This window comes from Prunus dulcis, chromosome 1 (assembly GCF_902201215.1).
Source record: "Prunus dulcis chromosome 1, ALMONDv2, whole genome shotgun sequence".
NCBI lineage: Eukaryota > Viridiplantae > Streptophyta > Magnoliopsida > Rosales > Rosaceae > Prunus > Prunus dulcis.
Genome location: NC_047650.1, coordinates 32,526,028 through 32,586,975, shown reverse-complemented (window position 1 = coordinate 32,586,975; position 60,948 = coordinate 32,526,028). Strand labels below are relative to the sequence as shown.

General features: G+C 39.3%; 15 protein-coding genes across 19 annotated transcripts; 5 read left to right on the top strand and 10 right to left on the bottom strand.

Annotated features, from left to right (window-relative positions):
- Positions 1-963: 963 nt before the first annotated feature.
- Positions 964-1,879, bottom strand: LOC117614562. Its single transcript, XM_034343418.1, has one exon. It carries the CDS (start codon positions 1,680-1,682, stop codon positions 1,176-1,178), a length of 507 nt encoding a protein of 168 aa, XP_034199309.1. The 5' UTR covers positions 1,683-1,879; the 3' UTR covers positions 964-1,175.
- Positions 1,880-2,320: 441 nt separating this feature from the next.
- On the bottom strand, positions 2,321-5,698 carry LOC117614561 (probable beta-1,3-galactosyltransferase 12). The gene is made up of 7 exons (XM_034343417.1): positions 4,970-5,698; positions 4,538-4,690; positions 4,359-4,441; positions 4,174-4,273; positions 3,971-4,084; positions 3,495-3,637; positions 2,321-2,768 (listed from the first exon to the last, which is right to left on the bottom strand). The coding sequence occupies exons 1-7, from the start codon at positions 5,392-5,394 to the stop codon at positions 2,680-2,682; spliced, it is 1,107 nt and encodes a 368-aa protein (XP_034199308.1). The 5' UTR covers positions 5,395-5,698; the 3' UTR covers positions 2,321-2,679.
- A 795-nt stretch (positions 5,699-6,493) lies between these two features.
- On the bottom strand, positions 6,494-9,232 carry LOC117615540 (zinc transporter 4, chloroplastic-like). Of its 3 annotated transcripts, none has more exons than XM_034344639.1 (4): positions 8,862-9,232; positions 8,726-8,783; positions 7,877-8,601; positions 6,494-7,131 (listed from the first exon to the last, which is right to left on the bottom strand). In XM_034344639.1, the coding sequence occupies exons 1-4, from the start codon at positions 8,874-8,876 to the stop codon at positions 6,676-6,678; spliced, it is 1,254 nt and encodes a 417-aa protein (XP_034200530.1). In that variant the 5' UTR covers positions 8,877-9,232; the 3' UTR covers positions 6,494-6,675. The 3 variants fall into 3 exon arrangements, with proteins under 3 accessions (XP_034200530.1, XP_034200531.1, XP_034200532.1); XM_034344640.1 differs by having other exon boundaries at positions 7,877-8,587; positions 8,862-9,231; XM_034344641.1 differs by having other exon boundaries at positions 7,877-8,587; positions 8,726-9,231.
- Positions 9,233-10,539: 1,307 nt separating this feature from the next.
- Positions 10,540-11,010, bottom strand: LOC117618322 (putative receptor like protein 25). Its single transcript, XM_034347915.1, has one exon. The coding sequence runs from the start codon at positions 11,008-11,010 to the stop codon at positions 10,540-10,542; it is 471 nt and encodes a 156-aa protein (XP_034203806.1).
- Positions 11,011-11,964: 954 nt separating this feature from the next.
- Positions 11,965-18,131, bottom strand: LOC117614378 (disease resistance protein RPV1-like). 2 transcript variants are annotated; one of them, XM_034343176.1, is made up of 6 exons: positions 17,190-18,131; positions 15,591-16,710; positions 15,055-15,333; positions 14,118-14,918; positions 13,063-14,013; positions 11,965-12,913 (listed from the first exon to the last, which is right to left on the bottom strand). In XM_034343176.1, exons 1-6 carry the CDS (start codon positions 17,783-17,785, stop codon positions 12,260-12,262), a joined length of 4,401 nt encoding a protein of 1,466 aa, XP_034199067.1. In that variant the 5' UTR covers positions 17,786-18,131; the 3' UTR covers positions 11,965-12,259. The 2 variants fall into 2 exon arrangements, with proteins under 2 accessions (XP_034199067.1, XP_034199068.1); XM_034343177.1 differs by lacking the exon at positions 13,063-14,013.
- Positions 18,132-21,843: 3,712 nt separating this feature from the next.
- LOC117616329 (pathogen-associated molecular patterns-induced protein A70) lies at positions 21,844-23,384 on the top strand. The gene has a single exon (XM_034345603.1). It carries the CDS (start codon positions 22,071-22,073, stop codon positions 22,977-22,979), a length of 909 nt encoding a protein of 302 aa, XP_034201494.1. The 5' UTR covers positions 21,844-22,070; the 3' UTR covers positions 22,980-23,384.
- Positions 23,385-26,019: 2,635 nt separating this feature from the next.
- Positions 26,020-28,418, top strand: LOC117628912. 2 transcript variants are annotated; one of them, XM_034361458.1, is made up of 7 exons: positions 26,020-26,187; positions 26,275-26,374; positions 26,486-26,606; positions 26,935-27,056; positions 27,157-27,278; positions 27,598-27,757; positions 27,936-28,418. In XM_034361458.1, exons 1-7 carry the CDS (start codon positions 26,031-26,033, stop codon positions 27,961-27,963), a joined length of 810 nt encoding a protein of 269 aa, XP_034217349.1. In that variant the 5' UTR covers positions 26,020-26,030; the 3' UTR covers positions 27,964-28,418. The 2 variants fall into 2 exon arrangements, with proteins under 2 accessions (XP_034217349.1, XP_034217355.1); XM_034361464.1 differs by lacking the exon at positions 26,935-27,056 and having other exon boundaries at positions 27,194-27,278.
- Positions 28,419-30,244: 1,826 nt separating this feature from the next.
- On the top strand, positions 30,245-31,609 carry LOC117628925 (NDR1/HIN1-like protein 6). The gene has a single exon (XM_034361473.1). The coding sequence runs from the start codon at positions 30,526-30,528 to the stop codon at positions 31,330-31,332; it is 807 nt and encodes a 268-aa protein (XP_034217364.1). The 5' UTR covers positions 30,245-30,525; the 3' UTR covers positions 31,333-31,609.
- A 1,923-nt stretch (positions 31,610-33,532) lies between these two features.
- LOC117628905 (probable leucine-rich repeat receptor-like protein kinase At1g68400) lies at positions 33,533-36,088 on the top strand. The gene has a single exon (XM_034361452.1). The coding sequence runs from the start codon at positions 33,957-33,959 to the stop codon at positions 35,937-35,939; it is 1,983 nt and encodes a 660-aa protein (XP_034217343.1). The 5' UTR covers positions 33,533-33,956; the 3' UTR covers positions 35,940-36,088.
- A 1,393-nt stretch (positions 36,089-37,481) lies between these two features.
- On the bottom strand, positions 37,482-37,940 carry LOC117618312 (LOB domain-containing protein 22-like). The gene has a single exon (XM_034347906.1). It carries the CDS (start codon positions 37,938-37,940, stop codon positions 37,482-37,484), a length of 459 nt encoding a protein of 152 aa, XP_034203797.1.
- A 708-nt stretch (positions 37,941-38,648) lies between these two features.
- Positions 38,649-41,073, bottom strand: LOC117616024 (acyl-lipid (9-3)-desaturase-like). The gene has a single exon (XM_034345222.1). It carries the CDS (start codon positions 40,566-40,568, stop codon positions 39,222-39,224), a length of 1,347 nt encoding a protein of 448 aa, XP_034201113.1. The 5' UTR covers positions 40,569-41,073; the 3' UTR covers positions 38,649-39,221.
- A 3,164-nt stretch (positions 41,074-44,237) lies between these two features.
- On the top strand, positions 44,238-46,645 carry LOC117614291 (UDP-sulfoquinovose synthase, chloroplastic). The gene is made up of 3 exons (XM_034343050.1): positions 44,238-44,361; positions 44,850-45,935; positions 46,061-46,645. The coding sequence occupies exons 2-3, from the start codon at positions 44,886-44,888 to the stop codon at positions 46,460-46,462; spliced, it is 1,452 nt and encodes a 483-aa protein (XP_034198941.1). The 5' UTR covers positions 44,238-44,361; positions 44,850-44,885; the 3' UTR covers positions 46,463-46,645.
- A 5-nt stretch (positions 46,646-46,650) lies between these two features.
- Positions 46,651-49,210, bottom strand: LOC117614292. Its single transcript, XM_034343051.1, has 7 exons — positions 48,933-49,210; positions 48,459-48,577; positions 48,098-48,180; positions 47,880-48,001; positions 47,435-47,599; positions 47,069-47,162; positions 46,651-46,978 (listed from the first exon to the last, which is right to left on the bottom strand). Exons 1-7 carry the CDS (start codon positions 48,970-48,972, stop codon positions 46,771-46,773), a joined length of 831 nt encoding a protein of 276 aa, XP_034198942.1. The 5' UTR covers positions 48,973-49,210; the 3' UTR covers positions 46,651-46,770.
- A 201-nt stretch (positions 49,211-49,411) lies between these two features.
- LOC117634783 (ATP-dependent zinc metalloprotease FTSH 4, mitochondrial) lies at positions 49,412-54,746 on the bottom strand. Its single transcript, XM_034369006.1, has 7 exons — positions 54,492-54,746; positions 53,495-53,585; positions 53,026-53,289; positions 52,460-52,696; positions 52,231-52,355; positions 51,332-51,808; positions 49,412-50,656 (listed from the first exon to the last, which is right to left on the bottom strand). The coding sequence occupies exons 1-7, from the start codon at positions 54,516-54,518 to the stop codon at positions 49,724-49,726; spliced, it is 2,154 nt and encodes a 717-aa protein (XP_034224897.1). The 5' UTR covers positions 54,519-54,746; the 3' UTR covers positions 49,412-49,723.
- A 2,466-nt stretch (positions 54,747-57,212) lies between these two features.
- On the bottom strand, positions 57,213-60,255 carry LOC117613888 (protein indeterminate-domain 7-like). The gene is made up of 5 exons (XM_034342498.1): positions 59,947-60,255; positions 59,663-59,801; positions 59,350-59,574; positions 58,836-59,232; positions 57,213-58,382 (listed from the first exon to the last, which is right to left on the bottom strand). The coding sequence occupies exons 3-5, from the start codon at positions 59,555-59,557 to the stop codon at positions 57,404-57,406; spliced, it is 1,584 nt and encodes a 527-aa protein (XP_034198389.1). The 5' UTR covers positions 59,558-59,574; positions 59,663-59,801; positions 59,947-60,255; the 3' UTR covers positions 57,213-57,403.
- Between the last annotated feature and the right edge of the window lie 693 nt (positions 60,256-60,948).

Here is a 60,948-nt window from a genome sequence, read left to right as displayed (position 1 = left end):
TTCATCACTTTCTGATTCAACTTCAAACAGAGTTCTTATTCTCATACAAACAAAATCTTAAAACAGAACACTTGCTGATACAAAAATTCAAACTCAAACTCAGTGTCCCATGTTTTTTTAAAAAAAATGTATGACTAAAAATTAAATTTCAGAGATGCTCAATTGGACTGTGGTCCAAGTTCCAATTCTTGAAAAGCACTCAAAGCACTCACATACCTTGTAAAGACACCCAGGCATGCATGCATAAGAAAAAAGAAAATGGACAGAAATAGCAAAGATTCTCTTGTTTGAAGACTGCAACACCAAAAGCCTAAGAAAGCCAAACTGGGGGGCTGTGGCTAGCTTCATTGGATTCATATTGATGGTGCAGAAACAGAGTAAATTCAGAGGTTTATGCATCTTGCAATTTATGTTTGTGGACACATCTTTGGCAGCAGTTAGGTGGCTATGTACTTGTCCTGTCAACATGAATTTAAAAGAAGCTACCAGTATCATGGTAGAGAAACTACTTTTTTTATGAGCACTTAATAAATTACTTTTGTTTTCATCTCTGTTTTTGGCTTACAACTAGTGCAGATTCTGCAAACAATTGGCTTCATCAGATGAAGAAGTAAATGGCTTTCAATTTTACCAACAAGAATTGTCATTTCAGTTCATCTACCCCCCTAGCTATAAACTAGTTTTCAGTACTTTTTTGTTTTTACTTTTACCCAGATGAATGTAATGTTGGGCTGAACTTTGCCAACCCATTAAACAGCATGCAGGTTGATCAATCCCATGAAAATAACGTAGTGATGGGTTATAATTTCTGAAGCCACTTGCTTAATTACACAAAAGCAAAATTAAAGCAGTGGAGGGTGTGATTAAAATGATGAATTTTTTTTTTTTTTTTTGGGGGTGCTCTTTTGGCTGCTCATTTCATGAACACTAGAAGAAGAGGATGATACCAAGACCAGCAAGAGAGGAAAAGAAAAAGGAAAAGAAAATAAATTAAAGTTGGGTTTTAGACATCAGATTCATAATTTCACCCACAATATTCATATCACCCATGAAAAACAGGAGTCTTGAAGCTTCTTCCTTTCCTACACCTCAATCACCTCCTCTTCTTTCTTCCTCTTTTTAACTATTTGATTATATGTACGGACATCTACAACAAAATCAGACATCATTGATCATCAGAACCATGGATCAAGATCCACTGGGGCCCACGTATTCATCACTCTCTCAAACCATTCATCATCAACAGCCTCCCCTGCTTCGCAGCAGTCCATCACTCCCTTCCCAACCACCAACCCATTATTAGTATTACCACCGCATTCACTCCACGCCCCAACCCCATTCTCAGGCGAAAACCCCCCATTATTCCCGGTGGGACCCACGAACTTGACGCCGGCCATCACCGTCGACGCAGAGTCGGAAACCGACGCCCCGCAGCTCTCGCTCTTCCCGTTCCCGACCACCAGCGAAGGCATCGGAAAACTTGCCGCCGGTGACGACGGCTTGGCAGTGTTCGTCGCCGGAGTTGGCGTTATCTCCTTGTAGAGCTCTTGCATGACCTCCTCTATCAACTCTTCTTCGATGGGCATGTCCGGCGAGAGTTGGTCAATGAGCTCCGGGAAGTTTCCGGCCATTTCATCGGAGATGGAAGTTTCCGGCGAAGGAGACTTTGGGCCAGCTTCCATGCTCTCTGACTCTGACGAGAGTGAAAACAGAGCAAGCGGACTGCAAAGGAGACAACAGGGTAGAGTGTGTGTGTGTGTGTGTGTGTGAAGGAGCGAAGACAAGTGGATATAAATGGGTTTGAAAAGTAGGCGCCACGCTGGTATGGTTGTGCCACGTAGGATGGATGGGACAGGGGTGATGACGTAGGAATATTTATGTTGTAGCGAAGTGGTAACTGAAACCGAGGAATCAAAGCTGACGATTAGTACAGCCAAAAGTACTGCCTGTGTAGTCAGATTTAGCAAGATGGCTCGTGTTTCTGTGCTGCTCAGCTGTATCTCTGGTCGTGCTTACGACCGTTGACTGTCTTGTTGACCTATTTGTAAGCGGATCCGACGGTCAATGTTGGAGGTATTTGTCCGACTTGGAACATTGGTGGTGGATCTCATATTTAAAGGAGAAGACTGCCTCGGCAAACACAACTTTGCCAACATGGACGAGATTGCCCTCCCACACACAGCTGTGCATTACTATGAGCAAGTCAAGTTTATGTCTTTTTAAAGAAGCTGGATCAGGGGTCATGGTTTGATCAATACAGCAAGTGCCAGTGTGTTTGTTGTTTGAGCAGGGCAGTAAATTCATTCACATAACATCACAATTAAAAAATACACTGTAATTAGGCTAAGTACAACACCAAACCTGTCAGTCTTCAAATTAATCCATGTCTTTTGCACTAATACTGGTACCGTATATTCATTGTATTCTTGTATGTATTGTACATACTCACTGGCAAGGAAGATTGTCTAAGATGGAGACTCTCTGGAAAAATCTCAGTTTATAATACATTGATTGTACAGCAAGAACCGATGAATGGATAAATGACGTTTAGAGCAAGTTCTTCATTGGCGGTTTCAGAAGAATGCTTCTTCTCTTTCAAGAAACAACATATTGTTTAACTGAACCAGCTGATCATCCTGCATAACTGGCATTTGGAGTTGCATTGTATGCGATAGCTCACTATCTGTCATCGGGACGAAGAGTTGGACTTTTGGAGCACATCCTCATTGCATGAAGCTCTTTCAGCCTACTGGCTGGGTTGCACAAACCTAAAAGTTTTCAAGAGTTTCTCACATCAGAGCTTCTTACAGATAATCACCCTTTTTAAAACATTGCCTCTTATAAATAACACAGTACAAGAAGCTAAAGTGGAAAATGATCTGTTCAAAACTATCGGGAACGTTATTATTTTAAACAATCACATTCTTTTGCAAATAAGACATCCGGTGCTTTTTATTTTCTATGTCTACAATTCAAGTTCTGGTATTACTTGTCACACAGACCAGGTCAGATCAAGTGATCTAGGTATATTTTATTTGAAAGGAAGATACTGACTAATGATCCTCTTTGAAGAGCATCTACACAGATCAAGTCATACGTTGTTCAGGGTTAAAGTATTAAACTAATCTATGACTCGACAAATGCAATGCCAAAGGGTATGGACTATTCCATAAAAAGAAGGGTCATCCTTGCCTAGCTTGAAAGTGCTTTTATTCTTGAACTCAACCAATAATTTTCGTACATGTCGTATTGATATGCAGATCACAGACCAGAACAAAAGAATATGGTCTTATCAAAAACTAGCATAAAAAGAAATATTGCACCAGATTGTCATTTAAAAGATAACATAAGCCTTCGCCATCTACATTACAATACCACAAATAAATCAATGGTCTTTCAAATGTGCAGTATATAGCTAACCAGGAATTTTCTTCACAACTATATTGTGACAGATAATGTAATCATGCAACAATATTATGTTTTGGATAAAGTACCTGAACATTTTGGGATGTCCCACACTGCGATGGATGCAGGTGTGCAACGAGGGTCACATAATGCCCGATTATCCTCATGGTTGACATTCATAGCAAGCATCCACGACCCAATCATAACGTCCTCATTGCTAAACATTCTCAAACTGAAAAATAGAAAATACATCTATCAAGCAAAGGGACATCTATAGGAAACAAAATAACAGCTTAAGAACCTCTCCAAATGAGAAGCCCAATTTTTTTCAAGAAGAGTTCTGTAGATAGCAAAACCTTTACATGAATACGATAAAACAGAACAACGATGATAACAGAACAAAGTGGATTGAAGGAGCAAGGTAGATTCATATTTTACAAAAACTAAAGCCTGAGTCATGTTTCACATAATTGGAGGTTCAAAAAATTAAATATATTGGCAAAAGTCATAATTGAAAGAAACAATGACTAACATAAAGAAATCAAATACAGAACAGGTGGCTGACCTGTTATTTCTAGCAATTGCCAATGATGCAACCACTTCTGCAGACAGAACATATATAGGACCATAAGCATGCCGAAAGTATTCATTCCCAATTAGATGTCCTGATTTCTCATACCTGAATAATAAATGGATGGATGATCAGAAAAAAAGAATAAATTGATCACAAAGGTAAAAGCTCTGATTACAATTTGAAAACCCACATACCATTTCATTTTAGGGTCAGTGATTACTGGTCCTTTCTTCATGCATCCAATGTAGGTTTGTGAATGTGTTCGCTCCTTGGCTAGAAGTGTTGCTAGTCGATCTGACAAATTAAGAAAATATCATAAATTCTAATGTACTCATATTCACAGATTAATGAAAGCATAAAGTCTGGCATTACAGTATACCTGGACGCAAATAAATGTCGTCATCTGCTTTGACATAGTAATCTGCTTCGAAAAGTTGAAATGCTGCTTTGAAAAATGCCAACCTACAAAATAGCGTGAGAAACCAATATGACATAAACTGCTAAGAACATAAAGCCATCAACATGACAAATAGTTCAATAAAAACCGATGACTCCTACGTTTTCCATGGAAGGTTCAAATACTCTTCATTGACATCAATAACCAGAAAGTCTCTGTACTTATCTATCTCTTTCTGAACCCCCGCCATCTTCTTTGCATCTTTAGATCTCCCAATAACAAACCTAAAAGCTAAACCAGTAGCTTGTTCCAATCTACAAGAGAATGGTAGGAAAAAAAAACCTATTAAAACCCCAACAAAAAGAACAACAGGGCATTTTCATCAAAACCAGATTGTTGATCTTAATCTAGCTGAGCTGATAAACATCATAGCTAAGCTAACAAAGATCAACATCTGCAACTCATCATGTTAGGCAAACCCAGAAGTGATATCAAACAAGTGCATTGTATAACAATATACAAAGACAATATGATCAAAACCAACATCAGATATAAGAATTTAGGAACTTCACTGCACAAAAACAGAAATTTACCTCAAAAGGCCATCTGGGTCAGAAGGAAACCACGTGCTCCGCAAAGCCGCACGGCGATCAGCTGAGCCGAACCCGGTCTGAATTCCGACGAACCCAAGAAGCTTAGGCCGATCAACCAAGCCACCATTCTTATCACCGAGCTGCCGAGAGGTCGAAAGAGAGTAGAATGCCCGTAAGGTGTCTTCCGATTTGCCGCATCGAAAAACGGGAATGGGCATTGGGCGACGGAGGGCGGTGATGGCGAAGATGGTTCCGGCAAGGCCGATGAAGAGGGAGACGAGTGAAAAGACGATAATGGGCAGGGGAGAGCGCGTGGGGACAGGGGCAGAATTGGGTTTTAGGGGCTTGAGGAGCTTGGAAGAGTAAGAGGGGGAGGTGGCGGTGGTGGTTGGGAGAGAAGATTGGCGGTGGAAAAAGAGTGGCATTTTGGTGAAATTATGGAGTGAAAGTTGGAATGTTATACCAGTTTCTCTCTCTCCTCAGACTCTGCAGTGAGCTAGATCTCAGGGTCAGGGACGAAGAGAAAGAGTGACACTCAAGTCTCTCATGATCTCATCTACTCAAATGCAAAGTCTGAAGCTTTGCTTTGGGTGGAGATAGAGAGCTTAAAGAGGTTGGAAGTTACCATTCTACTTGTCCCTTTCAGTTTCACTTCGCTTTCTTTATTTTTTGGGTTTAAAAATAATAATAATAATTTTTCTTCCTAATCAGTTTTGGGTTTATCATTATTAACTCTAGACTTATTATCACAAAATATCCCGAAGGTTTACGAAACTATCAGATTGCATCTTTAATTTTTTTTTTTTTTTTTGTCATTCGTGGTCCTCAATTTTAGTATACATGATTACAAACAGTCCCTGTCGTAAGGTTCCGTTAAAAACTACGTTAGTTTCCTGAGGTTCACGCACCTATAACAAATGGTTCTTACAAAATTTTTTAATTTTTTTAATTTTAAATTTAAAAATAAAAAAACTAAGGGTAACATAAATGGTCCTCAAGTTTAAAATCCTTCTATAAATGGTTTTTTCATTTATAAATAATTTTAAAAAGAAAACCAAAATTTTATGAATTTTAAATTAAAAAAAATTAAAAAAATTCTTAGAGACCATTTGTGATAGGTGTGTGAACCTTAGATATGTTTTGTGATATATATGTATGCCACATTACTAACAGAGTTTTTTACGGAACCTAACGGCATGGACCATTTGTGATTGCACATACTAACCTTGAGGATCATGAGTGACACAAAAGAACTTTAAGGATGCAATATGATAGTTTCGTAAACTTTAAGGACGTTTTGTGATAATAAGCCTTAACTCTAATCAGTTTTGGGTTTTGCATTGTTAACTCTAATCAGTTTTGGGTTTTGTATTTTTAACTCTAATCAGTTTTTGGTTCAAGAATATCTTTAGATTTGTGAGACAATTCATATTGAAAGTTGAGTGAACACAAGGTATTTTTTGGGTTTTGCATCAGATCATCACAGCCACATTGTTTTGTTTTCTTGTCTTTCAGCAAAGAAACGGGTGAAAAGGGTATTGGAGATTTTATAAAATATATTGGAGCCATCCCAATCTAAAAGACAACAACTTGTCAACTACTCTCTTAGCAACCAAGTGGAAAGAATTTGATTTTCCCTTGCATTTACTAGTACTACTAAACAATGAACATAAAACACCAGAAAAATAGAAAAGGGGGAAAGAAAATCAAGCCCAAATTGCAAGCAAGGACATCAATCCAGCTCCAACAAAGAGACAGCAATAAGATACAACTTGGAGCCTAAAATTGCAGCTCATCCTCTTACTCAAGAAATCAGCAGCAATGAGGTCCACCAAGGCCATGTACACCAGAATGCCAGCAGACAGGGAATCCAAGATGCCTTCAGTTATCAAAGCTCCTGGGCTGTATGGGTTGTAAAATGAAGAAATGGCCGTCCCAACGCCGATCCCGAGGGGAGTTGTGATGGCAAAAAAACAGGCCATGACAGTTGCTGTGAGGGTCTTGATCTGGGCTTGAGATATGCAGCCTCCAAGTGCAAAGCCTTCAAAGAACTGGTGGAAGGAGAGAGCTGCAACTAAGGGTCTTATGGTGCATGGGCTCTGTGAAACTCCCAGAGATAGGCCGATGATGACAGAATGTGATACAATCCCAAGTTCCAAAATCTGCATACAAACACCAAAACAAAACAAAAAAGCCAAAATAATCAGTATACCAGTAAACTAAAAATTTGGGCTCATTACTTTCGTATTTTAGGACAGAATAATCCCCAATTTTTTCTATCTCAGCTTACCACATTTTATGCGAAAAAACAGAGCAAATTTTTTTACGAAATAAGTCCAATCTGGACTGACCAGGCCCTTCCAAGAGGATGGCATCTGCATGGAAAAGTTTAATGTGTTTTTAAATTTTAACGAGCCTAACATTTAAATTCGAGATCAGTTTTTATTTTTAACTCCTTTTTTTCCCCTCTTTAGTCTTCTTAAGGTTGGTGACATAGAAGACTAAAACGCAAATGTAGGTTACATTAGTTGGTCAAGAAAGTGTGTCCGTCCCTATCACCCAACCTATTTTAATAATTTAGAATATTGCCATTGTTAAAAAAAAAAAACCTAATAACATTTCCAAATCCATTAACCACAAGGGGTAAAGGGTCCACCTTTTAGTTCATACATATATTGACCATCCAAGAATGGAATATGATCATGAGTGGGCGCCACTGGACGAAGATGATACACACTTTTTACCTACTGCGTAAAGTATGCTAAGAAAACTCCACCAGCCAAAAAGCGGAAAAAAGACGCATTCTTTTCTGGGCCGCAGTTCAATAGCAATAATTAACGCGCAGACAACGACGTACCGAACCGCAAATTACAAAGGAGTCTTTGGCGGTAAATAAAAGCAAAGTACCTGAGAAACGACGACGTGCCGAACACCACTATCCTCGTCAGCATCACCGAACCCGTGAGAATGCCCGTGCCCGTGATCGTGCCCGTGTTCAAGTTCGGGTTCCCGCGCCACGTGGCCGTCACACGCGGCCTGCCCATGCGGGTGGCTGTGTCTATGGTGCGCCGCGTGCGCATGCATTCCCACAATGTGCATCCCACCGCCTTCCTCTTCCCCAAACACCTTCCCATTCAGATCCTTTTGGGGATGCCCCGGACCCACGCCCGCCTCAATTTCCGGTACATCCGACCCGACCCGGACCTGGTCCGCGATGGGCCGGGCCAGCCCCTGTTTCCTCTCGTAATACTGCGTCCCGACAAAGTCAACGAGCAACGTGGCAAGCGAGGCCATCATGGCGAAAAAGCCCGAGAACGGAAACTTGGCCCACGGGAATTCGGGTAAACACGGGTTGTTCAACGCCTCCGACCCGCCATTAAGCATGTGCACGAACCCGGTCGCCAGAATGACGCCGGCCGCGAAGGCTTTGGCCGCGACAAAGAGGCTGCTGTCGGTCCGGAGAAACCGGCGATTTTTTCCTACGAGGGGAATGGCTACCCCGACGACTCCGGCGATGAGAATCGAAGCGACGGCGATGAGTTTGAGGACGAGCGCCGATGACTCATCGCGGCAGGAGGCCTCGACCTCGGAGCTCTCGCAGCTCGTGTTGGCCATGGACTGCAAAAGCGACTCTTTTTTTGAGCGCCCAAAAAAAAAAAAAACAGAATTTGAAGAAACAGATTTTAGAAAAAGGAGACTTTTTTCGTTATTGGTATTTGTTTTCAATTTCAATTATTATCGCAGAAGCGGGATTACCTTTGAAAAACCGAGCTTTTTCTCGGAAACCAGAAGACCAGAGCAGGGGCAAAAGATCCTACACAAAACGCAGCGTTTTAATCAGAGAATCGAATCGTAGAGAAATGGAAATTCATGCGTGTGCGAGAGAGCGAACCTCGATGAATAACATGGGGATGTGGTTTTTTTTTTGGTGGTTTATATAAAATTTCCACCGAAATTGCTTGATCTAGAAAACGGGAATCTCGATTTGATAGTTTTGATGGGGGAAGAGACGAATTTCAATTTGGGGGATGTCTTGATGTTGTTGGGAGAAGCAGAGCACAGAAACAGACACATAATATACAGAGGGATGGAGAGAGAGAGAAAGAGATGGAAGAAGCAAATTGGGAGGGAGGAGGACGGGCATTAGGAGAGAGTGTCGACATATTTTGACGAAAGCTCGCGTGCGCGAAGAGAGGCAAAGGCTTCAACTTGGACCTTTAGCTTCACAATGAGCGCGAGAGTGTCGACACTCGGTGCTCATTTTTGGATTTTAATAATTTAGATTGCGTACATAACCTGAAAAAGAAAAAACTTTTTCTGCTTTTATTTTGATTCTATTGTATGTAGTGAAGACGTATATATAGCACGTTTGGGAAAGAGATGGAAAATATATTCAATTCATAGATTTTTAGTAACTGATTCATACATTGTAATGTGAGATTTACATGTTTTTGTATTTTTTTTAGTTCTGTATGCGATTAATAAAACACAAAATGAAATCAGGAATCAAAATCATTCTAATTTGTTTAATAACGATCTCGTCTCACAACTTGAATTGAACTTAAAATTCAAGTTGAAATGGAAGTATTTTCATTTTGGTCAAGTAATTGGAGTATTTTCATTTTGGTAATTGATGGAGGAATCAAATACTTACAGTGTTTTAGCTTTGGAGAATTGTTGCTAGTTGACATTTGATTAGACTGAAAAGAAGTGCATGGTTCAGACGTAACCAAAATCTCACCTCACCCTTTCTTTTTCAATCAAAAAATTGACAACGTAAATCAATCAATGCGTATCATGAGTAATAGATTCTGAATTTGTACTTCTAAAGAATATGCATTTGATTCTGAGTTTGTGCTTCTAAAGAATATGCATTTGCGTACACTATATTGTTGTCGTAAATGATATTTGAACTCATAAGTTAATGTTTTTCTGTTCAATAATTTTATAACAAAGTTGCCCATGCATGAGATTCTTCTATTTTTAAGTTGAAGCCTGCTAGTGCCTACCACCACCTTCTTTTGTTCATGTGACCGCCACAAAATATTCCATTTTTACTTTTACAAGAAGAAAGACAAAGCTAAACTGAGGTGGGAAGCCAATATGTTCTCAGTGGACATGTGACGTATTCAGTAAAACACTGCTGATGATCACATGGTCTGTGACCACCAGAACCTGGCCTCGCCTCAAGCATGAAACAGGCGCCGCTCTTTTGGTACCAAATATTTTATGGTAAGATCAGTTCAAAACTTTCCCGGTCTTGATGTGGTTTTGGTTTATGATAAACTTTAGAAAAGCAAAATTGTTTGAATATGCCATGCAAACTTTTCCTCTGTTTCTTACATTACGTATGACAATATGTGATCAACATGGAGTTAGGGTGCATCAATCAAACCCCTCTTCATCCTCATTATTTCAAAGTCTTCTCCTTCTATTTTCTTTGTCCAGATGAGGGAATATCTAAAAGACAATGCCCTCCCCAGCTTTGAAATACCAGTTCCTCCATCCCTTGCAAAACACAAGGGACCCAATGGCAGCTCCAAGGCCAACAACATATCCAGTTTCAACACTTATAACATCCCAATAATCTGATCATGGCCTGAATTTGGAAAACGCCTTCCATTGGACATTGGCTGTGGTGAAAACACTGCAGCTATGTCATCTGTTGTCAAAGGAGGCCCCAATAAATCCTTGTTGCCTTCAAAGGATGATTTTGGAAATGTTGAAAACTGAGTGCTGTGTGAGATCCTGCCAACCAACTGATTGTTTGAGAGATTCAAGAACGAGAGCAAAGTGAGCTTTGCAAACTCTGCTGGAATTTGCTCGTTCAGGCTGTTCACTGAGAGATCTGACGACTCGAGTTTTTGCATGTTACTTAACGATGGTGGGATTGCACCTGTGAAAGCATTGTTGGACAAGTTGAGGATGTACAATGATTTGAATCCTCCCACCTCCGCAGGTATTTGTCCACTGAATTTGTTGCACAAGAAGTTGATCGCAGTGAAGATAGTTAAAATCTTTACTAATAAAAACATCTCCATGTCTTTGCTCACAACTGTTATTGAATCCTGATAATTAATATCATCTGATCCATCCACATCAAGAAGGTGGTTGATTTCTGAGGGGGATTACCTTGGTTTGCCAGCATTGCCTGCCATGTTCTCAAAGATCTTCCTGGTATTTCCCCATTGAAATTGTTATGAGCTAAGTCTATGATTTGAAGCATTGGCCAGGTGCCATGGGTCTCCAGCCATCCGATGTGCCCATAAAATTGGGATTTGTCCCTGAAGCTGGTTGGAATGAATTTCAAGCAAGCTTAGAGCAGAAGTGAGGTTTGGTAAAGGACCTTCTAAACTTACCAGCGAGTTGCCTGAAATGTTTAAGTCTTCAAGAAGATTGAGCCTCCAAATCCAGTTTGGCACCTCACCATGAATTTGGTTCCCTGAAAGGTCTAAGTAGGATAATCTGTATTGATTTCTCAAGAAGTCAGGAAATGTTCTCAAGTTGGTAGAAGTTAATTTCAGTTGATCCATTTGAGGCAAGGAGTAATATGAGAAATTGAGACCATTATGATCGAAAAAACAAGCTATTGTATGGAGGTTTTAGGGGAGTTTTGATGATAGGATCAGATTACCGAAGAGGTTAATAGGAAGTTTTGATATGTAATTATTTTCTGCTGTATGATATTTCCTTATGCCTTTGCCTCTCTCTCTCTCTCTCTCTCTCTCTCTCTCTCTCTCTCTCTCTCTCCCCTGTAATGTTATCCTGATTGTTCAAAGAAAACATATACCAGGATCAATCAGATAGGTGTTTACACAAGAGCCATGCCCTGCCCTGCCCTGCCATGCCAACCCTAGTAGATTCTCGTTGGCGGAGGTTTAAGGACACTGAACATATTGGATCCAGATCATTGGCGGCAGCAAGCAACTAGTGTTCTGTAACAGAAAATGATGAGTAATATATTGTAGGTTACACAAAGAGCCACAAGAAGGTGATGACTGGTCAATTGTTACATTCTTTTTGTTTCTGATATAACTGTAAAAGGGATTTGCGTCTTCTTTGCAAGTGAAAGAAAAGAGAGAATTTTTCGACCAAAAAAAGAAAAGAGAGAATTTGGCTCCTGGCAATGTATAGAATTCAATTCAAGGTTACGGCGCTTTCCTTTCCAGATGACATGTGTGCTGAAGTTTTCCATTGCAACTGGAAGAATTTAGAGCAAAGAAAGAAAAAAAAGGAAAATTCAATCTTAAATCATTCCCATCAACTCATGTCTTTGGTAACTAACCAAAATCAACGTAGGTGGGAAAAGGAAAAACAATTGAAAAAAAGATTAAACAAAAAACTTTTAAGACGCGCTAAACACCCCTCCACTGCTAATGGTTCATCTACAGCATTCGATTGATTAGTGGGAACAGATGCGTCATGGCTCCATCCTGCCCCATCAGCAACTCCCCCGGGAAAAATCCGATTAGTTTCCAAATCATACAAATGAGGATCAGGATTACGCATATTTTCCTTCATGAGTTTGTCCCATTCTAGATAAACCCCTGTCTTCTTCACTCTCACAAAATCAACCAGAGGCCTTACTAGAATGGAGATCTTGTCTCCGCCTTGCAAACGGAGCACATCGTTTGACAATTGTCCCTGCCAAAGATAATGGTCTTCTGGTTCTCTTGAAGTTTTTACTGAGGCAAATGCTATCCTTGCGTGCAAAGCAGTTTGTTTGGTAAGATTTTTAACTGTAATGCGAATAGGAACTTGAGAATCTTCAAGTTCTGGGTAGTCTGAAGAGTAAAAGAAGCATATAGTAAACCCTTTTAAATCACGACCAGCAGGAACTTCAAAGTAGACTTGATTGTCCGCATCATCGACCAACTTGAACCACTCAGGAATATCATAAATTCCATTCAGAAAAATTCCACCATATCCGCAAGAACTCCATCCCTATTTATACCATGTAGAGCCAGATTTGTATAATCATTACATTCTTATCTATGCATGTGCATATACATTTGCGTCTGTGTGTGTGTGTGTGTGTGTGTGTGTGTGTGTGTGAGAGAGAGAGAGAGAGAGAGAGAGAGAGAGAGAGTGACCTGTAGGATGTTCTTCCTAAAATCAGCAGTGAGATTGATGCAGCCTTCCATATGAATCCTTGTCATGGAGTTTAATGACTTATCCAAACCTGGAATCTCAGTGAGTTTGAGCGAGTCATTTAGATACAATTCTCTCATATACGACATTTTTGAAAAATCTGGCATCGTTTCCAATCCTGTGCAGCCAGATGCTTTTAGAACTTTCAAACTTGTTGGTAAATCTGGGATTGCACGAAGATGTATGCAGTCATTTAAACACAAATTTTGAAGATTTGAAAAACCACCGGGGCCTAGAATTAGGCTATGAAAATCATTGCCTCTAAGATCTAAATCTATTAAGGAAATTACGCAACTGAGATCCTTATGAATATCATTGTTGCAGTCTTCGAGATATGGGAGTTCTGAAAAGTGTTGTGATTCTGTTATGCCATTATCATTTTTGAGATCAATGTCATTAGAGATATCATGGCTTGGTCCTGCCTTTTGAGATGGGCGACGTTGATAACCACAAAGATCGTATTCAGTCATATTTTCGTTCATAAATTTGTCCCATACCAGGCTAACACCTGTTTTCTTCACCTTCACACAATTATCTTGAGGCATTATCTGAATCAAGACTTGATTACCGTCTTGCAATTTGAGCTCGTCGTTTGATAACTGTCCCTGCCAAACATAATGATTTCCAAGTTCACAGTCATATTGTTCTGCTATATCTGTGATCCAGGCTTCAAAATCAGTACACCGGGTCAAGTTTGTAATGCTAATGACGACAGGAATTTCATTGTCCAAGTCTGAAGAGTAAACGAAGGACAAAGTTAACCCTTTAAAATTACGACCAACACTTTGAGGAACATTGAAATCCAAAATATTATTCTCATGGACACTGTCGAACCAATCAGGAATATCATCTCCATCCAGAACAATGCCACCATATCCGCAAGAAGTCCATCCCTATACCATGTAGGGTCAAATTTGTATAAGAAACACATTCTTATGCATGCATGTGTACGTGTGTGTGTGGTAGATTGAGAAAGAAGAGAGATAGAAGGATTAACCTGTAGGATGTTCTTCCTAAAATCAGCAGTGAGATTCATGCAACTTTCCATATGAATCCGTGTCATGGAATTTAAGGACTTATCCAGGCCTGGAATCTCAGTGAGTTTGTAAGATCCACTTAGATACAATTCTCTCATATTTGACATTTCTGAAAAATCTGGCATTTTTTCCAATCCTGTGCAGCCAGCTGCTTTCAGAACTTTCAAATTTGTTGGTAAATCTGGGATTGCACGAAGATTTAAGCAGTCGTCTAACGACAAAATTTCAAGCTTTGAAAGACCACTGAGGCTTGGTAGGCTATGAAAGTCATTGTCTGCAAGATCTAAATTTTCTAAGGAAATTAGTCTCCAGAGATCCCTAGGGATAGCATCCTCGGTCAGACCAAGGTTAGTTGATGGCGACCTTGTCACCTCACATACTGATAAAATTTCCAAGTTCTTCAATTTTACTATGGAAGATGGTATTTGTCTTATGGCTGTGTTATCTGCTTCCAGAGTTTTCAATGATATCATGTCCCCTAAGCCATCAGCCAAGTTTTCAAATCTTGAACAACCATTAAGTAGAAGAGTTTCAATAGACTTGGAATTATAGAAATTCAGTGGAAGATCCTCTAGCATGTTGCAGTCTTGAAGATTTACCACAGAAAGTCTTCCAAGATCCCCTATGGATGAGTGAACCTCAGACAAACTCGTACAGTCTTCCAATATCAATTCCTTGAGACATGAGAGTTTTGAAAGGTCTGGTGATTTCATTAGGCAATGGGAATGACTGAGATTAATGATTTTCAACTTCTCAAGAAACTGTTACACAAAACCAAAATTAAAATCCAAAAGGAAGGTCTGATACAAACATTAATGCAAAATGAAGAGAGAGTAAACATAGTGTATGTATAGAACAAGATAGAAAGAGCCAACAACTAGGTTGAGATTATTATACCTTGCAATCCTTCCAAACTATTTTGAGTTTGCTATACTGCAAGTCTAAAGCAACTAGTTTCGGTTGATTAGGAAAGTCATCTGGTATGGAGTCTAAAGGGAATCCATGCCAGCACAACCATGTTAGCTTTTTGGGGAAGATATTGTACTCTCCAGTGAGCTCTACATTGTTGAAGTGGAGTAATCTCAGTTTTTTCATACTGGTAAATGTTGCTGCACTGAAACTAGCCTTGTCAGAGCTTTGCAAATCTAGAGCAAGTCCTTCAATTGCTTCAGTTCCCTGTTAAGAGTAGTACCAATTAAGAAAAGGGTCTTTTGCATATGAAACATGATGTACAAACATGAAAGTCCATGTATGTTAGGACCTATAGTTTGTGTTGGCAATCAAAGCACATATTTGTGTTACTTTGATCTTAATGCATATATATAAAGAAATGGAAAACGAAACCGAAGTAGAGCATTTATTTTATTATAGACACGGGATACATATGCTTCTCTTGCATGATGCATTCTAAAACTTACTGGGAAAGTACTTACAGATTCATCTCTCAATACATCTGTTACATCTTCACGATTCCACAATCTACTAAATTTTTTTGGGTCATCACGGCCGGATTTTTCACGAACGATCTCTCTTCCCATCTCTCTAAGCAAATCATGCATCATCAACTTGTTTTCCTCACAAACATCTACAAGGCACCGTTCAATGAGGATAGGGATTCCTAGCGTTGCAGAAAAGCCACATCCATCTAATATTTGTGTGACGTAGTCCTGGTCCATTCCAATAAAGAAACAAGATATATCAAGGAATATATCTCTGTCAGTATGGCTAGGTAGCCCGTCAAAGCTTATTCTGAGTATTTTTGTAATTGTTTCATGAGGACTTCTTTCCAATCTCTCCAATTGGCTTTCCCACTCTGATGTGGTTCTTTTATTCAGAAAAGACCCCAAAACTTCAAGTGCTAGTGGCAAACCTTGACAGTAATGAATTACACGTTTTGAGAGGTCAAGATATTCCTGATCAGGATAATCTCTTTTGAAGGCATGCCAACTAAAGAGCTCTATAGCTTCTTCCTCATCCATTTCTTCAGCGGGATATGTGCTATCCACTTCAACTTGCTCTAGCAATTGTTGATCTCTTGTTGTTATAATAATCCGGCTTCCACGTCCAAACCAATCACGATCTCTAGCTATTGCTTTTACTTGCTGTATTGAAGCTACATCGTCGATTATGACAAGTGCTCTTTTGCAACGAAGTCTTTCTTGTGTCATAGTGATCCCTAAATCAACAGAACCAACCTTTATCGCCTCCTTGCTTTTCAAGATATCATTTAGAAGTTTTTCTTGCAAACCAACCAGACCATTAGTGGCTTGGTTTGCAATTACCTCCCTCACGTTTGCAAGGAAACTCCTACCTTCAAAGCTACGTTCAAACTTGTTATAAATGGCTTTGGCAAGCGTTGTTTTTCCAATGCCGCCCATCCCCAAAATACCAATCATGCGAACATCTTTAGAATCTGATTCAATGTCTAACTGATCACTCAAATCCCACAACCGAGAAGTAATTCCAACTGGGTGTTCGATGTCTAATTTGTATTTGCTGTGCAACTGTTTATTAACCTCCCCAATAATTTTCTTGATAAGCTCTGCTTCATGCCTGCCAATTAAACACAGAAGCAAAACTACGAATCATTCATTAGGCAACAAACTACAAATTTATAATCCTATCTGTAATTACCAAAGAACCTGTGCAACCTCAATCATCTAAGTTTAGATCAGAGAGGTTCATTCAATTGAGGACAGAGTTCATCACGACCAGTGCTGCAATTATTGATCAACAAAGGTATGATTAGATCACAGCCTTGTAGAATCAAAATGTTTTCTTCTTATATGACGAGGGGAGGCCCTGGCCACAAGCAGTCAAGGCAGTCGCCTAGGGCCCTCAATTTTTATAATACTTATATGTAGGTACCTATATTATTATACATATAGAAGGAGAATGACTCATTTAGGATGCTCGCCTAGGACCTCCAAAACGTAGGATCGCCAACTAGTCATCCTTGATATGATGGAAAAAGAAAAGGGATAGATGGTTGTCAAGTAAGGAGATGATAATCGAAGAAAATTAGTAATTACCCATTGTAAGTATTTTTAAGATCTTCCCCACACAAATCTGCAGCTTGAGTGAGAGCATTTCTCCACTGCTGTACCTTTTCTCTCTCAAGTTTACCTTCACAGATGCCCGCTTCATGTTTCTCAAATGCTTCTGCAAAACTACCAGTTTGTTTCCGGACATCTGAAGCATCAACATTATAGAATAATGGAATAACCTTTTGCCCCAATTTTTCTCTACACTCCATGATCTTCACCAGCTCATCAAGACACCAACTGGAATCGGCATACCTCTTGGAGAAGACAATTATGGAGATCATGGACCCGTCGATTGCCTGCTCCAGTTGGGTTTTTATAAATTCCGTTCTTCTTAATTCTTTGTCATCAAGAAAGGCGTTGATACCGGCATCAGAGAATGCAGCATGGAGGTGGCCCGCGAAGCCCTTGCGTATGTCTTCCCCTCTAAAGCTCAAGAACACTTGGTACATCCAACTTTTTGAGGAGGAGGATGAAGAGGAGGCATTGATACCGGCATCAGAAAATGCGGCGTTGAGGTTGCCGGTGAAGCCCTTGCGTGCGTCTTCACCTCCAAAGCTCAACAAACTCGGAACTTCCAACATATTGATAAGGAGGATGGTGAGGATGAAGAGGAGTCTTTATGGGCTTTCTTGGCATCCATTAATTGATACTGCAGAACTATCGGACAGTGGTTTCATAATTTTTTTTTTTTTTTTTTTTTTCTGGGCAGTGGTTTGTGTGTTGCAACTAGATGAATAAAAGTATTGAAATACAGTCAAGGTCCTCAAACGTTTCAGTAGACAAAAGCAAAAGTTCGCAAGCGGAGAGAGAGAGAGAGAACAGAATATCTTTTTGGAAGAAGAAGTTCCCAAGCGGGGCCGCTTTCTGCGGCGTCTGGCTACACGATCTGCTGGACGGCAAAGATTGAAGGTCCGGAAAGTGCAAGGAGGTAAGTGAGAATAATTCTAATCAAAAAAGAAAAAGGGAAAAAAAGAAGAAAAACACGTCACAAAAAGCAATGAACTAAGTTGAATAATAATTCCACATGTAGGAGCCACGAATTACTCTAAGAAATTTTTGTATGTTCTAGGTACAGCATGTGACTGGTGTACCATAAAATATATATATACTAGCTTCTTTACACATGCTGCTAATTGGTTTTTTATTTATTTTATATTTTATTTTTAGTATTAAGAAAAGATAACAGGAATAGTTATGTTTCATAAAAGTATGACATATTATCTGATTTTGTTTTTTATTTTATTTTTTATATGAAAAAAATATGAATTTACCATATTATTCTCATTTAATTAATAATTTCAAGTAATTAAATTTCAATTCTTAATGTTTGAATTAATCAATGTCATTTTTTGGTATTTTGAATGTTTCACCATTTTCTATCTTTTGCTTTATATATATATGTGGAAATATTTTATTTTATTTTATTTTTATGTCTTATGTTGTTTGAAGTTGTTTGAGGAAAGTAAAAGGATCTCAAGCCCTCTTAAATTAAAAATAAACTTGGGTATTGGCCCTTCGAAATTGTTGAAAGACAAATCAAAGGCGCCTAATCGGTAAGAAGAGACATTAGAAAATTCATAGATTTGATGAGAGAACTTATTGTTGGAAAGGGCAACTAATTCCAGCAATGGAATGCCTCCATCGAATAGATTGTAACTGAAGTCAACAAACTCCACATTGATAAGATTTTCCCAATGAATGGAATTGATGGAACCGTTAAACTTGTATTGATCCATAGAAGTTGGAGGGTGAAAGATGCATTGAGGACAGCATTTTGAGGTTGCCAATCGAGTCTGAAAACAGAAGCCGGTACTTGAATTCCAAGTTACAAGCTTGGAGGAAGCAGAAGAATCAAATATAAGGCTTTGCTTCAAGCGGAGCAATGCTGCTTGGTCATCTTCATTGCACTTACTTCGGACTAAATTAACAGTCAAGAATAAAAGAAATACAGCAAAACTTTCATCATGGATTAAACTTTTAACAGAAGATATGGATGAAACTGCAGGAGCTGTTTGTGGTGGTTTTAAATCTCATTGACACATAGGCCTTTTGGCTTCAATTTCAAACCTTTTCCCCATCTATCTGGGACCAAACAAACAAAACGTGACCATGCAAACAGAGCAACTAGATTAAGGTCAAAGCCAAAGCACAAGAGGAAACAATTAAAAACCAAAGCCAAAACAAGCGAGACCAGACGAAGGAGTAAGTTAAAGTAAATCCAGCAAACATCGTACACTGAATTGTTCAAAGTGACAAACTTTCTTAATGCGTAAATTTCCATGTAATTACGAATGGAGCGTGTTCTGTTAGAACCGTACAACAAAACAACTTTATAATAAGATCCAATACATCATCAAATTCCCAATAAGCTACTAAGCTGCAAAAAGTAAAGATAATGTTTTGTAGTAGTTAGATTTCTTGTAAGAGTTGACGTTTTTTCTTGTTAGGCTCTTTTTGACACTAATATCTTTTTTTTGGCAAATGGGGACTTTCATGAACTTGGTCGACAACAAGTTTCATATCTTTTTGGTTACTCATCTGTTCATAGGTTGTCTTTGTCGACACTCGTAAGAACAACTCAACGCGCAGATATTCGAGTAACAAAAGAATTTACTTGGTTATTGAGAAGCTGATGAATATCCCCATTTGCTCAAAAAAGATAATGGCATCAAAAAGACCCTGCAAATAAACATCAACCCTTACAACAAATCTAATCAAAATAAAAGTGAACTTTCATTGAAGTTTTAGAGCGCAAGTCCAAATTTCTTCTTCTTTTTGGTACATTGGGGGAAAAATCTCTGCAGACTTCACTGGTGGCGTTAGGCTTGGACAGTATGGTGTTGGAGAAAGATAGGCAGTTGTGCCTTAATTTGGAGCCCAACATTTCCATCATTTGGATTTGCAAAACATGGACCCAACCTAGAACAACTGTTTCAGTAAATTGCATAAACACCAATCAGTTTTTAAGGTAAACCTTCGTTTCTTGGAAACAAAACAGTGAAGATATGTAATAGAACTGTACCTCAATTGAAGAAGACAGACCAACCTTCATCGTAATTAACAGCACACACCTTCATCGTAATTAACAGCAAAAGTTGTAGGGGGGATGAGATAGAATGCATATGAGTTATATGAAAACGAGCACTAGGATATATTTATATAAATAAGCAAAAAAAACTAATTTAGTGTGTTCAAGCAGAAGAACAGAGCAGTGATATGAGTCATGAGAAAATTATTAAGCTAGTGTGTCGACATTGTTTGACGAACAGGACTTAATTGAGGGAGGAGGCGGCTTGTGTTTTGGCCTTTTGCTTCAGAACGAAGGACACCGTGTTGACACATTTTCCCCATGGTGTGCTAATCGTGCACTGCATGGTACATGTGATGGATGAATCATTTTGGGTTTGGGCTCGACTTGGCCCGACTTCATCGGGTTTTAATAACTTGGGCCCAACCAATGAAGAGAGACGAAGGTTTAAAGAAACGAGCCAATTTGTTTAACACTTGTATGTATGAAAAGACAATTACGACTAAATTAAGAGTTAGGTGTTGCGGTGTAGTTTCCGGCTAATAAGTTTAGTTAGATGCATCGATCCATTGGCATGGGCATGTAGCCCATAAGCGCTCGGAGCCCTCCATGTATGGCAAACAAAGGAAAAATAAAAAAGAAATCGCATTGCAATATATTTTTATTGACCAATAGTTGTGTTGCCGACTGTTTGAGTAAATAAAGGTGGTACAGGCTTAATAATGGAGACGGAAGAGGAGGAGGAGGAGGAGGCCCATGTTACCATGTTAGATGCTGGGTTGACATTTTAATTTAATGGTCAATGGCGGCCATGCCCATTGCCCATGTTGCTCTACTTTAGAAAATACTTAAAAGTATACTGGTCTTGCTATTGCCCATAAAATCCCTTAATCACCAACCACAATTTTGAGTGACAATAAATTCATGTTGGTTGGTACTACCAAAAACTCAAATTATTGCACAATTTCAGAGACCTTAATTAAGTAACCAATTTATAAAAATGGTTTGATACCCATGCACAATATTTTCTTTTTAATACAAGCGATATTGAGAGAGGAAGAATTGAATTTAAAATCTCGAATACTAATGATGTAAACGCTCTTAACCACTTGAGTTATAATCCATTTGCTCTTGTGCATTATATTTTCGGCTGTGAATTTGTATTTGACTATGGTGCCAAGGAGAAGGACACGATTTGTAAAGAAATTAATTTTGTAAGTGCTTGTATAAATCAATTATAGGTGGAAATGATTGTCAAACGTTCACTTCACTTGATCAAACTAAAAGTCTAAGTCTGTTGATCACTAATTTGTTAAGCATGAAAATATCTATCACATGAAGAGGAATTTTGACAAGCATATGTTGAACAGTTATATTTGCATCATCATAAATCAGTAACACCCGAATCAAAGGATTGGAGATTGGAGAGAACCCTTGAAAAAGGGTAATACTAGTATCAAACGGTGCCGTTTCACAGAGGCAAGCAAATGCAGTCTTGCTCCCCGCCAGTGCTGTCACCTTCAGTTTCCTTGCCTTTATTTAATCCAGCCACAACCTCACATTTTCTCACAACCACCTCTTCTTTTCCGTCTGTTTCTCACACACATCCATCACTCAGCGCCACGTGCCCTCGATATCATAAAAATAAAATAATATGTGTCAAAAATTTCCACAGAAAATACCAAAAACCTGCACAGGATGATGAAAATATCCACCCAAATAAAAGGATGCAGAAGGAGAGAGCTTTCTATTTTCTGCCCTTCTCCTTTTTCGCCTCCATTTTCATTTTTCCCCATCCTTCTCTGTGTGTGTGTAAAACACTGTAACCACCAAAAGCCATGTTTCAGGAATCTGTCTCAATTTGGGCTTCCATGAACAGCTGGTTCACTCCAACTGTTTTCTTTGTCCTCCTCAATGTCATGATAGGCACCATTGCCATTGCTTCAAACTTAGGCACCAACCAGAAACACCAAGACCCACAAAACCAGCAGCAAGGCCTTGCTAGATCTCCATCTGTGCTGCAGAGGATCAAATCCATCAACCTCTACCACTACAGATCCCCAGAGCCACACACAAACACCTTTGAGAAAAACCCAGAAACTACTGAGAGCACCCATTATGCTTTTAGGCACACCCAGGAAGCTGAGCAACCCCAATTCACTAGATCCCCTTCTTTGCTACAGAGGCTCAAGTCCATCAACTTCTACATTCCACAAGATTTCTCCACCAACCCATCACAACCCTCCACCAACCCGTCACAACCCATCACCACCACAACCACTATGCACAAAACCCAGGAGCCAGAATCCCATTCTGAACATGACCAGTTCCAACATGAAGACCATTTTGAAGACCATGAACACCCAGAAAGCCTAGAACCAGAATCAGAATCAGAAGAAGAGCAGAGCCTCGATGAGATTTACAGTCAGCTGAAGCCTGTACAGGACCATCATGTGAGCAGGACGAAGTCAGACACCAAACCACCATCCGGAGAAGTACCCACTAAGCTCCCAAAGAAGATGAAGAAGTCTGCGAGTTCCAAGTCTGCATTTGATCATTTTAAAGAAGACGATATTGTGGAGATTCGCCGGCCAGCGACTGTGAGGGAGAGGAAAGCTAAAGTGACAGAGGATGAGGAGGTGGATGCCAAGGCGGATGATTTCATCAACAAGTTCAAGAACCAGCTGAAGCTGCAAAGGTTGGATTCCATCATAAGGTACAAGGACATGCTCAATAGAGGGACATAAGTGAAGGAAATTCAATTATTTTTCTATGGTGGGTTTTTAACTTTATGTTAGTTTGCGTTGGATTGATGAAGATTAGGGTTTAGTGGATGGTAATGTGGATCTACTCACTACTGCTTTGTGTTTGTTGAACTATTTGTCCAAATATTGCCCTTTATTTATGTCCTCTAGTTCAATCATGTGTTTAGCAAAGCAATAGCTTATCAGAGCAGGGCAGCCTCTCATTTTCTGTGACTTGAGGGGTATATTGGTAAATGGGTCATGCCTGCCTGAGGAAGAAAAACCCATTTGCAGCAGCCGTAGAGATTTTGTATTTACCATTTCCCACTAGTTGTTATTGTTTGTTTATTTTTCAAGAGCAAAAGAAGAAGAAGAAGAAAAATCTTAAGCCCTTGTTATGATGGGACATTTTTGGCTTGTTTGGAAGAGTTATTTTACTTGTTTTTTCTATTTTTTAAAAGAGTGAATTATTTTTCCGTATATGCCAGAGAAAGACTTGTATGTCACGGTTCACGGGGTATAGCACTTTTTTCTATCACCATCCAATCACATTGAGTCATGTTGAATTTTTAACATGCGTGGCAGAACGCAATTAGTTGGAGATAACAAAATAATGTTATCCCAATACAAGTTTTCCTCAAAAATTGGTAATGAGGAAGACTTCTACCCTTCCATGTGTTGTTTGGGGTCTTGTGGCGGAAGGAGTGGTAGCTGGAATTTGGTGGTTGCAGTTGCAGGTAGTCTTGTCTTAGCAAAGTGGGCTCATTTTTACCGATAGAGTGGCGGTATATGACTTATTCCTATGCTGCCCACAGGATATATAGAATGGTGGGGCAGTTTGGTCAAATCACATTGGCTCTCCTCCTTTGTGCTTTATCCGTATATTGAGGTGCTTGGTTGTGTTGTGCTGCACGTGGGGGGATTTTTTGTGTGTATCGTTTTGGGTAGGGTTTCTTCCAAAATTAACATAAAATGTGGATACATAATTGCTGGGGTTTACCGAATTGAACCTTTTAATGTCTCTCAGTCTTGCTTGTGGTCCTGACATCACATTATCAATGTTTTTTCTTCTTCTTTGATGTCTGAATCATGAAGGGGACCACATTATAGGGTAAATTTAAAACATTACCTTTCACTTCAATCACTTTTGTGCAACATGGGTCCAAATGTTCCTTTTTCTTTACTGCTTAATCAATTAGGGTATTATAACATATCCTGATTAAGCAAACTATCGTCGGTCTTCAAAATAGTTATCATGCACTCTTAACAATTTTTGTCTTCATTGTTGCGTGCAAATAGTCGAGATGATTATGAAAACAAATATGAATTTTAGGATGAGATTTTGAAGTTCCATACTTGAAAAACAAAAAGGAGGATGCTCTAATTGTTGTGGAAGCAATGTCTAGTGTAGATCTGAGATGCCTTTGCGTCTAAACAAAACTTTTACAAGTGGAACTCACCCAACGTGATGATTATTAGAATAACAAAGTTGTTAAAATCAAACAAACCATAACCATAAAGGAAAAGAGAAGTTGAAAATATGATTTTTGTTGGAACACAGACGGGGGATGGAAGCTAATAACTTGCTACCTTATGCGAAACAAAAGGCCATGCATGTTTTTTTTTTTTTTTTTTTTATAGCTTAATTAAAAGCTGAGAATATAATATATGTATTGCTTGATTGTGTCTTGATTGAAAATGATACGTTATTTTTCTGCGAGTCTGATGGCAGTGTCGGATTCTCACAGCAGTACCCAAAAAAGACGAGAAAAAAAAAAAAAAAAACTTCCTTCCTATTGAGTCCTCGCACTGACTAATTACCCGCTGCAAGTATATCGTGATCTTTTTTTTACAGCGTCTACTTTGTTTTTGGGCCATTGGAGACCACTCAAGTTTGAAGAATAATTGAAGGAGATTTTATTTGAGATGCTTTTATATTTTGTCTTTCTTATTGCGACTTTAAGCCGATGGAGATAGTCTAGAGATTATGTTGTTTTGTTGGTGGTACATGCGATGCAAGAAAACGAAGTTTTTGGTTGATGCATCTCAAGCTCAACCACAGCTTATAGCAATCTAGTCCTAAAGCAAACACATATTCAGTCGCAAATGTGGACTCTTGACTCAATATTACAATGTTGATATTTTTTTTATGCAATGAGAAAAGAAATTACTACTGCTTAAATTCTCTCACAATCATCATAACAAATTTTGACAACCATTAGGATAAGAGCACGAAAATTAAAGATTTCAAACACGAGATTGAGAATAATGATGACCTAAAATTGCTACTGTATTTACTTTGAGAAAAATGTGATGAATCTTAAAACCTCACAACTAGTTCAAAAGCATCATAGCAACAAGTGAAGCAATTCGTCAAAGAATGTTAGTAGTTTTTGTGCGATAAGAGCTGATTTTTTCACTTACACTTATTTGTTGGAAATTATATGTTATAGTAAAAAATATTTAAAAAAAAGTTCTCCATTTTTTCTTTTCAGCTGTCTTGTTTTGTTTTTTCATTTATTGTTATTTTATACATGAATCTATATTCACTCAAAAAAGTTCTCCATCATATCGCTGCCTTGTAAATATGAAGAGACCCAAAATTTCCCATCAAAATCCAATTAAAACTTGGATTTGAGATTGAGAGGGAGAAAAAGGAGTGCACCTGGGACCTGCGCTAAACAAGCGGGAACTGGTGAGTGAGTGGCGCCACTGATTAGTTTATTTGTAAAATACGACCTGTTACTTTCATATATCACAGGCCATTCTCGACCGTCGATTATCATCTCGAGTTCACGTGGTAATGTATAATCCTGACACTCCTTATCTTTGCCACCATCAGTAAATGACACAAATTACAATTCACAAACCACGTATGTAATGCTTAAAATTTTCAGTTCCCATTGTGAAAGATCATCAAAAGTTAAACCAAAACCCAAAGAAGGTTGGCACCACAACAAACACATTCGAATATTTAGAAGAAGAGGAAAGGCAGTGACACACACGGGCGGAATAGGAGTGACCTTTTCTTTACGGGGAAAGAGAGAGAGAGAGATGGTGTGGATGGCAACTCAAAAGCTTGCAATTAGAGGGAAGAGAAGGCGTATATGGGGAGGAGCGTTTCTGTGTTGGGTTTTCTTAATGTTGGTCACTCCCAAGATTTCTCACTCCCCCAAACACCATCTCTACGCTGACATGCGCAATTTCCTTGGTACCAAAATTTGAAAGTTCTCATCTCTCTCCTTTTCTCACTGTTTATGTATGTTTTGTTTGATTTTGTTATCTGGGTTTTTCGTAGGAGTGCCTAATACATTGAATGTGATCACCAATTTCCCCTTTTTGTTTGTTGGTGTTCTGGGTTTTGTTCTTTGTTGCCAAGGGGGCCTTTTCAACATCAGGTTCTGTACTTCTGCATTGTAATTACTTACTTTGTATAATGATATCTTTCTTCTAGTGATTTCAGAGGAGTTGATTTTGATTGGTTTTGTTTGGCAACGGGTTGGTTTCAGTTTGCCTGGTGAAGTTTGGGGTTGGGCACTATTCTATGCTGGAATAACAGGGCTGGCTTTTGGGTCTGCTTATTATCATTTGAAGCCCGATGATAGTAGAGTAACGTGGGACACCTTGCCGGTTAGCATTTCAATCTCATTCAAGAGCTTTCGTTTCTAGATAACTACCTGTGCAATCGATTCTATAAAATTCAAGACCAACAAAAACAGAAGTGCTATCTTAACTGTTCAATCAAATTCTCGCTCAAAAGGGAATGTGAATGTGATGCAAATTTTTACTTGAAAGCAGATTTGCCAACTTTTTTAAAGCAAAAGGAGCGCGAGTGAAAAAAAATATTAATAAAAATATTACGGTACATGGTTTTGTTGGTAATCAAGTATCTCGATCCTAATCATGTATGTACAGTCTTTTGTTTATTTCAATTGTTGAAGTAGATTCTGAATTGCAGATGATGATTGCATACTCCTCTCTTTTCTCTAGTTTTATTGTGGAGAGAGTGGGAGAGAGGATCGGTTTAAGTAGTCTATTTGCACTCCTTTTCATTGCTTTTCTTAGTACTGCATATGACAGGTTAGTTTTGTATTTTCTCCTCTCTCTTCCTGTGTTAAACTCAATATTGGAGGTGTACGCATGTGCTTTTTACTGAATATGGTTCACTAGTTGGTTGCAGAACATATAATGATATCAGATTGTACATGATGTTCCAGTTGATTCCATGTATAGCAATTCCAGGGATGTGCTTTGTGTTTCCACCCAAATATACTCACTCAAGATATTGGCTTTGGGCCGGAGGTACGTCATATTCATTAATAATCTTTGTTTTTTTTAAGAACATGCTGTTCCCTGCACAATTGAAGTACAATAGAAATGGTCAATTGATTCCTCTGTAGCTGTAGCTTATTAGAATATCTTAACAAGTACACACTGGGTGATTTCCTTAAAAGTCATTTCTTTTTCCCTCTCTTTTTAAAAGCAACTTTCACAATGGATAGTCCAGAATACGGCTTCAGAATGTTTGATGTTTATTGTTTTGCTAAGGAATTCCACCAATGACCATTCCTATCCCATGAGAATGTTGGACTATGCAAATTATAAAAGCAATTGTTTACAGGGGTTTACCTTCTCTCCAAATTTGAAGCTGTTGCTGACATGAAAATATACCATGCAAATCATTACATTATCAGTGGGCACTCTTTGGAGCATTTGTGTTTAGTGATGGTCCCTGTTCTGCTCAGTATTATGCTCATGCATAGAAACATTAAGTGTCAAAGGTACTTTAGTTTTGCATTTTATTGAAAGTTCTCATTATAGTACTTTAGTTAACTTGTTTGCCCACAGTTTTGGTCTTAAATTGATTATCCAATGTTTCTGTCTTTGTATGATGTAATTGGGATTTATTGGCTGGAGAAATTCTCTCTTACATATTTGTGGGCTTGGGCTTGATAACAGAATAGGTGCCATTAAAGAATGCTCATGAAGTAGGCAAGGCAGAGATTATGATGACGTGTTCTGTGCAGCGGCTACTGGATGCTCGAAAGATTTCTGTAAATGAGGATTCATTGGAGGTAAAGAGTGATCTGTAGTGTTCTCCAGTGTTTAGTCAAACATGTCTCTGCCATTGAGCAAATTAGATTAATCAATTTTGACTTGGATAAACATGTCTCCCCTTTTTCATGAACTGCTTTCTTCTGCTGGCTGGCCTGTCCATTACAGATTGTAAGAAGAAGTGATTAGCTTAATAGGGCATAGTTTTGCTGGAGTTGAATCACTTGATTAAAGATTGACTTAATTATAAACAGCCTAAGAAGATTAGAACATTATTTTTGTTGGATTTTGAGAGTGCAATGATTAGATTCCACAAATTCCTCCTCTATTATGCTGATAATGTGGATTTCATTTCAGTGAGAATCAGAGGGAAATTTTTTAATTACATATATTAGCTTTATGGCACATGTATGGCACAAATTTTCTCACATGTAAATTATGGTTCTTTTGGACAATTGTGGTCATGGTCATGTATCTAACTAAATATACTCACATGTATGCATGTGCATGAGGAACAAGTGCATGTCTGCTATCATGTGATCATATGTTCTAGTATTCAAATGAACATTTTATTTCCAAAAAGCTATTGGCTGGCGGAAAAAGGCATTTCCAATTAGTTTTGCAGAGTCATCGTGTAAAAATATCGTATTAGAGTTAATATTCCTTTAATTATTATTGTTATTTATAGTAAACTGGCCTGGCGTCAAGCAGCCCAAGCCAACACATTTCTATTTGAACCAAAATTCAAAGTTGGTGGCCCATCAGAATCAAACCTATCTTGGCACAGCCCAAACTAGAACAGAAAGAATGAATATGACTTTGACAACTTTTCACTTCAACCATTTTGTTGCTTAATCAAAGCATAAACTAGGGTTGAGTCAACATCAACATCAACTATTCTTCTTAAGTCCTCCCCACAAGCAAGCGCAGACTTGAATAAAAAGATTAATGCTGTGCTAAAAATACAAGCAGTATGACACTGCTACATGCCTCTAAGACCTCTTTTGGATCATGAACGGGACCTGGTTTTGCAGCATGTTAGACAACCGGTCAATCGATATACACTGCTGATCAACCGGCTTGAAGTTTTTGCTCTTAGAATTCCAAGTAACCACATTCTAGATTGCCAAACCCCCTTTTCAGCTTGGGTGTGGGTGACTTGTGAATTTTTCACATTCTGGCAAGAATCCCATGAAAGGCGAGTACTAGTTATAAGCAGTGTACATGACCAAGGTGGGTGCTGAAATTAATACAGCAACATATCTGCAACTCAAGTACAAAATCCTTCATTGCCATCCAAATTGGGTGGGATTATTTTCCCATTATTGTCACTCATTTAGATGCTAATAATTTTTTTTAAAGAAAAGGCTTCCAACCTCGAAAGCAACATTGTTAATTGGGTTCATAATTGACTTAGGAGTCAAGTTAATGCAACCACTAAGTCACTGACCACCAAAGATTAGTTAACTAATTACTGTGAAACGTGCATCAAAGTCATAATTTAAATGAATAAATACTGTTTGTTTACCTAGAGTCGTCGGTGGGGTTCTATTTGCTTTAATTGGCCCTTGCTTCCCTGTCCCTCTTGGCACCCATACTATATACACATTATACATTCAACCCTATATAAAAAAAAAATACAGGAAATAAAATGATCTTACCAACCAAATTGGTAAAAGGAAAAGGGTCCCATTTTATTATTTGGATCATTTTCTTTTTAATTCCAGATTATAAATCGAAACTTCGCGTATAATTATTCGGTGGTCATTAAAGCGTGATTTTCTGGTTCCTTATCACCCACCCTAAATACACGTTCATGACATATTTAGAAATAGCAATTATGTCTTTTATTAAGGGAATCATGAAAATGGAGGGAAATAAAAGAAAATTCTAGCAACAACATGGAAATTTTTTTTAAAAGGACTGGAGCCCACATTTCTGACAATTCACTCCATCACATGTGGGCCATGCAAACGAGATCACATATTCTCAAACATCACAAAGAAGACCCAGCGAAGAGGAGGAGAAACACTTACATGAAACGAAAATAATACTATTTTATTATTTTTAATGAAACACATTATGTTATATGTGATAATTTTTTTATATAACAACCTGTGTTTGACTGAAAATAACAAATTATTATTATTTCTGTTTCATACAAGTTTTTCTTGAAGAGGGAGAGACTCAATTTTTCGTATCTTTTTTTTTATTCATTATTTTAATTATTTTTCATTTATTGATAAGGTAGGCTTGAGTCGGTAAGCTTTAGAGCTAGTGCTTACTAATTTACTGGTGTAGAAATTCACAGGAAAGAGCCTTCACACGCAGAAAAACATTGGGTGAGTTGGAAGCATCCCTTTTCTGGTTCCTCCATCTCTTTCCTTTTTTCTCATCCCTCTTCTTCTTCTCTCTCAAAAACCTCACAAATTCACACAACTTCACACCAAATCACAACCTCTCTCTCAAATCCAAACCCAACCCATTTCTCCAAATGACAGACAGAGTCTACCCATCTTCCAAACCCACCACCAATGGCGGCGCCGCCGTGCCCGCCGTCGCTACTACCGCCGCCGCCGCCACAGCCAACCCATCAAACACCAAGCCCCAACTCCGGCAACCATACCGCCCACAACCCCAGTACCACCACCGCCGGCACCGCAGGAGCAACTGCCACTGCAACTTCTGCTGCTGCTGCTTTTGGTCCATCCTCATCATCTTAGCCCTCGCCCTCCTCGCCGCCATAGCCGGCGCCGCCGTCTACATCCTCTACCGTCCTCACCGCCCTGAATTCACACTCACCTCCGTCCGCATTGCCAAGCTCAACCTCACCACCTCCTCCGACTTATCCACTTCACACCTCACTACCCTCTTCAACCTCACCCTCTCCTCCAAAAACCCTAACAACCACCTCACCTTCTCCTACGAGCCCTTTGCTCTGTCTCTCTCGTCCAGCGACGTCCAAATCGGAAACGGGTCGATCCCGGCTTTCACCAGCGGCACCAAAAACAGCACCTTTTTTCGCTCCATTTTGTCGACCTCTCAGGATCTCGACGTCGAGTCGGTGAAGTCTCTGAGATCGGATCTGAGGAAGAAGACCGGGGTGGCGTTGGAGTTGCAGATGGACACCAAAGTGAAGGTGGCGATGGGGAAGTTGAAGAGCAAGAAGGTGGGCATTAGGGTTACGTGTGAAGGGATTAAGGGGGCTGTACCTAAAGGCAAGTCCCCGTCGGTGGCTTCGGTTGCTAACTCCAAGTGCAAGGTTGATCTTCGGATCAAGATCTGGAAATGGACATTTTAATTAATTGTTTTCATTACTTCAATGCAATTTTTTCTTTGTTTCATATAATGGGTTTTTCGAGGGGGGGGCTTTGTAAACTTTTGAGGAGGATTAAAAGATCATGAAATTGGTGTTACAAGAAAAATTCAAGTTGATGCAAGTTGGGAGTAGGTTTAAGTGCAAATTTGGGGTTCAAATTAGAATCCTTCTTTTCTTTTTTTCTTTCTTCTTCTTCCTTGATACTTTGGTGATGTAAGTGAAGTGAATTTGATTATTTTATGGCAATGCATTCTGATAATACTCTCTCTTTCTGCTACCTTGTTATTATTTTTCTGTGTAATTTGCCTTCAAAGCTTCAAATTGTGTAGCAAGTCACTCTGCGGAATTTTCAGACAAGACCAGGAGCGGAGGATCACTACAATGCCTAGTTGGGCTCAATTGGTTAATTGCATTTAAGAAAATACATTGTTTCGTTTTGCCTTTTCGAGTATGATAGTTGTAAAAACAGATCAGAAAATGCAAGCTGGTTTTACTTTGCTTTTTCAAGTATGGCGTTTTGGTTCCAGATTTTCCAGGTTCCAATAGAAAAAAACCATGTTGAACAAAATGCCCAGAAAGATGTTTTTTTTGTAGGGGGGGGGGGGGTAACTATTTGGGAAATGAAAAACAAGGAGAACTATTTGGGAAATGAAAAACAAGGAGAAAAATACAGAGCTCTGAGCTCTACCGATCCAATAGAAAAAGGGGTTGTGAATTTTGTGTCCTCGTTATCAATGACGATGAGTTTTACACAGAATCACACACAGTACTAGTGACGACGACCAATGTAGCTGCTCTCTCTGATCTCTCTCAGTATTTCACTTGATAAGTGTGAGTTTTGCTGGTCCACGGTATTTAAAACCCTTGTGTCCCTTTGCATTGATTTACTCATGCCACTCCCACTTGTTAGTAATGCAATAGTATACTACAAATCTAAGGCACTCACATTACATCATCCCAGTTTCATTGTCCTATTCTTCCTGTTTCTACTCGCATCACTTATCGAAGAGGAGAGTGATAGAAAAAACAAGATAGTAATACAACGAGAATAAGGGAGTATTTCTCGTCAAAGTCATACCCTATATATTCTTGAGGCGAAAAAGATAGAGATATGTGCTGCATTCATTTTCTCCCTCCAAAAAATGAACATGTAATAAGGGAAGTAAAATGTTGATCATAATAAAGCTCTCTCAATTGAATTGATTTAAAGGGATCATAGACTAAAAAACTAATCATAAAATGTTGGTACACACTTGGTGGGATTTTTCTAAGTGGAAGGCATGATGGTGATGGTGGCGATGATAGATGGATTAAATTCGCGTGCACGTGGCTTCCTGTGGTATTGTTGGTCTGGGTTGGTTCACAGGACGGGGGCAGTTGGAATTTTAGTCAGAAGCTTTATAGGCCCCTCCCCTTTTCTTTTCTGCGCACACAGAGAGAGTGAGAATTGGGAAAAGTCTTATTCAGATTTCATGGGATTGCCACCAAAACAATATGGAAATTCATATTTAATTCCATTGCTTCATTCACACTATTTCCTCTTTATTCCTTCCTTATTTTTCCTTCTTCTTCTTCTTCTTTTGTACTAACTAATGATAGTAATAATTGGTATGCCTGCATTACATTTTGGTAATCTTGATTAGCAAAGTAATTTAGTTATAAAAAAGATTAAGCAATCACTATAGGCCCGACCAAAAAGGGGTTAAAATCGGCCCCGACCGGCCGAAGTGCCGACCCATTCAAATTCATGTGTCGTGAGATTACCTTGTAAATTGGGATGCCTTAAAAGGTGCCAACCCATTAAATTCTATAAATAAATAAACATTTGACAATTCTTTGATTGTCGGCTGCTGCTCCTAAGAAATGGGCTGGCCTAGTACAACATCAAACGTCAAATTGGGCTGGATCGGATCCTTTTGGGCATTAGGAATTGGCGGGTCCAAACTCCCACCATTATGTATTTTTTAAAATATCCGTCTTAATATGCAGGGATGAAGTTCAAACTCAGGTGAGCGAACACACTGTCTCAGCTAATAGACATAACCCACGTTACTCCACATTATATTTTTCTTAATTAATTGTATTACTAAAGTATGACACATCCTTCCTTGGATATGATAACATAATAATACTCATAATATTCTTACTTAATCAACAAAATTCATTACTAAAATTGAAAAAGACACTACCCTACTCCTCATCATACCAGTAATAAGTAGACAAATTAAGAAACGCGTTTGCGCCATTAATTGCAACCAAGAAACGTCGTCGTCGCTTTCAACACTCACTGCCAGCAGCACCCTCGCTAGCTAAAGCTAATACCACCAAAACCACTCTCTGTCTTCCTCCCAAAAACGTTTTGTCGACACCGTTCTCTTCTCAACCATAATCCCCACCCACAAACAAATTTACACAGAATTAGCCACTCGCCCACGCCAATGGCTACAAGCCTACAAGCCTACAACCAATTGTCGTTTAACCTAACGTCTCTTAACGGCTAGTTACTGACGGTAATTAACAATCTTATCTGGCCTTCTTTTTCCGTTCCCTTCCCCTTCATTTTCTTTTTTTCCGCAACTTCCTCCAGAATCAGACGGAAAACAAACATGTCGCCGAAGCAGAAGAATTTTCATCTTCTCTCTGCCTTCTTTTTCTCACTCTTCCAATTCTTCTTCTTTCTTTCTCTCTCTAACCCAGAAGAAACCACCGCCTTGCTAGCATTCAAAGCCTCCACCGACCCCTTCAATTCGCTCTCCTCCTGGATGGCCTCACCCGACCCGTGCTCCGGCTCCTGGCTCGGCGTCACCTGCGACCCGGAGACCCGCCGGGTCACCCGACTCGTGCTCGAGAACCTCAACCTGACCGGGGCGGCTGAGCAACTCAGCCAGCTCGACCAGCTGAAAGTCCTGAGCCTCAAACACAACCTGCTCTCCACCTACCTCGACTTCTCGTCTTTGCCCCACCTCAACCACCTCTACCTCTCCCACAACCACTTCGCCGGAACCTTCCCCCCCGGAATCTCCCTCCTCCGCAATCTCCGTCGGCTCGACCTCTCGTACAATCAGTTCTCCGGCGACATTCCGTTGACCAAGTTGACTCAGCTGCCTCGCCTGCTAACTCTCCGTCTCGAGTCCAACTCGTTCACCGGGATTCTCGGCTCAGCGGACTTGGATACCGGTACGATTTCGGACTTCAATGTTTCGCACAACAACCTCTCGGGCGAAATCCCTGCGTGGCTGTCTAAATTCGCGGCGACGTCGTTTGCCGGAAACGGGAATCTCTGCGGCAAACCCTTGCCGTACGAATGCTCCAATGGGACGGTCCCTGACTCGTCCGTACCATCCAGGGACTTGGGTCGGAAAAACGACAGCGTTTTGAGTAACGCTGCGCAGCTCACGATCATTATCGTCGGCATAGCTGTTGCGTTGTTAGTGATAGTCGTGACCGCCACGTGGTGTCGGCGCACTAAGAGAGTGGAGGGCGGGACCCGCAACAAGACAGCCAACGGATTCGGTTACGTGAGCAAGCACTACGGGCCCGGAGAAATGAAGAGGAAGAAGAGCAAAGGTGGAGCCCATTTGTCCCAGTCTAACGGGCACGGGCCTGGTGGTGGGCCCAGAGAAAGCGAAGATATGGTGGTGCTGGAAGGGTGCAGGGGCGTCGATAAGGTGGATGATCTGTTGAAGGCGTCGGCGGAGATGTTGGGGAAGGGCAGCGTGGGGACCACTTTCAAGGTTGCGATGGACGGTGGAGATGTAGTTGTGGTGAAGAGAGTGAGGGAGAAGAGAAATGGCGGGAAAGAAATGGATGGATTTTTGAGACAGATTGGTGGGCTGAGGCACTGTAACATTGTCAGCCTCCGAGCGTACCACAATTCCAACTATGAGTTGCTTTTGGTCTACGATTTCATGCCCAAAGGAAGCTTGCATTTTGTGTTGCATGGAAACAGAGGACCTGGAAGAACACCATTGGATTGGGCTACAAGGTTGAAATTAGCTTCTGGGTCTGCGCAAGGACTGGCTTTCCTCCATGGCTGCAACAAGGCCAAGCTCTTTCATGGAAACCTCACTTCATCAAACATCTTGGTGGATCAGATGGGCAGCGCTTGCATTGCAGACATTGGCCTCCAGCAGCTCTTGCCTGCCCCATTTTCATCAAACAGCGCTTACAAAGCCCCTGAATTGATGCTTCTCAGCAGTAAAAGCCCAAGAAAGTTTACACAAAAGTGTGATGTTTATAGCTTTGGGGTGGTTCTGATGGAGGTTTTGACTGGAAAAATGGCTGGTGAAGAAGGAGAGATGAGCTTGGTGGAGTGGGTTAGGATGGTGGTGCAGAAAGAATGCAGTACATGGGAAGTGCTGGATTTTGAGCTTCTGGGAGACAAAGAAATGGAGGAGGAAATGTGGGCTGTTTTGCAGGTGGGTTTGCTGTGTGTGTCTCCATTGCCTAAAGATCGTCCAACAATGGGCATGGTGCATCGGATGATTGAGGACATTAGGCAAAAGGGTGTTAGCGAAGATGGGGCAAAGTCTATTTTAGATGACCTTACTTCTGATTCTTCACCTTCCCATTCAGAAAGCACTCCCTAAGGATCATTTCATTCTCAGATGACAGCATTATGTTATTAGGGCAAACTTCATTGTGCTTGAATTAATGCATACTGAAGATGTTTTGTACTCTTCTTGCAGCCATTGTTTGTGAGAATCTTCGATAAATAAAGAGACTTGATTGTTTTAAATATCTTAAATGTATGACCTTCATTTGATTCAGTTGCTTGCTTTTGTTCAGTTGTTCAGCTGCATTGGTTAGAAATTAATTTGGGGCCAGGGCATGGTGGTGGCCCGATGGGCTTAAGAGGTCAGCTCCTTTAGAAGTTTAGAATCACTGCCATAATGCCATCTTTGAATTAAATACTGATTACTGAAGCAACCTAATCCATGGTGACGAAAATGAAAGTAATAAAGAGCAAATATTATGACAATGGACTTGTTTGGAAAAGATGTTTTCTGTTGCCAATCAGGCCAGAAATGTTTTCTGTTGCCACCTTTTACTTGGCCATCTAATCAACTTGTATGCACAGAGGGACTGCACAATAAGTAAACATTATGAAATGCCTTATATGAAAAAGATGAGAAAACTTAAACAAGTAAGGTGGAGACCAAATACCATGGATATGGAATATAGCAAGCTCTTAAGCACCTACAAGCCAGTAACTCAAGTATTCACCTGCATTTAACCTACTGCTTATTCTACTCATGACCAAGTAAATTTCAGAAACGAATGCTGCTGATAGCCTCCAGACAGATTACAAGACTAAGAATGGTACTTGAACACCGCCGCGTAATGTTACCACTCCACTTGAACGTTTTTATCCCTTTTAAGTTAACTGTAGCTATGATTTTGTCCCAAAACTAAATTTATCAGAATACTTCATTGGATCTACTACGTATATGAGAGGTACGGCCTACTTATGCTTCATTGCAATTAAGAAAACTGCTTTTATCATATTCAATGTGATTTCTTTCTGTCACAGATATTCTGGAGGAAGGATTGAGTTTCTATGAAGAAGCTTGAAAGGATGATTGTGGAGAGTTCAATCGAATTGGTGATCTAACAGACAAAAATGTGGTGATCGCTTTTAGAGAACCAAGACAAAAGAGAGAGAGAGAGAGAGAGAGAGAGAGAGAGAGAGAGAGATTGTGTCTTCCTGATACAGTTCTATACAGATCAAACTATCTGTCAAGGAAAAGGGTGTTTGGAACATCTACATTTCATTTTCTTTTTACCTACTCTATCTGATGTACAGAAAACAGAGCTCCATGAGATTTAACTGAGATACTGTACTAGTATAGCAAAATCAACAATCATCTTTTACCACTTTGTAACTGAGAAGTACTGTTGTGAATTACTGGACCCTCATCCTGAATTGGATTGACATCTTGTTCTAGCACAACTTCATCCCTGAATAAATAAATTGGGGTTAACATCAAAAACAAAAAAAAGTGACAATAATTAGCAAGAACATGAAAGCTACAAACTTTATACATGGAGATTGAATGGGCAACTTTCAAGTGGGCATTTTCTTTTCCTACTAAAGTTGAGAAATTTGTTTCAAAGCATTCAGTCAGACCTTAAATCAAACTCCGTTCTTGAACAATGTTCTGCTGTAGTTGATGATGAAGCTGCGAATGATATTCAACATCTTGAACGACATTGTATACATAGCCGTCCAAAGGATGAGCCATAGCATTCTCTCCTCCGGCACGAAACATGCAAAGCTGAGAATGTACATGTTGGAGTTCATCCTCAGTTGTTCTGATCTTCCACAGCAACGACTTTATTTCATTGTAGCAGCCACCAACAGGGTCCCTGGCACGGTACTCGGCTTCGGCTTTGACGCTGTACATGGCAGAGCTTCTCTGCTGAGGTGAGACGCTGTTGAGGGTTTTGGTGATTTTGCCCACACCAAACAGTTTGTGTGCATTCAGAAATTGTTGAAACCTGGTTGCAGGGAAATATGGGGCCATGAGGCAGTCTTCGGTACATTTCTTGCGCTGGAATCTACAAGCGGCACAAGTTTGGTGCTTCATTTTTGGGTGGGATTTTTAAGCCTTTTTTATCGGTTCGGGGGGAAACCTGGAAAGGGAAGGTGAGAAGTGATCGGAGAATTTTGAGGAAGGTAGAGAAATTTCAGTCGAGATAGGGTTTGTTTGTGTTGAGAGAGAAATCAGGGACGTGCTGTGTTAGTTATAGTCTACGTGGTTGCGCCATTTTCAATTTTGAAAATTGAATTATTATATTTTTGTTGGAAATGAAATTTAAATTCTTGAATTTTAGGTGGTTTATCCGACCAAAAAATAAAAATAAAAAGAAGATCTTTAGATTCTTTACGATCATGAGTCAATTGCTTTGGTTTAAATTCTATTTTCTTTATGCATGCAGTTTGAGAGAGGTAGAAATCAAGCAAAATATCTTGTTGCAGGTAACTGGGCTTGAATTATACATTATGATAAGACTTTCTTGAGTTCAGCTTCTTCTAAGTTCCCATTTCAATGTTTCTCATGGTAATCGGATTTATTGCATATGGGTTGATATGGCAGTGTGACTTGGTTTACTACAACATTACAATATCACAAAGAAAAATGCTAGGAATATCACATTATTGTATACCGCATCTCTAATAGTGGCGATTTTACCTCTATTAGAGAGCCGGTACACAGTGAAGATAATACAGTGAAGAAAATGAGATATGGCAGAGTAGGAATTGCAACTCCAAGAATTAACCATATGCCAACATCTAAGTTCAAACTTAATTTTGGAATTGAATCAAAACCAATACCATCAAACGTTCCAGTAAGAAATTCCAATCACAAAAACGAATAGTTATATATATCACTGGATGTACTAAGCTATCAGAGAGAGAGAGAGAGAGAGAGAGAGAGAGAGAACCAAAGCGCCACAAGAGATACTAAGCTATCAGAAACAAACAAACTAACTAATCAAAGCACACAATGCTTTACATCTCAAGTCTCTAGCAGTGATTTTGAGCACCAATACAGGAGAGGAGAAGTAGTAATATCACCGGACGGATGATCAGTATATATAGCTTGTCACCTACTCCAGAAAATACATGAGCTGATGATGATCCTACAAACTTTGCATAAATATTTGTAAAAACCAGAATCTGCAATGAAGCCTCAGAAGCAGTCCTAAAGATGATTATTATTGTTCCAACTGAAATCAAGGATCACCACCCTTCAGATATCAATGAAAATAAGTTATTTTACTCCTTTAACAACATTATTGTCATTGAGCATAAAAAACCACACCATCAAAACCTCAGAAAGCTAAAGCTTCACAAGCTCTGTATCTCAACCATAAGTGTGTACAGCTTCCCAAACTAAGTTCTTTGGAACCGGGCTAGCAAGATCCCGAGCCTGCAGGGCTGCAGTGCGAAGCGTTCCAATGGTCAGTTCGTTGGCCTTCAAGAAGGATACACTTTTGTAAGGCAGCTTGTGCATCTTGCATAGCTCCTTAACAAGAGGAGCAACTTTCCTGAGATTGCCTCTAGGCAACCTGGGAAACAGATGATGCTCAATCTGAAATTGCAACCCACCATGGAACCAATCCATCCAAGATGGACACTCTATATCAAGTGACCCATTAGTCTGATTCTCACACCAGTCATTCCCAATAGGTGTACCAACATAAACACTGGAAGAAAAATGGTTCAAACAGAACTGAACATGCTGAATTCCAGTGACAGAAAAACTTGTAACAACAAACATAACTCTTTCACCCCAATTGGGTAAGCAGGAAACCAGCAAAGGATACCAAATCCAAAACACAAGGAGCCCCAAGATTTCCTGAACCCTATTGTTCACCCTTAATCTTTTAGATGATAACAGCAAGAATGATTGAGCAAAAAGATTAAGCCTAGCAAGACACATCACAGGGTAAAATGTCCAGTGCTGGAAACTAACCAAGGTCCTTGTAAAAGCATCAAAATTCATCTTCCTGTCATAGAAATAAGACGTGAGGGAATTGAATAATTTCGAAGATACCGCAAAGAAAGGCATGTGCTGAAGATCTGGATCGAATTCAAGGCTGTTGCATGCAATGTGGTGGGCATTGTGGTTGCGCTTCCACCAGGCAATGCTGATGCCAGCAAGGCAATTCCCAGTGAGGATCTGAACAAACCTATTGAGTCTTTTGCTGCGGATGATCTGGTAGTGCCCAGAGTCATGTCCATGCCAGCCACTTTGAATCCAAAGAAAACCCATTAACCCACCAGAACCCAGATGCACCCAAGTGCTATCAGAGTACAAAACACCATAAACACTCAAGCTAAACAACATCGCCACAAGAAACAGCGAAAAATGAACCCCAAGTCCCCTGTTTTCAAACAAACCCATTTTAGTGAATTCATTGACAAGTTTCCTATAATCTTTGGATACCTCCGAGACAGAGTAGCCTTCGAGATAAGACCCAGTGAAGAACTGGTCCAGATGCTGCCATGCCGAGCCTGGATGGTACGCAACAAACGCGTCTGTGACATCTTGACCAGCGAGATTGAGCAATGGGAGCTCACCACCTGGATGGTAATTAGCCCAATCTGAGACATTGTAGATCTTCCCCTGTATTGAGATCCATAGATCTCCTGGCTTGTTGTGCCTGCTAAGGTCTTCCTGTGAAATATACTTCTTTGATTCTGCCATTGAAGCTCAAAATCAAATGACCCAACAACACGCAGAGATCTGAGAGCAAACAGAGCTTTTCACTTCCTCACTTCACTCTTCCTTTCTGGGTTCCAAAAGGAAGAGACTTTTCTGAATAATACTGATTATGACATGATAGAATGCTTGTAGGGATAAAAAAAGGCTTTGAATTTTCACTCGCACTTTGCTTTATCTGTGCTTTTGTTTCTGATGATGCTCTTCAGTTTATGTAGAGGTGATCGCTAAAATGGAAAGAAAGGGTATATGATTGTACAGCTGGGCGAGACCGAACAAGCACCACAGGATTGTATCTGAGTTGTTTCCCGTTTACAACCTTAAAATAAAAAGCATAAATCTTTGGGGTTATGTTTTGGGCAAATGAGAAATGTTAATATGCACATGTGATTCGAGAGCTACAGATGAAGAGAGAGAAGTTGGGATTCAAATTCAATGGACCCTGTCCTCAAAGCTTCTGAATGCCTGCCCCCACGTCTTCATTTTGGTATTATTTGTTTCGATCTAGTAATTAATTTTTACCTCTTGAGCTTGACCATATAATAAACTCAGGTAATTACTGAGTTTAGTATGATAACAAATAAATTTTGTTAATGAAGTTTTTTTTTTTTGGGGGGTTATATTTTGGAGGAAAAAAACCCTAGGGTTTCGATTCTGGGTGCCAATGAGGGTGAAGGAGTAGGGACACAATTAAGCGTGGCAATGGGTCGTGTCAGGATAATAAACGTGTCAAGAATGCTCAACTCAAACCCAATCCATTTAATAAACGTGTCATGTCGGGTTTGAGTCGTCTTAAATAAGTTATTAAATAGATTACCTAGTTAATAACATGTTTACTCATTCCTAGTTTCCGATAGATTTCGTACACTTGCAGGCATTTATAGTTGGATGATTAGCGCATTAATTTGTGTCGTTAAAATTAAAAGGAAAAAAAATATTTATTTTACATTAAAAAAAACAAACAAACAAGGGACTACATTAATTTTAAAAAATTATAAAAAAAACAATAACAACATCATGGGGCGCTTCCTAATTCCATAATAGGAGACTTTAGTTTGGCCCTTAGGATCTCTCTCTTGGGTTTTCTCGCATTGCTTCTTGGGGCTTATCACTTGAGCTTCCAAAGATCACTTTCTTATGTTTAGCAAAACTTGGATCTCCTCGCGTACGTTTACCGGGTCGATCTAAGGCCTCCAGCTGCTCTTGCATGTCCTTAGAGTAAAAATCTATCATCTTTAATAACTTTTGATTCTCTTCCTGCAATATTTCAAGCTGGTGTCTCGTCTCCTCCAAAGTCTTTGCCCTCTCCCTTTTTAATCTCCTTATAATACTCTGACAATCTGCAACCAAATTCCGTTCTGCCACCAACTGACTTCTTAGCACTTGCTCCTCATGGGATTTCACAATAAGGCGATGACCCACACTTGCGATTGATACAACACTTTGCACGCTCAGTGCCATGACATCACTCACCACCTGGTTATCATCCCTTCTTCCCAGCACCAACACATCCCTAGGAGTCACCAAACTCCTTGCAACTCCAATGGCAACATCGTTGTCTAGGTGTAATGAGTCGTTTATGGTTACTGGTCCTTGTGAGGAAGCAAAGTAGGGCATCCACACTGGTGCAGCCCCTTGCCCTCATGTATATGTTGGCAGAGCTAGGTTTAGATTGAGATAAAATGGGAATTAAGAGGCCATTTTATTTCTGAGTTTGAAGAGATAGGTTTAGATTGAGAGAAATGGGAAGGAAGAAAATTGGCGGAGCTATGTTTTTTGTTTTCTGAGTACGAGGAGTTGTAATTTTTTCTCTCCCTTTGTTTCTTTTTATAGACGTCCATTAACACCTATTTCTGATTTTTCCCACGTTCCTCAACTCCACACCCGTAATTTTCATTCTGTGTTTTCCACCTCGAGCTCCACGCCTCCGTGTCGCACAACTACTGTGGTAACCTCACGCGACATTAATGAAGTACCTACATAAATTCACAGATTTTATATTCTGAAAGGCCCTTAAAGTAAGTGGTTACTTACTACTACTTTCTTCTTCAGCCTCCAGGCGGATTTTGATTCAGGACAGGGTTGAATTGAATGGTTGTTACTTGTTTGTTGGACATACAACTATGAACTATGCATGGACGTTGGAATGCTGATTTGATTTTGGGACAATTTGGTGAAGCCGAAAAAGGCAAAATAGAGGTTGTACCATTTCCATTTTATCTTATGAGTAATACTATTTAGACACACAAAATTGACCACATTAGTTAACCACCTTATGTGACAGCTGATGTGGTCATGCCATGTCAATTAATGAATTTTATTATATGAATTTTATTTAATTATTATTATTTTAAAAAAGTGAAATAAAAAAAATGAAAAACAAAAAGTTGGACTTTTTTCGTCCCCAGCACACCCTTCTTCCTCCATCAAATTTACCTATCCCCATCAAAACCAGAGAAGAGATATAGATATACTCCAGCACTCCCTTCTTCCTCATCAAATTAACCAATCCCTTCAAAACCAGAGAAGAGATATAGATATATTAGAGAAGAGATCAAATTCAAGAAAAACAACAAAATTACAAGAAGAGAGGAACCCAATCAAAACCAGAGGATTTTGATTTTGATTTTGAATTTTGGTGTTTTGAGGGTTTTTCAAGAATCAATAATCATCATCTTCGATCATAAGTGAGCAGTGACCATAAGATCTAGAGTATTTGGAGAGCGCCAACGCGTGGGGATGTGCGGGGAAGCAGCATGGCGGAGATGGCCACGACGGTAGCGTTGATGGGTGAGGCGGAGATGTCGGTGTAGTGGGACATAGAGAACTTCCAGATCCCCAAGGTCTGTGACACCCATGCAATCTCCCAGAACATTAGTTCTGCACTAGTTAGGATGAAGAAGAAGGGAGTGTTAGAGACGAAGAGTCCAGGGATGCTAGGGTTTTTTATTTTTTGTTTTTAATAATTATTTAAATAAATACATAAATAAAAATAAAATTCACATGACAATTTCATTAATTGAGATGACATGACAACATCAACTGCCACATAAAATGATCAACCAATGTGATCAATTTTGTATGTCTAAATAGCATTACTCGAACTATACTAAATAAGGCGGTTTCTGTGCGGTAGAAGAAAAAGACTAAAGTAAAGATGAATTATGCATCTCTCTCTGTTCCCTAGTTAAAAATAACAAAATATATTTATATTCATGAAAGTTTGGAATGTACCGCTTGCCTTACCAAAATTAAAATAAGAATATGCTACTTGGATATTAGGAGGATATGCTAATCTATGAGAAATATCTACTGCCTCCCTCCATTATAGCAAACAATCACATGGGCATAGATGTTGAAATTTCTTTGGCCATGTGTGGGCGTATTTGAACTAATCCTTTATGGTTAATGTACCTTCATATTTGTAATAATCTTTTGTGATTATATGTATTTATATCAATTTTTGTGACTGACGGCTTTTGTGCTAAATCATGAATGCAACATTTCCTTTTATCTCAAAACAATCACATGGGCATGGGTGAGCCCATTAAAGCATTCTGGGCTTGTTATTTTCGACCAGTGTATTTCAGTTTCAGCTAAGTTGAGCCCATTTGGAGAAATGGATAAAAGGGATATACCTCCGCTTATTGCTTATGATTCTTCTCCTTCCTCCCCAAAACGCCAACAAAACCAACAAAATCTTCACCTTTTATCTATCACCAGACAAATCAAGCCTTCATCACAGTGATTTCGTGCACTCTCCGCTGATCCTATTACGGTGATAGTTCACTTTAATGTTTTCCTTTTTTACTTTATATTTTGCTGCATTTACTCTCGTATTTCCTCTGTTTCTTTCCCTGAATTTTGAGCTGGGTTTGCTATGTTCACCCTTTGAGAAGAAAGCAAATATATAAAATTTGTTTGAAATGTATTGGTTATCTAAAGAAGTGTGCTTTGTGTGTGTGTGTGTCACAGTGTGTACACTTCAGCTGTGCATCTTCTATGTTTGTTGTGAAGTCCCAAACACAGAAACTTGTTTTGCCTTGAATTGTCATGAACCCGTTTCGCTTCCACATGGTTTTTGCATCTAGTTGCTTTGGGTAGTTACAAAATATAATTGGTTATTTCTACACTTGAAATATTTGCTTTCTCCGTTTTGCTGTATAGTGTTGTTTGTAGAGCTGCATTTTTATGTTAATTTCTTTGCCACTTGAAAATTTTTAAGTATTTAGATAAGGAGTTGAGTATTTGGATAATTCTTTGCAGGTATTAGTGAATATCAGTAAGACGCAGCAAACATTGATGGCACATTTTCTTTCAACTTCGTGCTCTCTAAATTTTTCCTCTGGTTGTAGACCTTACACTACTAAACCATTGATCCAAGACTCGTTGGTATTTCCTACCTCTTTAGCTTTTCAGACTTCTAAAACCCCATTTGGAAGGCTTCTCTTGCAAGGGGGGAGGTCACAAAGTACTTGCACAGTGCACGCAAACACACTCTCTCCAAGTAGGGAAGCCCCAAAGGAACCGAGCTATGGCGTCAATGAGAGCTCTGGGGGAGCATCTAAATCACAGCGGGTAATGGTCATTGGTGGAGATGGCTACTGTGGTTGGGCCACAGCCCTTCACCTATCCAAGAAAGGTTATGAGGTTGCCATTGTTGATAGCCTGGTACGCCGTCTCTTTGACCACCAGCTTGGTCTTGATTCCCTGACTCCAATCTCCTCCATCCATGATCGCATCCGTTGCTGGAAATCTCTCACTGGAAAAGCCATTGAACTCTACATTGGTGATGTTTGTGATTTTGAGTTCTTATCAGAAGCCTTCAAGTCATTTGAGCCTGATTCTGTTGTTCATTTTGGGGAACAGCGGTCTGCTCCTTACTCCATGATTGATCGGTCAAGAGCAGTATTTACACAGCAAAACAATGTGATGGGAACACTGAATGTTCTCTTTGCTATAAAAGAGTATAGAGAGGAGTGTCATCTAGTGAAGCTTGGGACCATGGGAGAATATGGGACTCCAAATATTGATATTGAAGAAGGTTACATAACAATTACTCATAATGGAAGAACAGATACTTTGCCCTACCCCAAGCAAGCAAGCTCTTTCTACCATTTGAGTAAGGTTCATGATTCAAATAATATAGCCTTCACTTGCAAGGCTTGGGGGATTAGAGCCACTGACCTAAACCAAGGAGTGGTATATGGGGTGAGAACGGATGAAACCGAGATGCATGAAGAGCTCAGCAACAGGTTTGATTATGATGGAGTGTTTGGAACTGCATTAAACCGGTTCTGTGTTCAGGCTGCTGTTGGTCATCCACTTACTGTGTATGGCAAAGGGGGTCAGGTAAAAGCCCTGTACATGAAGCACAAACGCTCACACACACACACGCCTTCTTTTCAAGTGCCTCAAAAAAGGCGTGCTTGCATTACTTCCCATCTTACTAATATTTATGTTCTTTAATATGCCAGACCCGGGGATATCTTGACATCCGAGATACGGTTCAGTGTGTTGAGATTGCCATTGCAAATCCAGCAAAGGCTGGTGAGTTTAGGGTCTTCAATCAATTTACTGAGCAGTTCTCTGTCAATGAACTTGCTGCGCTTGTCACAAAAGCGGGAGAAAAGCTTGGACTTGATGTGCAAACCACATCTGTGCCAAACCCAAGAGTTGAAGCAGAGGAGCACTACTACAATGCGAAACACACCAAACTTATCGAGTTGGGACTTAAACCTCACCTTCTCTCAGACTCTCTTTTGGATTCATTGCTCAATTTTACTATCAAGTACAAGGATCGTGTTGACACAAAGCAAATAATGCCCAGTGTTTCTTGGAGAAAAATGGGGGCTAAGCCGAGAACTGTTACAGCGTAGTTGAGTGGGGTAGTGTAAATGTGATAAATAGTTGTATACGTGTTTGAGGACGTTATAGATCTGCATGCCTTTGCCTCTGTTTTTAGTTGGTTATTAGGTCATTTTTACTTCTTCTACCTTTTTTACATAAACGTGATATATGATTGCTCAGTTGCAATCTAAGAACTGGTGAGTTTCAAATAATATGGTGAACAAATAAAATATTGGTCTTCAAATTTTGATAGTTGAAATCGTTTTCCCAATACATGGCCAGACATGGACGGCCCAGACCAGAAAAAGAAAATTTTCAACTTTTGATGGGTTGGGGATTAAAATCGTGAATGGATAAATTTGTCCGGGAAAAAATCCTCCTTAATGAACTCCAACACGATTGAAGCCAGCTCATTTTGATGTGAAGTGTGTTCATGATCAGCTCCTTCTACAATGGACACTTTATGATTTGGTATGATCTTGTTAAAATCAAAAGCATCTTCGACAGGAACCATCTGATCCATTGATCCATGAACTGTCAAAACCCTGCAAATAACAGAATAAGTTGAACAACCTACGATCAATGACCATTTTCGGAGAAATGAAGTTTGGAACAGGATAATTATCATTTCTGACCTGCAATTCTGGTTAATTGATCGGCAGGCTGCAGGCATATCAGTCGTTAGACGCTCCATCAAACTTTCTTCGGTCACACGATACTCAAATGTCCCTATTAACATCAACAATCAACCAGGTGAATAGTCAATCTAAACCCCAAAAATATCCAGGTTCTAAGGATGAGGAAACATGAACCCTTGCAGAAACGCGTAAATTTACAATTATGAGCTTTAGATAAATGAGTTTTGAAACGAGGTGACTTTAAAATTCCACGCAGCGTTGAAAGAATGAAGATGATATAGACTCAGACAAGTTACCACATAACCAAAAAAAAAAACAGCTGATGTTTACGGAAAATAAGAATAAGTGCACACGATAGCTTACCTCTTTTGTTCTTAACATCAATAAATCCATCTTGCTTGATTTTTCGTAGAAAATCTTTACCTAAGCGACCTTCAATGCCTCTTTCCAGATTAAATCGACCAGCAATATTTACAACCTTATGAACATCATTATATTTTGCAGCATACAAGAGCACTGCATTTCCCCCTGAGAGAAACATTTGATCAATAATCTTCTAAAGAAATATTCACTAAACCCACCCAACAAACAATCTTAACAAATAGGGGAACACACATAAATAGACAATTGATGGCAAATAATGCTAGCGGAACCATTCACGAGACAGCAATAGCACGGCATCTATCTCTGACTCTGATACAGTGTTATGTTCAAGGCCCTAAATACTTTTAAGATATCTTCCCAACCCTCCTCCTTTTGTTTCTCAAATGAGGCATTGTTCTAAATGAGCAAAAGTTATAGACANCACCTTTACTGTGCCCAACAACTGCAGTTACTACATAATTCTGCACACGAAAGTGTTGAACTACAGCTCGTAGATCATCTGCTTCTCTCCGATAGTGACCATATCGAAACGAACCTTCACTTTCCCTATGAGGTATAGCATAAACAGCTTCTTGTAACTACATGAGAAGTTCCATGCTCAAGACTTGAGTCCTGTATAACAATATAGCAAACACATCTTACCCATTTCCAGCAAAGTCAAAGCGGAAAGCACTTATTCTTTCTCTTTGTAAGACAGCAGCAAGGTTCACCATGGGTATGCGTTCCTAGAGAGAAAATGAAAAGACTGTCAGATCCATCTCATCCCATCCCACCATCTTTAAACACAAGAAGACAGACGGTAACACAGAACAGGTAGATCAATCCAGAAGTTTAAAACTTGTTCTTAATCATTTGATTAATGATTAAATGTTTCAAATTTTTTGAATTTTTCATTTATACAATGGACAAAGACACACTTGAAGAATATCAGAATTGCGCACAATGGTTAAAAAAACAAAAAAAAAAACAGTATCAAGTGCATAACATGTCAAAGCCAAAGGACCTTCGAAGAATGTATGCCATGGCACAGCACAACGAGCTCCTTTGAACCCGTATCATGTAATATCCCCACAAGCTTCTCCCCGTGCTTGTTTTCTATAACGACTCTCCGCTGTTGAATTGCTGCAGATAGAATTCAATAAAAGATCAAAAGAATTCATGCAGACAATTGATGTAACAGAACACAGAGACCCTTTTATGAATCTGCTTAAGCAGGAACAAAATGTATGCACATTGCCCATTTGTTTAATCTAAGGTATCGAACATTAAAAAGGACCATAAGGCCATAAAGATAAAGTTTTTGACCCAAAATAAAAAAAACTTACACAGAGGCCCTTTGATCGCCCAGAAGACCATAAATTTAAGATTTTATGAAGTTGGGTTTTTGGAAAATCTTTGCTTTTTAGCATCTATGGTCATTAAATCTAAATTGCAGCAAAGTGAAGAGAGATTATGGGAAGACAAATTATCCGATAACCTGGTTGTTTCGGAGTCGATGTCGGCCGAGTCACCGACATGAATTACAGTTGGACTAACGAGATTTGTACCATCTATGGCGCCAAGCGGAGGACGAGCCGAACTCGAACCGCCTATCGAGAAGTGCTATAAGAATCTGAGAATTTTTTTTTTAAATTTTCTACAGTGGTTCATAAATCGGTGTAACTCAGGCTCACCTTCCCGAGTTCGGATTGAGTTTAAGGTGTCCGAGTTGGTTTATTTCTCCCTTTTTTCTTTTTTCTTTTTTTTCTTTGGTTTTGCCTCCGCAAAAAGAAAAAAGGAAAAAATATGAATTTTGAGGACAAAATGATTTCACTGAAACGATAGCAATCAAAACCTTTTTCAAAAATAACAAAAATTGCATTGCCAAATTTGTTCAGAACAGTTTCTTGTTATCATTATCACAAACCTTTGGACTGTTGGAAGGAGAATAGAAACAGCAAAGTGAAAAATAAAGAGTTTAGCAAAAATCAAGAATGCATTATTTTCTTAATTGTATAAATGACAAGCATCGCAGAGGAAGAAAAAGAAGATAAGAAGAAGAATCAAAAATAGACAAGGGATGTTCTCCAGTGCCTTAATTAGAACTCCTACACTGACTTGCCATTCAATTCGTCTACATTCCCAGTCAATCTGACTACGGCGACACACAAATTATACGTCACTGGCAGCATACTATGGTACCCAGACAGAATGGCTGGTGAGTATTTTTACTATATGCACATCAGACACTGATAAATAGATGTCCGCAACTCATCAACCTGACCCATGCTAAGATCCCACAGGAGCAATGCCTGTTGACTTGGCTGCAGCAGTTGCAGCCGCTGCGGCTGCGGCGGCTGCGGCGGCAGCAGATGCAGCTGCGTTGGGTGTTGAGGGTGGCACTTTTGACTGTGAGCTACTCTTTGCTGCAACTACTTGCTGGTGTGGTTGTTGCTGTTGCTGCTGCTGAGAGTTTACTTGCGCAAGCAAGGCCTTGATCTGAGTTCCAGTCAGCGTCTCCTGCTCTAGTAAAGCATTAGCAAGGGCATGGAGCTCCTTGCTATGTGACGTAAGGATGGTTTTTGCATTGTTGTATGCCCTTTCCAAGAAGTTCTTCACTTCTTCTTCGATAAGCAGTCTAGTTTCTGTGCTCATGCTCTTCCCGTTGTCATCATAATTGTGGCTGACAAGCCCAACTTCTTTGCTCATACCGTACTTTGTAACCATTGCTCTAGCAAGCGAAGTTGCTTGCCGGAGATCATCAGATGCACCAGAAGTGACTTCACTTTCGCCAAAGATGAGCTCTTCTGCAACCCGCCCTCCCATACAAACATCGAGCCGTGCAAGCATCTGTTTCCGGGAGACACTTGTCTCATCCTTGTCGGGCAACTGGGCAACCATGCCAAGTGACATACCCCGAGGAACTATTGTTGCCTTGTGAACTGGATGAGCACCATCAGTGTGGATGGCCACAAGTGCATGGCCACCCTCGTGAAAAGCTGTTAGCTTTCTTGACTCATCAGATATGACAGCCGACTTGCGTTCACTTCCCATCATAATCTTGTCTTTTGCATACTCAAGATCAGCCATATTCACTGCTTTAGCATCGTCCATGGCAGCCTTCAAAGCAGCTATGTTGATCAAGTTCGCAAGATCTGCGCCGGAGAACCCCGGAGTTCCTCTAGCAATGATACTCAAATCAACATCTTCAGCCTTCAGAACCTGTCAAAAGGGCATTTTTATTAGTCTTGGAATGACTTCTAGTCCTAAAAAATCTACTGCATCAGAAATACCTTACAGCAGAACATCACAGAATGCAGTCATAAAAAGGAAAAGCAAGAAGCACCCTCCAGTAGACAAATAAAGATCATATTATTCTAATGTGATAGGACTTATGAGTATCTAACCTACTGCACTTCTTCACTATAAACGGTGCTTGGTGTAGTTCTCAAATGGAAATTGACTATTACAGTGCAATAGTGATGATAAACTATCAGCAAGAATACAGTCTAGCTAATGTAAAGACCACTTCTCAGTATGATTTTGGCTTTTCAACTGGGACCACAGGTAGCACAATAATGAGGCTTTCAACTAAGGCTAGGCAGAGCATCATCACCATCCCAACTAATGATTCCTAGCACTGAACAACTGAGTTCAAACTGATAAAATTGTTATTGTAATAAGGCTGATAACTTGCAGACTTTATCAGGCCAAGATATGCCCATACACAATAACCATGACAGCCCAAACATATTATGTTTCATTATCGTGTAATGGAAGAGGCCTTTGCAGACAAAGTTTGTGACCAAAGAGCTTTCAAAACCAAGAGGGAGTCAATTAAATCTCAAGTTACTATTCGAACTAAATAACCCCTCCCCTCAAGGAGAAAAAGATTACCTTAGACATGTGCGCTTCCATAATCTGCCTCCGCCCTTCAACATCAGGATTAGGAACAACAATGTGCCGATCAAACCGTCCAGGTCTCACCAATGCCTTGTCCAGGGACTCTGGGAAATTAGTAGCTGCAATAACAATAATCCCTTCATTTTGCTTAAAACCATCAAGTTCAACAAGCAACTGATTGAGAGTCATCTTCATGTACTGCTGATCCTTTGGATTTCGACTTCCTCCTATTGCATCTATCTCATCAATAAATATTATACACGGGGACCGCTTCTTTGCAGCTGCAAAAAGATCCCTCACCCTTCGAGCTCCAACACCAACAAACATCTCTTCAAACTCACTGCCGCTGCATGAGAAGAATGGTACCCCTGCTTCTCCAGCAATGGCTCTTGCTAACATTGTTTTTCCAGTACCAGGTGGGCCGACAAGCAAAACACCTTTTGGGAGCTTGCCTCCTAGACGAGTGAAACGCTGCAAAAAGGGGGATCAAATTAAGGGACAATTTGTACCATTACAAAAAGATAAATACATTGCAAGCATGGGAAAGAAAGGAAACAAAATCAGGATGGATTTGGCATCTCAACCATTTCCTTGGCTCATCTTTTAAAAATGTTCAGAGACACTAGGTTTCCACAAAATCAACCCTTGGCATTCAAGGATGTACTTTCAAATTGATTTGAAGGAACATAATACAAACAAGGGGAAAATTAATTGAAGAGTGAATGAAGACCATTTCAAGTCTTTTGCTGTAATAGGTCACTTCTAATATCAACTTCTTAGGTAGGATGAAATAGTAATGATATTACCCCCATCTCAGAAAACAGGGGGCATGAGGTGATGATGTAAAGGTGTTCAATTTCATATTCTGCCACACATAATGTTGATGCATCTACCTTAGGATCTCGAAGATAGTGAACAATTTCCTCTAGCTCCGATTTAGCCTCATCAACACCCTTTACGTCACTAAATTTTGTGTTAGATTCCATGCTAGGTTGAACCTCCTCATTTAGTCCAAGTCCTGAAATGTGGAAACAGAAAAGTTAAAGGAAAAGATGTCATTATTTTCAGGATGCATCTTAATCAATTCATAGAAGAACCTAAAGCACCAAGAGATGGTAATACCTTTGCTTATTCCTCTATCCTCAATGAGTGCTCCTATACCAGATATCAAAAGAAAGGCTAGTGCAATAGTGCGAACGGTACGCCACAGCTGCTCTTTAAACTGACCTCCTTCTGTGGCCACCATATGAATAGGAGCACTTGCAGTTCCGAGAATACCATCCTTCGATGATTTTCCGACACTCCTGAGAACTGAGAAGCCACCTATGTTTTCTTCCTCCCGTGCAGAGTTAGCGACACCTACAAAATTTGTACATTTTTGCTCATGAGCTCAAATTCACAAGACAAGGAGGTGAAAAAACCTCTCAGAAAATCTAGGTATTTTTTGCTAGAAAAATCAACAGAAGCTCAGAAACTCCATATAAATAATCATAAGAAAAAGGAAATTTAATTGTACAAGAAATCAGGAATATTACAAAACCCTTATCTAGTTAAGTTTTTATCAAAATCCAACTCTATTCATAATCTTAGCACACATTGAGACGGAATTCATACACGATATAGACAAAATAGAGCAAATTTTGGTAGTAACAATTACAAGGGGAACAGCAATCTGTTCCATTACCCACCTCTCTGTAATGTCTTGAGTAACTCACTCTCATCCAGCCTGCCAACTCTGACTAATGCTTTGACGTATTCAGAAAGTGCTGAAGGGTTAGAATGTAATGATGGCTGACTTTCAAAAAATCTTATCACTGATTCATAATCACTCCGATGGTAAAGTTCTTTTAGATGGGCAACTTCACTAGCTTCATCTGTGTCGCGTACTCTGCGAGCTAAACTACCAACATAGCTTGACTTAAACCTCTCTTGAGTACTTAAAAACTTATTCCCTGCACAAGGATTAAAAGAAAGTGATCACTTCTATAAATGAAGATAATGGAGAAGAGTGTTATATCTTTCACTTAAAGCCTACAAAACTAAGTACCCAAAGGAACAAATTTGACAATAAAATAAACAAGCAGCAGAGGTTCTTTGCAAGTTTGAAATGGACGACAAAAAACGTATACAAATCAAAATATTTTGAATGCATCATACCTCCAGCACCTCCTCCTAACCTGTTGACTGGATGATAAGTTCTGGTAATCACTTTCGTCAGTTGTCCCAACTCTGATCGATGCCTTGAAACCTGATGTAGAAAGAACATGGAATTAAATAGAGCCTGACAGAACAAAGAAAGCATGTCTAAAAGGGTAATCAAATGGTTCCAGCATTTTGTTTGCCGAGAGAGCAAATCAAAATTTAATCGAAAAACAACAAGAACAAATTAGCAAAGGCAAGGGAGGGATACGGATGAGAGTGCACCCTATTTTGGCCCCCGTTTTCTCCTACCAAAATTAAGTAAGAAGGGGCACCATATCTTCTCTCCTCAACCCCGAGTCATACCATAACGCTCTTCTGAAAAAAAAAAAATCTCATACATCCTCCTTTTGAGGCCAAAAAGAGGTGACCCAAACCTTAGAATCTAACCAAACACACTCCTATTCAAAGCAAAAATGCAACCTCCCTGAATAATATTCATCCTTTAAACCACCTAAAAGGAGGTCTCAACTAACTCTATGTTCCATTGCTGAGAAATAAGGGTAGACGAAGAGAATATGAAATTTCACATAACACCCAATTTTCGTAATGAGCTCAAAAGGTCCATCTTCCATTGGTAACCCAATCACTACAGATTTTAACATTGAATTACCAGTTTTATACGTTTTCTTTGTTATCAAACAGTCAAAAAGGCAAAAATCTTTTCATTGTATATTCACAACGTAAACATCTCTTTATTGTACAGCCTTACAACTCAACCCTAAGCAGACCCGTATCACGCAACAATATGAATATGCAGAAGATGGTTACAGAAATTAAATCACAATGATTAAACTCCTAAACAATCAAAACATGGGAATTAGGGTTTTTGAGATCAGCTACAAGAAACAAACTTTGTCATTGAGAAAACATGTATATCGCAGAAAGACAAAAAAAAAAGGCACAGATTGCATAAAATAAGAGATTTAGAAGCCTAGCTGAAGATTTCACCGACCTGAGTGATCAGGCGCCTCAAAGCCATCTCTTGCTTAAAGACGAATAAATATATCTTATTTTTCCCTCTCTAAAACAACCTCTTTGTGTCTCTCTCGCTCAAAACTTTGCAGGTGTTGATAGGTCGAAGTTGGCTTTGTGTTTGGTTGGAAGAAAATGAGAAGGAAAACGGGGGAAAGAGCGAAGCTTTGGAAGATAGAGGTTTGAGAGGGGAGAGATGCTAGGGTCCGAGCAACATCATTCATCAAACCCAAACTGACCAAATGTGGGTTAGGTGAAATGTCCATATGAGCCTTTAAAGAGTGGATAGTTTTGAGTTCCAAAATTGCCCTTGTAGGGATGGATATTTTGAGTTCCAAACTACCCCTGGAGAGATGGATATTTTGTGACTTGTATGGACACCGACCCTCTTGCCTGAAATTCATCGACCGCTACTCACAAGTCACAACAGCTGCTTGTAATTTCTTTTTTTTTCTTTTTCTTTTTTTTGTGGTATATTTCTCAATTTTGGAGCTACGGAAACTATTGGTGCTAAAGCATTGTAAACTTAAGCATGACTTTCATAAACTTCACATGTCTTTTTCGCACAACATTTTATTCCAACATTCAATCATTCATAACCCTTCCATTTCAATGGAATAACATTTGATTGCACACTCATGATAAGAGTTTGAATTTTACCTCTCGTATTATACAATTTTTTTTTAAAAAAAATCAGACTCGTGTTATAAATTAATCCAACAAAAAAGACAATTAATTGTTGGGGCTTATAGCTTTAACAAATGATATCCGCCTCTATGTCTAAAACTAAAGTTCGAATCTCTTCTCCTAGTTTCGCCTTTCTCTAATTTTATTTTATTTTTTAGAAGGAAAGAAAAAAAAATGACAAACAATATGTGAAACAAGTTGCGAACATGATGTATAACAAATGGCAGGAGCAATTGAAGAGGAGTTGGAAAGATGTGCGCAAGGGCAAATCCAGAAAACTACAAGTTTGGGCCTCGAGCTCAAATTTAGGCCCATGATCTGTCGTTTCAAAGAGAATGACTTCACAAGTAAAATTCATCGCTTTGTGATGATGTATGGGTTTTTTCGAGCATCTGAGGTCTTTTAACAGCCCAAAATTGAGTTTTTATGTTATAACAGTTTTTGGAAACTTTGTTAATTTTCCTATTTTAATTCCTTTTGGATTCCTAGGATTTCTAGAGTATTTAAATGAACTTTAAACCCATGGTTATGGTTATGTTATTTTATATTATCAATAAACGTTCCCTCTCGTTCTTTCTGGTGGATTCCAAAGTAGTGTGTTCTAATGCTATAATTTTATTCATTTGATTGTATGATGCATAAGAACTAGAAGTCTAGAATTGGTTACAATCTTCAGAAGGTTTATTTTATTTTATTCTTTTCTTTGGGTCGAAACTCCTCATAAAGTTATTATTGTTATTCACATTGCATTCTCTCATAGAACCAACAACCCAATTTAAATGAAAACTTGGCACATCCCAAATTCGTATAACTAGCGCCCAAGGCATGGTTAGGTTTTTTTAATTTATAAATACAAGTGAGTCTAAATTATAAAGGGATGAAGTTTCTCTCACATACACACACACTATCAAGGTGTGTCATGAGGTTTCAAACTTCAAACTACTGATATACAAATCAATGCCGTTTCTCATTGAGCTATTCCCGTTGTCCCAAGACATGGTTAATTATATCAAAACTCACAACAATGTTTATAAAAAAATATAAAAAATAAAAGGCCTTTCACAGCTGTCTTGAAACAGGATTAAAGCCTAATATTTATCTCATTATCCTCCTTGGGATTGAAATTTGAAATTAAACGAAAGCTGCACTGAAAAAAGTAGAGGGGGATCGAAATTCAAATGGCTCTACCAGCTTTTTGTGTGTGCACACAAAATTCATCAGATAGCTGATAGCTGATAGTATATTCCAGAAAAGCATTGATATATATATATATATATATGATGATGATGATGATATGAACACATCACTGATCAGTGCAGTGCAGTACTGTTCTCGAATCTTTTCTCAGCGCCCCCATGGGCTTTATCATCACATTCTGCTCAAAAACAGATATACATACATATATATATATATATATTGTTATTACTGAGTTTAGAAAGTAATTAGTTTTGGAAAAAAAAAAAAGAAAAAGCTACTGGTAAGAATATTTAGGTTCCAACAATGAAACTAGCTACTTTAAAAATATGAATTGTAGAGCACCACCACGTCAGTCACACTTGATAAGACAACAATTAATTCATTTTAATTAAGTAATTAATAGCTGGAAGTTCATTGTCGGTGGCTGAATAATCCATATAATAATAATATATATCATGCTGATGCTGATTGCAAAGTAAAAACCTTACGTGGCTTTTTATCACTGTTTGAGTGAGTTTTCTTGTTTTTAGGTTAATTAATTATGATCAAGCTGGTCTTCACAAATTTGGTTTTACCTTCTCTTGCTGCACAAACATCCATATAATTATATTTCACCATGCATATTATATAAATAGATAGCAATTTACCTTGCCCATCATAATAAAAATTATACAAACAGCCGTTTGGCTTCCCCTCCTTTTCAATTTTAGTTTTGTTATTTTTTTTTCCGAGAATATAAAAATATGGGATAAGTAAGTTACAAAAGCAGAAATTATTCATGAAAATAACAAAGGTTCAAAGATAATTAAGCAAACCAAAAAAAAAAAAAAAAAAGTGAATGGTGCAAGCTTTCGAACACCATTCAAAATAGCCTATTACCCAGATAGGTTGTAATTGCTCTCTCTCTTTCTCTCTCTACAAGGGAAGGAAAATGACTACATGCTAAAAATGATCAATATCAACTGATCAAAGGAGCCCATGATATCCAAATATACATAGATATATAAGCTAACCTTGCCATGATGTTTGGTTCTTGTGATCACTCTGCTGTCCAGTGTAAGCTGAAGAAGAAGAAGAATTGACATGGTGATCAAGCCCGGCCATATTAATATTGAAAAAATCCCCATGGCCATGGGATGCTGCCGCCGCCGCCGCCGCCGCCGCCGACGATGAAGAAAATGGTGCTCGAAGACCCAAGAAATCTCTTGTCAAGCCCTCATCGTTATTGTTGTTATCAGTACCGCTCCTCCCAAGTTGCGCTAATTCCATGCTTTTGTAATTCTTCGAAGGATTAATATTATTATTATTATTGTTAATCTCAACAAAATTATTATTACCGTCCACCATAATCCCATTGAAAGCCTGGCGATGATCTCCAAACGCTGATGAAACTTGTTGATCTCCAAAGCTATTAGTCATCATCATCATATCATGCAAAAGAGAAGATTTATTATCATTGCTCCCAAACCCATCATCGAATGCTTCATTGGACACGTGAGCTTGGTGGCTGGGTGGCTTGAGAAACATTGGGGAATGGGAAGGCTTGCTGATTGTGGCACCCATCTCTGAAGCCTTTTGAAGCAAAGCAGTTGCAGACATGTGAGGAGAAGCTGTATGGGGTTGCTGGAAATCAGGGAGTGTGGTGGTGGAGCTGCTGCTAGGGTTAGGGTTTTGATGATCAAAAGAATAATATTGCTGGAATGAGGAAGTGGAGAATAATGGTGAGGACATGTTCATGGAAGGAAGGCCGGATGGAGCGGTGGCTTCGCCTTCGGGCAAGCAAGAGAGCCATGGCGGAAGTAGCTGCTGCTGCTGGTCCTGCTCTCTCTTCACTGAGAGACCTTGGAGGCCATGGGTATGGAGTTGGGGGAGAGAGGAGAGAAGAGGGTTTATTGAAGCTGGCATTGCTGATCTAGCTGCAGTACTTGTACTGTTCTCTTGTGCTAAAGCATCACAGAAGGCTCTGTGGGTGATGAAACTGTCCCTCCTGTGCGCAGAGTTACCCACGATTATCAAAAACAACCACAAGAATACAAAAAGAGCAAACCCATCAAAAAGTAATATAAACAGTAATACACACTGTCCTCTCTCTCTCATGTCCCTTTTTGTATTTTCGTTCTTTTTGTTTTTTGAGGACAAAAGACATTAGCAGATGTGTAACCCATTAAAGGTTCTTACAACTCATCAAAAGTTAACTCGATTCTCTCATAAAGGTTATTGCATTATTAAGGGTTGAAAAAGATTGTTTAGTTCCGGGTACCAATTTACTGTACATGGATGGTATGACTGACCATGAATGTTTTCGTCGATAATTGGTACCTAATACCAGCTAATCTCTCCCCCCATGAACAATTATTTGCTATAGAAAAAAGTTATTCCAAAGTTGTTTTGGTTCTTCAAACTAATCTCATTATTGTATAATCTTTGTCTATGACCTTACCTAGAGAAAAGGGTTCCACAGTCACATCTATACTCCCTTGTGCCACAGATCTTGGAGTGAGCTTTCCAATCTGACTGAACCGCATAGCGCTTTGAGCATTTCTCACACTTCCACTTCTTCTCACCATGCTTTCTACAGAAGTGCTTCTTGATCCCGGTGAGGTCCCCAAGTGCCCTTGATGGGTCATGGTGGACACATGTTGGTTCTGGGCACAGATACACCTTCTTCCTCACCTCCTTGTTTGTCCTTTGTTTTAGCTTCCATGGCAAATTGTGCCCTCTTCTATGAAGCTGAAGGTTCTGTTCTCTCTGAAACCCTTTGTTGCAGATCTCACATAGGAATCTATTTGTTGCCATGAGTGATTTGGGAGACAAGGCTATCACTTCAGCATCTGGGTCTGTACCAAAAATCAATAAAAAAGAAAAGAAAAAAAAAGGAGCAAAACTAATATTAATTATCATGCATGATATGTGTGAATTAATGCTGGTTAATTAATTTTGATTTGATGAGAGACCTGGGTTGCCTGGAAGATTTCTCTTCTTCTTTGGCGGTGGTGGCTGCTGCGGCTGCTGAATATCATTTGCTGATGAGGATTGCTGCTGAGGGTACAGTGTGCCAGCTGATGATGACTCATTTCTGATACTTGAATTGGAAGCACTTAAATCACCAGATGCACAGGTCAAATTGGACATATTCTCATCCCCCATCAAACCTTTCATCATCTCCTCCACCACTTACACTGAATTACAAAGACTTTGTTTAGGATTTGTTGATACCAATTGCATGTACACATATGAGATTCTTCATAAGTGGATTGAGCAACATACAGATCTCAGCTTTCACATCTGTGACAGGGTTTAGATCTGAGTGCAAACCCTAATTCAGAAAGATATTCTCTTCAGCTTCACACAAATTCAACCAACCAATTCTCCTCTTGATGATTTGTCTTCTCTCTACCTTCAAACCCTTCAAGAATAATCAAGCAGGAAAACACAAAAAGAAAACTAATAAGAATAAAGAAGATAAAATTATTCAGAAGAATATAAACAAATCATGAAGTTTTAAATATATATGTATATATATATAGGTAGAGTAGCTAGCTATCACCAACCTTTTAGCCAGAGCAGTCTCTTAATTTTATGTTTCAAGAGGCACTTTGGTTTTGCTTGGTGGTCAGTGGGTTGTCAACAAACAGCAAGAAAATTCAACAAAAGCCCTTAGAAAACCAATTAAACTCAGTTTTGTGTATGTTAAAAGGGAGACTAATTTTAAGACATGTGTATGTGTGCATGAGAGAGAGAGAAAGAGAGATATGGATGAGAAGGATTCCCCTTGGAGCTCTCCACCCATCCACCACCACAGCCCAACCAACAGGCTTGTTCTGACGTGCACTTTCTGTCTTTTCCCTTGTTCTCTTCCCAGCCCCCTGAAATTATTATTTCTTTAATAATTTTCTTCACCTTTTTTAAAAAATTCCTATTTTTTAATCACAACTTTTTCCCTTCCCATAAAAAGTAGAAATAAAGCAACCAAGTGAAAAGAGAGCAAGATTTCACACTGCACACCAGAAAAAGAGAGAGAGAGAGAGAGAGAGAGATATGATAAGAAGTTGATTATGGCCTTTTAACATCATGGGTAAAAAGAGAGAGAAAAAAAAATGCAAAACCTCTTTTTCTTCTGTGCATCCTCTCATTTATATATACAAGCATGATTGGATGAGTGATTGAATTCCGGCAGACATGCTTATGGGAAAGCAGGCCTCATTCTTATATTATCCTCTAACTTATTGTTATTTTAGTAATCAAATTCATTAAAATAGTTGTAGCCTTTCTGACATTTTCTTGGCATTTGAAATCAATAGGCAGCCAAGAAAATTATAGGCCGGTCCCCAACCCCAAGTGCTGCACCAGCACACCCCACCATCGGTTAAAACTCTAGAGTGAGAAGATAGTTTGGTAAAAAGAGCAAGAACAATTTCTTCTATTTTCATGAGGTGACATAATTAACATCCAAGCATTTGACAATTTTGGTTGGTATAATTAACCAGTTTTGATTTACAGACTAAACTAGAACAAATGCTCTTGTTTGCTTTCATTTGTCATTTTCAACTTCG

Coding starts and splice junctions, on each gene's coding strand:
- LOC117613888 (XM_034342498.1), bottom strand. CDS start 59,557: ATGATGAAAGGTTTGATGGGGGATGAGAATATGTCCAATTTGACCTGT. Junction 59,233..59,349: donor AAATCTTCCAGGCAACCCAG/GTCTCTCATCAA, acceptor TTTTTGGTACAG/ACCCAGATGCTGAAGTGATA. Junction 58,383..58,835: donor TGTGGAACCCTTTTCTCTAG/GTAAGGTCATAG, acceptor CTCTGCGCACAG/GAGGGACAGTTTCATCACCC.
- LOC117614378 (XM_034343176.1), bottom strand. CDS start 17,785: ATGTTGGAAGTTCCGAGTTTGTTGAGCTTTGGAGGTGAAGACGCACGC. Junction 14,919..15,054: donor TAGTTTGGAAGGATTGCAAG/GTATAATAATCT, acceptor TTTGTGTAACAG/TTTCTTGAGAAGTTGAAAAT. Junction 14,014..14,117: donor TTAGGAAGAACATCCTACAG/GTTAATCCTTCT, acceptor TACATGGTATAG/GGATGGACTTCTTGCGGATA.
- LOC117616329 (XM_034345603.1), top strand. CDS start 22,071: ATGTTTCAGGAATCTGTCTCAATTTGGGCTTCCATGAACAGCTGGTTC.
- LOC117628905 (XM_034361452.1), top strand. CDS start 33,957: ATGTCGCCGAAGCAGAAGAATTTTCATCTTCTCTCTGCCTTCTTTTTC.
- LOC117628925 (XM_034361473.1), top strand. CDS start 30,526: ATGACAGACAGAGTCTACCCATCTTCCAAACCCACCACCAATGGCGGC.
- LOC117634783 (XM_034369006.1), bottom strand. CDS start 54,518: ATGGCTTTGAGGCGCCTGATCACTCAG. Junction 52,356..52,459: donor GGATAGAGGAATAAGCAAAG/GTATTACCATCT, acceptor TCCACATTTCAG/GACTTGGACTAAATGAGGAG. Junction 51,809..52,230: donor ACTATCTTCGAGATCCTAAG/GTAGATGCATCA, acceptor CCCTTTTTGCAG/CGTTTCACTCGTCTAGGAGG.
- LOC117614561 (XM_034343417.1), bottom strand. CDS start 5,394: ATGCCACTCTTTTTCCACCGCCAATCTTCTCTCCCAACCACCACCGCC. Junction 4,691..4,969: donor GACCCAGATGGCCTTTTGAG/GTAAATTTCTGT, acceptor ATTCTCTTGTAG/ATTGGAACAAGCTACTGGTT. Junction 2,769..3,494: donor GGACATCCCAAAATGTTCAG/GTACTTTATCCA, acceptor GAAAACTTTTAG/GTTTGTGCAACCCAGCCAGT.
- LOC117614292 (XM_034343051.1), bottom strand. CDS start 48,972: ATGTCGGTGACTCGGCCGACATCGACTCCGAAACAACCAG. Junction 48,578..48,932: donor ATCGACTCCGAAACAACCAG/GTTATCGGATAA, acceptor TTCTATCTGCAG/CAATTCAACAGCGGAGAGTC. Junction 48,002..48,097: donor TTTGACTTTGCTGGAAATGG/GTAAGATGTGTT, acceptor TATACCTCATAG/GGAAAGTGAAGGTTCGTTTC.
- LOC117618322 (XM_034347915.1), bottom strand. CDS start 11,010: ATGGAGATGTTTTTATTAGTAAAGATTTTAACTATCTTCACTGCGATC.
- LOC117614562 (XM_034343418.1), bottom strand. CDS start 1,682: ATGGAAGCTGGCCCAAAGTCTCCTTCGCCGGAAACTTCCATCTCCGAT.
- LOC117618312 (XM_034347906.1), bottom strand. CDS start 37,940: ATGAAGCACCAAACTTGTGCCGCTTGTAGATTCCAGCGCAAGAAATGT.
- LOC117614291 (XM_034343050.1), top strand. CDS start 44,886: ATGGCACATTTTCTTTCAACTTCGTGCTCTCTAAATTTTTCCTCTGGT. Junction 45,936..46,060: donor TGTATGGCAAAGGGGGTCAG/GTAAAAGCCCTG, acceptor TTAATATGCCAG/ACCCGGGGATATCTTGACAT.
- LOC117615540 (XM_034344639.1), bottom strand. Junction 8,602..8,725: donor AAAAGCTCGGTTTTTCAAAG/GTAATCCCGCTT, acceptor GCTCAAAAAAAG/AGTCGCTTTTGCAGTCCATG. Junction 7,132..7,876: donor GGCACGTCGTCGTTTCTCAG/GTACTTTGCTTT, acceptor GTTTGTATGCAG/ATTTTGGAACTTGGGATTGT.
- LOC117616024 (XM_034345222.1), bottom strand. CDS start 40,568: ATGGCAGAATCAAAGAAGTATATTTCACAGGAAGACCTTAGCAGGCAC.
- LOC117628912 (XM_034361458.1), top strand. CDS start 26,031: ATGGTGTGGATGGCAACTCAAAAGCTTGCAATTAGAGGGAAGAGAAGG. Junction 26,375..26,485: donor GGGGGCCTTTTCAACATCAG/GTTCTGTACTTC, acceptor GGTTGGTTTCAG/TTTGCCTGGTGAAGTTTGGG. Junction 27,057..27,156: donor CTTAGTACTGCATATGACAG/GTTAGTTTTGTA, acceptor AGTTGGTTGCAG/AACATATAATGATATCAGAT.